Raw genomic sequence first — 72089 nt, forward strand, 5'->3', positions numbered from 1 at the left:
GTTATTATTAATGCACATCACAGGATATAAATGAAATCATGAATTGCATTAATTTTTTAAGGGATTACAGTTAACACATGATCAATTGAATCGCATGATCAATGGGGTTGGCAAATATATAATGTAAAGAAAGATGGCAAAATAGAGAGATGTTAGGGGGGAATCATTCACTGGTCAACTAATTAAAGCTAAAGAAAAGGACATCTTATGAATTGTGCATGGAAAATCCAAACTAAGGCGGGGTGAAATTTGAAACCAATTCAATTTTAGTTTGATTCAATTATTGCTTAAGAATTTTTATGTAAAAAAGTTCTGAAATTTTAGTAATTTTGTTTGCATATGGTGGGTTGAAACTACGAGGGATTTCCCCCCCTAAAGTTGTGATTTGTAGATATTGTTTGCTTTTGATTAAACCCTAAATCATTTTACATATGCCAAGTGATTTTTTCAATGTAATTTTGCTATTCAACTGGTTAAACATAAGTGTATGGTTATTTTAAGTGGAATTTTGTAGTGTTGTATTTGAATTTGCAGATGGTATATAGTTGATACTTTGGGTACTGTGTGCTTAAGTTTTTTTTTTTTTTTTGCCCCTTATTTTTAGCTCTCCTTATTATAAAAAAAAAGTTACATTCTTTTAGTACATAACTAGAGCCTTTTGTTTTTTTGAGTGCGAAACCAACTGAAAAGGGAAATTGAGAATTCATATAAGTGGAACAAAATTTTTATTTGGGAGAAAGAGTTAAAAATTTGTAGGTGTCATGAAATAGAAAAATCGAAGATCTGCAAATTGTACTAAAGTTATTGAACGGTAGGGTGAAATATGGGCTGAAAAATAGGTGTCTAGAATCAACTTTGTTTTACAAATATCATGAAAATCATTCAATAACTCAAGCTTTACATCAATAACATTACTATAATATTGCGCATAGGATACATAATAGTTGGACAATAAAGGGAGCCTTTTTCCCCCCTAGTTGAAGGGCATTGATTTCTTGTGTTTGCATTATAATTAAGATAGAGAAATATGATACATCATTGGTTATAAAGGACCATCTCAAGGCCTAGGCTACTTAGGCCAAAGTCTAAGGACCTCACCACAAAAAGTTTCTACCCATAGTTAAAAATGTTGGGTATACACGAATGGAGAAGTCCTATGAAAAGAATAATAAATTGTTAATATAAAATAGTTAAGCTCATACCTATTGGTGTTAGCCGTTTTGGTTTAAGCGGTGTTTCTAGATGTTATATTAACTACTCTATGAGTCTCCCCAATATATTTATCTTCCTAACAAAAAAAACTCGCCCCCATTATAAAATGCCTAAAATTTTATAATAATTATAACCCTTCCCCCCCACCCCCCCGTTATTTTAGCAACTGAACATCTGAAAAAGTGCTTTGACCGGATATGTATACCTAAAATATTTTAGCATTTGTGTAAGTTCTTATCTTTACAATTTACTGTTCATGAGTTTGTAAGCTCAAATATAATATTTTATTCACTTCTCTCTCTCTTATGTGTAATTTTATATTTATTTTATTAGGTGATTTATATTATTTTATTGGTTGTATATAAAAATAAAAATTAAGATGTTAGGTGTATTATAAAATAAGTTGATAAAAAAGATAAAATAATATTTGGGAATGCAAAACATTTATTTTTTACTTCTTGAACGTGAATGAGAGCAACAGAAGTCTACAGAGCACCTTACCAAAACATAAAAACCAATTAATTTGTCCCTAAACAACAATAGATCTTACGTGCATGTGCATGCATGGAGCTTATAGAAGGGACCGCCACTTTCTTGAAGTCCTAAACACACGTATATAGTCCTTTGATAATGACCCAATTAATTTTCATTGGTATAATTGATATTTGGTTAATGTAGTTGTAATTAACTATTATGGATATTATAAAAATTAAGGGATGGATATAAATCTATTTTCTTTAATTATTAAGATTAGTAAACAAATTATAATTTAGTGAAAAATGATGAATTGTTTTTTTATTTTATTTTATTTATCTTCTTCTTAAAAAAAAAAAAAGTTCACAAATTCACAAGAAGAAAATAAGTCAAACAAGTTTGATTTTCCAAAAATTTTAAGTTACTGAGAGTTCTATTTATTCCATCTTATGGTGAAATGAGGTCCATCAAAAATATTGATAATGTAATCTATTTAGAAAATCAACCTAGTTGTTCTGAAATTTTTTTTCTATCTCTTTTGCTCATCTCTTTAAACATGGTTTAAGATATTGTGACATTTTAGTATTTTACTCTCTTTAGTGCCACTGTGCCACACATATAGCAGATTAGTTAGGGACCTATTCAGTGGCGGCGCCATGTTTAGGCCAGGGTGTTCTCAGGAACACCTTGACTTGAAAAAATAAAAAAATTTATATATAATAATTAAAAAAAAATTATTTTTTAACCCTTAAAAAAAATTTAGGAACACCCTCAACAAAATTTAGGAACACCCTCAACAAGAAAAAAATTTATTTGTTCTAATTTCAAGGGAAAAAAAAAGGCCAAATAAAAATTTTGAACTAAAATCTTTATAAAAAAAATTGTAATAAAACAAGCCCACCAGGGAAAAAAAAAAAAAAAAAAGCCCAACATCAATCCTAAACAACAGATTACAAACCCAATCTAAAAAAAAAAAAAGTAAAGCAAACCCAACATAGTAGCAAATCCACGGATTCTCAAAAAATAAAAAACCAAAACCCAATATACACGATTTTACAACTTAACCTAAAGAAACCAGAGCATGAGCAACAGATTCATCAAGTAAAGCAAAACAATTTATCAAAAAAAAACAAAAACAAAACAGAACAGAACAAAGTACATCAACGACAACAACCAACGACAACGGGTATGGGTTTCTCTCATATAAGAACCTCAGGTCCTCAGCAAAAGCGACTTAGCAATGCTGCAACAGCCACACCTAGAGCAGTCGACAGCTAGATCAGAGATTCCCTTGCCCAGATCGGAGATTGGCGACGGCGAGATCGGCATAAGAGGATAAGAACCTCAGGCAACGGCGAGATCGGCATAAGATGATAAGAACCTCGAGGTATTTCAGTTCTCTCTCTTTTTCTTTATCTCATCTCTGCTCTGCTCTGAGCCTCTAACTGAGAGCAGCATTCTCTCTCTCTTTTTCTTTATCTCATAGTCAAGCTTGTGACTATTTTTTTTGATAATGCAGTGTATTGACTTTAGACTTAAACTTACTGACTATTTTTTTGTCTTTTGAAATCTCTCTTTTTCTTTTCTCTGACTTAGACTTAGGCTTTCCTCTGGTTCTGTTTTGGCTAAGTTGGCTTTTTTTGTTAGTGTATATATGTAAATGTGTAATTGTGTATTTGTGTTGACTGTTGATTGGCTATTGTCTCTTGAGTGAGGGATGGGGGTGGGGCCGTGGCCTTGGATTGGATTGAGGTAGTGGTCCTGGTCCACTTAAAAGCAACACCCAAAAAAAAAAAAAAAAAAAAAAAAAAAAAAAAAACTATGTTAGGCAGTGCGTTGAGTCAGGGGATGTAGTGTATTTGTATTCTTTGCATTGTGCAAAGCCAACTAAAACACTGAGGTGTGTGCTAAATTGTTAGGGGTTAGTAAAGAAAAATAATGAAATAATTAAACAAAAATAATTAATAATTTTATTAACATTGAACTTATAATTTATTATTTATTTTTTTGCTAGTTTTTATTGACAAATACTTGATAAAGAAACCGTGTACCTAAAATTCAATTTTGTGTAAAATTCATCTTCATTTTCATCTTTTAAATGGATTTGTGTTAACTTTAACTTAGAAAATTTGCATTCAGATATGAATTTCCATGTTTTTTGGTTATTGTTAGCGTCAATATATGAATTTATTTTTTTATTAGATGGTGTAATTTATCATTCTTAAGGAACACCCTTAAAAAAATTCCTGGAGCCGCCACTGGACCTATTCGATACATCCAACTAATGGGGAAGTTAAGATTTTAGTTCGGGGGCCAAAATTAAAAGACAATATAAAAAATAAAACCAAATATATTAATCTATTATAATAACAAAATAAATAAATAAGTGTAACTGTTATACAAAATCTAATATAAACTTAAACTATAATTTTCTTTTTTCCATACATAGCCTAATTTAATCAAAGTAAGAGATTAGTCTAAATATATAATGCTTATACATTTAGATCTAATTTTATTCCTTAACATAAATTAAGAAAATAAATCAATTGAAAATGTTAAAAATTAAAAGTATAGTGGTGTACCTACAAAGTTATATACAAGTCCCACTGTCTTAATTGCATAAAAAAAAAATGTAGAATTCGAGATTTCTTTCTTTATTCTTCAAAGTATTTAAGATTTTGGTTTATAACAAAAACTCAAATTTTGAAAATGAAAAGTCAAGAGAAGCAGGAAAAAACACAGTAGAGGCTCTAGGGTTTTAGTACCATACGATGAATCAGGTAGTTTCTTTTTCATATAATTATATAGTCTAAAATATAATTAATGTCCCTCCACGTACAGTCCCCAGTTCAACATGCCTCTATGCTGCATGCCTGCATGGGCCTTATTATATATGTCCCTCTACGTACAGTCCACCCAATCATCAAGGCATGCACCCGTATCCCAGCTTCAATAACAACGAGTCACAACACCGCTACATTGCTAGGCACACCGCTACATTGAAGGTATTCATTCAGCTAACTCTGCAATCAATCCAATTGCTGCCTCAGGTAATTCTTGTAATTTGTTTCAAGAATGTATGTCTTTGAGCATGCAACATTCTGTGTTTGCTGTTAATGCTGTGAACAAGACTGCTTTCAATGGTGAAACTTGGGTTCTTGATATTGGGGCCACATATCACATCATTCACTCTGTTACTTTATTCACCAAAATCACTAGTTCCATAACTACCTTTGTTCAATTGTCTAATGGTGAGAAAGTCACTGTCACTCACATAGGAACAATTCAAGTAACATTTACCTTAGTTCTTGAAAATGTTCTTTGTGTTCCCTCTTTCTCATTCAACTTAATCTTTGTTAGCAAATTAACAAAATTCCTATCTTTTTATCTTGTTTTTCTTTCAAATTTTTGCTTCATACAAGACCTTTCATGTTGGAGAACGATTGGAGTGGGTAAATTGCATAACAATCTTTACTTGCTGTAAGCTTCAACACATTGCAAATCTATATCAGGAGCTTCTTCTATTTTGCAGTCAGTCTTTAGTTCACTTGTGAATTTTGTTTCCAATGTTCCTGTTGTTTCTAAGCCATATCTTTGGCATCTTAGACTTGGGCATGTTTCTGATAATAAGCTCAGTACTTTGCACAATAATCTTCCTGATGTAATTCAGTTTCATAGCAATAAAGATTGTGTTCTTTGTCCTATCGCTAAGTAGAAAAAGCTTCCCTTTCCATCTTTTAATCATATCTTTAATGATGCTTTTGATATTGTCCATTGTGATGTTTGGGATCCTTTTGTTAAATCTACTCAAGAAGTTTACAAATACTTACTCTTGTTGATGATGCCACTAGATCAACTTGGGTTTATCTAATGAAATGTAAATCAGATACTAGACCTTTGCTAGTTTCTTTTTACAATATGATATGTGCTCAATTTCACACTAAAATAGAAGTGTTTAGGACTGATAATGCTCCTAAATTTTTCTTGAAAGATTTTTTCTCTGCAAATTGAATTATCCATCAGCATTCTTGTGTAGCCACTCCACAACAAAATTCAGTTGTGGAGAGGAAGCACCAACATATCTTTAGCATGGCTAGGGCTTTAAGATTTCATTCTAATGTACCTCTTTATCTTTGGGGTGAGTGTGTAAAATGCTTTACATATCATTAACAGATTGCCTTCCCCTATATTAAACAATAAGTCACCTTTTGAGAAACTATATGGCAAAATCCCTTCTTATGAACATCTCAACGTGTTCGGGTGTCTTTGTTTTGCTTCAACCTTAGTTCATCATAGGTCTAAGTTTGATCCTAGGTCTGTTCCTCGTGTTTTTCTTGGCTACCCCTTTGGTGTTAAAGGTTACAGCTTCTTAACTTGTTTACTAAGAGAATTTTTATCTCAAGGGATGTGATTTTTCATGAAACTATATTTGTTTTTGTCTCAAATCCCTGTTCATCTTTCTCTCATTCCAATATTCCTTTGCCTCATTTGTTTCCATCAGTGGCTTCACCCCATGATCCCTTGGTTTATTTTCCAACTTCTGAATCTATCACTGATCCTATTCCTGCACAGGATCATGTCATTCCATCTGTAGATGCAGATGTTGTTCCCAATACAAATGTTGTTCCTCTTAATCCATCTTTAAGGAGATCCCAAAGGATTTCTAAGCCTCCTGCCTATCTACAATCTTACAAATGCTGCTCAATTCATTGTGATTAATCTACTCACTTCACTCCATCCATCAAGTCAGGTTCCTCATCTACCATTTCAGGTATCAAATACCCTTTATCCACTTATCTAAATTCTTCTAAGTTGTCACCATCGTATGCCAATTTTTGTTCCCTCATTACTAACATTCCTGAACCCAAGTCCTATTATGAGACTGTCAAAAATCTTAAGTGGCATGAAGAAATGTATGCAGAAATTACTGCTTTGGAGTCAAACAATACAAGGACTCTCACTCCTTTACCTTCTCATAAGAAGGCAGTGGGTTGTAAGTGGGTCTATAGGGTGAAATATAGGTCAGATGATAGTGTTGAGAGATACAAGGCACTTCTGGTAGCTAAGGGTTTCACCCAACAGGATGGTCTTGATTTTACTAAGACCTTTTCATCTGTTGCCAAAATGACTATAGTCAAAACCTTGCTTGCTGCTTCTACTGTTAGAGGTTGGCATTTGACTCGGCTTGATGTCATTAATGCCTTTCTCCATGGTGATTTACATGAGGATGTATATATGCAGCTTCCACAGAGTTTTCATTGCATGGGGGGGGGGGGGGGACTGGTTTGTAAGCTCAACAAGTTATTATATGGGCTCAAGCAAGCTTCTAGGTAGTGGTACTCAAAATTTCCATCCACAATTTTGCGGTATGGTTTCAAGCAGTCCAAATCAGACTACTCTTTGTTTACCAAGAAGTCTCAAAATTCATTTTTGGCCTTATTAGGCTATGTTGATGACATTCTCATTGCTAGCAATGATGTCAAGGCAGTCAAAGAGCTCAAAGTGTTCTTAGACCAGAAGTTCAAGCTTAAAGACCTTGGAAGTTTGAAATATTTTCTTGGTCTTGAAGTAGCTAGATTAGACAAAGGGAGAACTTTGTGTCAAAGAAAGTATGCCCTTGAGATACTTAAGGATGCTGGAAATATAGCTTGTAAGCCTTGCAAAGTTCCAATGGACCAAAATATGAAGCTAAGTAAATATCATGGACAACAACTACCTGATCCTGGAGTCTATAGAAGATTGGTTTGTAGGTTACTGAATCTTACTATTACAAGACCAGATTTGGCATATTCAGTACATAAGCTTAGCCAATTTATGTCTAAGCCTAGAAAACCCCACTTGGATGCAGCTTACAAGGTGTTGCAATATATCAAGGGTTATCCTGGTCAAGGGATTTTATTGTCCTCAAGATCAGATTTCCATTTAAAGGTTATACTGATGCAAATTGGGCAACATGTTTGGACACTAGAAGATTAATAACTAAATATTGTGTTTTCCTAGGTGATTCTCTGATTTCATGGAATCTCTAGATCTTCTACATAAGGATCTTAAGGTCTATCATCCACAACCAACCTTATTTTTCTGCGATAATCAGGCTGCAATATACATAGGGGAGAATCCTGTGTTTCATGAAAGAACTAAACATATTGAAATTGATTGTCACTTGGTTAGAGACAAAGTGCAAGATAGAGTGATTAAGCTGTTTTACACCCTACTCATACTCAATTAGCAGACTTACTTACGAAAGCACTTAATGCTCAACAATTAGCTTCTTTACTTATCAAAATGAGCATAATCAATATTCATGGATCTGGTGCTAACCTTGAGGGGGGATGTAGAGATATTAAGAGCAAGGTTAGTGCAGTGAAGCAGAGTGAAGTAAGAAGAAAGTGATGCAACAGTGAAGTGCAATGCATAAAATGATAGAAGGAGCTGTGCACCTTGTAGTTTAGGGCTTTAAGTTTAGGGCTTTATTTGTTATTTATGTTCACACGTGGATGATACACGTGCTATAACAGCTGTAACTACCTTACGCATAATTTGGAAGTTAGTTTCTTCCTTCAGTTAGTATCTATATAGGATCTTTTGTACAATTTTAATTCAATTGAGTAATAACAGAAATCTTCTAGAAGTTCTCTCTCTCTCTCTCTCTCTCAGCTTTCATAGCATTCTTTTCTTCTTCTTCTTGTTCTCTGTTTTCCATTCTTGCACTAGTCCTAGTTGACACAAAAAAATTTATAACATTATATATATATATATATATATATATATATATATGTGTGTGTGTGTGTGTGTGTGTGTGTGTGTTTTATCATAGTTGAGTTGTCAAGTTTTTACCTGAATTCATTGTTGACATGATTTTTTTTTACATACCAATTGGGACATTCCACCATACCCCCCATTTTTATGGGGAATACGGTACCCACCTAAATCTAAACCATTAATTCAATTGTGTTTTGATCTTGACCATTCATTTACTTTTAGTGATACTAGTTACCAGTAAAACATGTTACATATATAAACAAAAAATCAAAAAGAAAAAAGCAAATCAGAGACTCTTCTCCTACGCTTCTCTCTTCTCTCTTCTCTCTGCTCTTCTTCTACGCTTTTGTCTATTCTCTTGCTTGTTTCATCTCACTTCTTCTCTTCCAAACCAACCACAAAAAACCCAACGGCTTCTAAACAAAACCCTATGGAAGACCCACAAAAGAAGAAACAGAGTTATTCAATTCCCTCCTCGGCCAATTTCAATATCATGCTTGTATAACATGTTGATTGAGTTCAATTCCCTCCTCGGCCAATTTCAAGAAGAAACAGAGTTATTCAAGAACCAAAATTATTTTCTTGGTGTTTTTATTTTTTGCAGTAAATTTTCTGTATAATTATGTTCTTATCGTGGTCTACTATGTGGATATGTTTAGAGATTCATAGCATCAGTCTTAAAGTTTTAAATGAAACTGGAATATCAGTCAAGTGTGAGCATTTCATTTTGCACCGCTTAATTGGATATAGTTTGCAATTCGGCATGGTTGTTGAATTTTATTCAACAGCTAATACTGATGCCATTAACGTAAATGAGTATATCTATCATGGCGTGATAAATTTTTTTTCATAGTGATGGGTCGGTGCCCTGCTTCTCCTATATTTGTTTTATGTGAACCTCCCCTCTTTTTTATTAATGAATCAAAAATAAAGAACCCCCTGTTTCTATAGTGCATAGGCTTTATTTTATTTTTTTGGCCATTGGCCTTTTGGAATTGCGTTTATGTTTGGTTAATTGAGGGATTCAATCTGCGATACATAAAGTGTGAATTTGTGAATTATGAAGTTACTTTGCATTTTAGAGCCCGTTTGGTAATGTTGTTTTAATAAAGTTGTTTAAGTGTTGTAAAAATACGTATGAGTGAAAAAGTATTATGAAAATACGTGCATTGTTGTTTAAACAACGAAAACGATTGTTTAAACAACACAACCAAACACCACCTAGTTATAGTTTAATATATGAATATATTGCCAAAAGGAGGTAAAATTGTGAGGAATATGAAATTAAATCAATCAGTTGACTTTTGGAGGTCTTTTCTGGACATGGGTATGTGTCATGGATGCTCGTATATAAAAATCCTATCCACTGTCGGTTTTTTTCTTTTGAAAATAACTATAAAAGCCAAATTATTTTGTTAGTTAGCACAGTTTTGAAATTATTTAGGTATTTAACAACTCAAGTCTTTTAGACTCGATTTCACTGTAGCAAATCGAGTTTTAAAGACTCGATTTTCATGAGGTGTGTAGCTGAGGTGGATCAAAAAATCCACATGGAACTCGAGTCTCTAAGACTCGAGTTCCCTCCTCTAAGAACACAGACCCGCAACAGAAAATCCCAGAAAACAACACAAACCCACAACATTTCACAGACCCGCAACAAAACTAAAAACACAACACAAACCCTTTTCACAAACCCGCAACAGAACTGAAAATACAACACAAACCCACAACATTTCACAGACTCGCAATGGAATTGAAAACACAAACCCAAAATAGAAAAACAATAGAAAATATTCCAAATCCCTGAAAACAACACAAACCCACAACAGAAATACAATAGAAAATATCCCTTCGGTGCCAAGATCGTCAAACCCATGGGACTCCAGTGTCGAAATTGTGATTTTTGGGTTTGGATTTTTGCTCTGATTGAGATCGTGATTTTTGGTTTGGGATTTTGAGAAATGGGTTTGGGTTTGGATTTTGAGAAATGGATTTAGATGAAGAAGGAAGAAATGTCTTGGGTTTTTGGGGCTTGGAAGAAGGGAGTGGGATGGCAGATTGAGAAAGAAAAGGACGGCAGATGGAGAAAGAAAAGAAAAAGAACGAAGGAAGATGGAGAAAGAAAAGAAAAAGAACGAGGGAAGAAGATGACGAAAATCGAGTCTTAAAGACTCGATTTCCATGTGGATTTTTTCATCCACCTCAGCTACACACCTCATGGAAATCGAGTCTTTAAAACTTGATTTGCTACAGTGAAATCAAGTCTAACAGACTCGAGTTGTTAGATACCTAAATTGTTTCAAAACTATGCTAACTAACACAATAGTTTGGCTTTTATAGTTATTTTCAAAAAAAAAAAAACCTCCACTGTCTACACACAATCATTATGTTTATCACGTCGCCAACCAACATTAGTGCCTTATTTAAAAAATGCTCAACAGATTCAATTTAGTAATCATGAAAGAGGAGGGTTACAGAACTATCCCAGCTAACTCACAACCCTTTTTGACTTATACATAATGTACTTATAGAACTTTACACATTTTCTTGTCACTAATTGGAATGAGTAACTAAACAAAATAAATACACTAACTAATCTTAGAAGTAAGAGAAAAGTTTTCAACATATCAAGTCAACCAAAAATTTTCCTTGGATTTATCAAATAAAAATGTGATTAATATATAAAAAGATTTATCTATTTTACCTTGTATTATATTTGACAAAAAAAAAAAGGCATTTTGCACGTGTACAAATAATTTTTTTTTTAAAGATAATTACAACATGTTGCTAACCCCGCAACTCGAACCCTTTCCTTTCCTTAGACTCCCAAACAATTTGTGCATGAAAATGTGTCAATTCAACTACAAGGCTTTTGACATGCACAAATAACTTGAACATATATCGTTATATAGTTTTTTATTTTTCAGAGGGGCCTTGAACATACATAGCTGACAAAATGTACAATTGCATAAAAATGATAATGATCAACTTCAAGTAAGTTATGATCAATTTCATAGGTAGCGATGAATTTGCTGCATGAAGAAACCTCGAGAGGTCTATAGGTTGAGGTTCAAACATATGACATTCTCATTTCCCTCAATATCTTGCACACCTCTTAACACAATGAATCTTGACATCTCTGTGATTCTTGTTGGAGATTTAATAGGTTAACCCTACTTGATGTGCTCGCCCTATATTGTATATTAGTCTAACTTCTGAAACAAAGCTTCTAAGGGCGTCTAATTCGCTGTGATATGCTCTTGATATGATGCACATTACGATAATATGACATTAAGGTTTTTAATTTATTTTATTTTATTTCTAACATTATCATAATTTAAAATTACAAAATATAACATATCATCTTAATCTCATCACCTTCCTAAACAATGTAATATTGTATTCTTGTATTGAGATTATATTAATGTACGTAATATAACATCATGGCGAACTAAATGCCCCTCTAGTCTTTTTCAAGTTAGGGAACTCCATTGTACTCATTATCCTTAATTTTATAAAAGAAAATTGGAACAAGTAATACCAAAAGTATTATAAAATTGATAAGTTAATATTCAATGCTTATCTGACTTCATAAAATAAATGTAAGCTCTAGTTTTATTTTTAGAGAACTCTATCACAGAGTTCTTTTAAAACACTGTTATTATTTTCATGTGTGTTCTAATAAGTATTACTGTTTACTCAAAAAAAAGAAAAGAAAAGAAGGATATTTATCCCACATTGGTTGTGTGTATCTAGTGTCCACTGTTTATAACCTCAGTCTACAATTACAAAGGTTATGTCATTTTGTAGTTATACTTTAATTATGTAATGTATTATAAACCCGAATTAAAACATTGTTATTATTTTTGTGAGTGTTTTAATAAGTATTATTGTTTACTAAAAAAAAAGAGTTCTTTTAATCTCAACTTTTATTTTATACGACCCTTCTTCAAGGCCTGATTGCTCTTCTTCCCGCTCATGCTCCCTATCTTCATGCCTCTTTTGCCTTCTTTCTCGCCAAGTAGATCCCCAAGAAGACCTCCCAAAGCCACTTTCAGCGTAACTCCCTAATTGACCTCCGGACATTTTCTCGTGCACGTCTCAGTAGAACCCCAGCTTCATAGGAGATTCCCACAGACAACGCCAATTGTTCGTACCCAAAATAGGACTTAACGGGCTCTACCCATAATTGGGCTCACAATCTATTTGTATCATAGGCTTTGGATTTCCTACTATAGGTGGTCCTTTGCTAGGAAACCCAGACACTTGCCCTTGATTTTGCAAACCCCTCTCTCTCTCACAAGATCACTCCATCTTCTCTTGAAATAGACCCTCTTCTCTCACTGTGTGTTCTCCCCTCCCTTTTCCAACCCCCTCTTTCTCATTCTATTCTCCAATTTATAGCCTGAGACAAGTGGAGTTGTCATGATTATTCCTGATTATTAGTGGGAATGGGGGTCCAATTTTCCAAGTGGTCTTAGTGGATGTTCCGTTGGGAACAATGGTAAATGACATAACTAGTTCTTGCCACCAAAATGCTGTTAGGCAACAATACTCTCTAAGGTAATATCGGATCGCTGGGACCTTGTATCCTCGGGAAATATCACTCCCAAGAGGGGCTCACTTTCGCCGTCCAAAACATAGTGGCCTTAATACGGTTTTGGGTCTCGAACCGGGCTTCGAGGTGTGTTCGGACTGAGACCATTGATCCAACGGGGGTTGGGTCAGGTGTTGTATTTCAAGGCTAAGGTCCATGGCCGAATGGGCCTAGGGCCCTGTCCTGTACGTTACCACAAGGTTGGGGTCCAAGGCCCAATGGGCCTAGGGCCTTTCCCCTTACACACACACACACACACACACACACACACACACACACACACACATATATATATATATATATATATATATATATATATATATATCTTTGTTGTTTGATTGTCCTTCCTCACATACTAGAAGAGTTTTCCATTTGCAGCACCTATGTGGAGGATGGAACTGCTGAGTTATACCTTCGCAAATATAGTGTGGTTCGCAAAGTCTAAAGTTATTGCGGAGAGATTGAAGTTGGTGTCACTTTCACCCGAAATGTATTTCTGAATCTTATATATGAGCTAGGAGCTGGTTGCTTCGATTATTAAAATGAGAATAGTAAACAACGTAGTGTTGTATATATGCACCTTCTCCTCTTGAAAGAATAGAGTGAAGGGTGAGGTTGTCATTTCAAGGCCTATTGAATGAGTGCCTGTTAACTTAGAAAAGTGTGTTTAGGTACAGTTCAATTCAATTGAGAAATATAAGGTATAACTGTTAAGAAATTATTTCTAAGTTTTGCTGATTTATGATATTGTACCACTACCACAAAATTACATATTTACTTCTAAGATGTATGCTACTCATTAACTTATAATAAATAAAAATAGTGCTGTCATTTTTATTTATTTATTTATTTTTGTGATGAAAAGTGCCGTTAATTATGTTTTTGCTTGAAATTGAAATTAATGGTTGGTGCATGGAGTGATAAATGATGCATTGAGTTCCATAAGCCAAAGGAGTACATGACATCTTAATTACAATTTCTTGTTTGATTAATGTGGTTTTTCATTTTTTTAATATTTTAGGTAGAAGAGTAATATCATGGAGAAGAGTTGGGACGATGGAAGCAAAGCTATGACTGCTAGTTTATCAAAAATAGTTTGGTGATTTAATTGTGTCTTAATTGGATTTGTATGTAATTTGGGATAAGGGTAACATGAGTCTGGTTCAGAGCTTTTGGAATATTTTTCTGCCTAAAAATATTTTTTAACTTCCTCAACAATTGATTTTCTAGGAACTAAAATAAAATAATTATAAAAAATCAAGGGCACAAAAAAAAAAAAAAACCCCATAAAGAAAGGAACAAAAATTCAAATGCTGCCATTATTATATTTTAGCATGAAATTTAATGCAATAGTCACAAACTATTGATGTGACCAACTTTTTATTTTATTTTATTTTATTTTTTTGAGGGAGGACCAGCTTTTTATTGATTTTCATTTACTTGCATCATGATAACAATATTTGCCACCATTTCTGCCAAAACAGAAGGTATAACCTAGTGTGTCGTCTTTGTATGATTCATCCCCTACAAGGTAACAACGAGACTCGGCAGTTTGAATATCATTTGGCGATTGAACTAATAGATTACTGGCACCTACATATTGTACATTAGTCATGAAAGCAGTTCGTTGATAAATACCAATATCAAATTTTCCACTACCCATTTGAAGGCTAGATTTATCGTTTGGCCCAGTGAAAACATAGCCTCCCCATTTCAATGTGTCTGCTCCAGAATTTAACTCAAAAAATAGTGCGTCTGGAAAATATCCAATTGGATGAAGGTCGTTATTATAATACACCCACCATTTTCCAGTTCTAGGTAAATCGTCTCCATCCTGTTGATATCATATAACAAAAAACAATAAAAAGGAAAAGGAAAAAAAAACAACGGAAATCAGAAATTCTGCAAAAAAAATTATTTGATAAACTAAATTTCTAATTGTAAACATGCATTCAAATCCTATGTTAAAAATGAAAAAAGAAGAAGTAATTATTACCGAAATCATTGAGAAATGTAGAACCACTGGATCATCGGTACCGTAATCAGAGACCTTATCTATAACACTTCCAACTGGAACTTTGGTATTAGTTTGTACGAACCCCAAGCAAGCAAGATTATGACATTGTGAAACTCCTTTGTTCTAGTCCATGTATAGTGTGAAATTCAAATTAAGTTAGTTCTATGCATTTGTACCCCCCCCAAAAAAAAAATCATCCTGCCAAGAACCTTAAATCTTTAAATTATGTTTAGAATTATATGCAAAACTAAATTAATTAGGCTTCAGGAAAAAAAAATTCTAACATAAAGTTAAAATTTCATAAATAAACATGAATTCTAATATTAAACTCCAAATAAATTATATAACATGCAATGAAGAAACCCAAAAAAAAGAAAAAGAAAAAAGAAACTATAGTAGCTAAATATACAAATAAAACAGTAATTAAAAGACATTGACACACAAAAATTAATATCTAAAACTAAAGAAGCATACCTTGCTCAGAATTTTTTTTTTATTTCTATAAGATCAAACCTAACTCAGAAAACCTTGAATTAAAAGAACAAAATTTAAGTAGATTAGTAAAACAAAGGCCAAATAAAGAAAATAGGTAATAGGGAAACTCCTAAAATTAAAGTAATAACATCACTAACCATTTTAAAAACTCCAAGCGATGAAGAATGGCAACGCCCAACTCAACAACATCTTTGCCAAAGAATGCATACTGTGACACATCAAAAAACGTACCTTCTGCATCACAGAAGAACTCAAGTAAAAACCCGTCATTTCTCCAAACCTACAATTTAAAAAAATACCCTCCAAATATAAGAAAGACATTTAATGAAATTAATTATTCCCAATGAGAAAAATACACACACAACCTTGCATGCTTATATGCATACAGGGAAGGACAATCATAAAAGGGTTTTTGAACTAATCATAACCTTACTCTCAAGCCATTTTGAATTCAAAACAATTTTCTCAACAACAAAAAATATATCTTTTGCTAAAATCCACATTATAGTAAAACACAAAACCGTTAACTTATTTCAAACAAAAAATGATGTAGCATAAAACATAGCCCAAAGGTGAAACCATATAACTTATTTCAATGAAAAAAATTGGAGTGGATTTCATGAATTTGCACAAATAAGTCACTCTATCCAATATAGTGACAATTTTAAAATGTAGTACTATACAAAATATGAATGGTTTTGATTCATGGGCAACTAAACAGGCCTAAGAGATGTGCCTAATGAGGGAAACATGCAAAGAAAAATCCATTATCAGCTCAAATGTTATTTGCCTTAGTCAAATAGTTCGATAGTTGATAGATTCATAATTTCTCTGCAACTAAAAGTAATGGCTTATAGGCATGGGCGGAGCTGTTATTGGACTAGGGGGGGCAATGGCCCCCCTAATTTTTTTTATAAAAATATTATTATATTAATAGGTACTAAGTTTAACAATTTTGTTCAATAAAATTACACTTTGCCCCCCTTAATAATGCCATTAATTCTTTTGAGAGTAATCTTATAGCCAAAAACGTTTTTACAATGTTTATACAAACTATTAAGGTAGCAAATTCTTATTAGTTTGTACACTTGCATAACTTTTTATATATCAATAACCACTTATCACATTAGCAATTTGTAAAAATTTTGTAGTTTTAGCATTTTTCACCTTTTAAAGGACATAAAAAATTAATAGATTAAATCTAAAACAAAATATAAAAACTCAAAAAAATTAGCTCAACAACAAAAATTACCAATATAATAAAACTAAAAAAATTAAGTCCAATCAATATATTTTACCTAGAACAAACTACTTGGCCATTTAAAAAAATTTTAACAAAAATCCTTAGTAGTAAAAAAATAGACTCAAGGGTCAGAGCCACCGCACACAGCTAGCAGCAAAGTCGCCCCCCCTAACTCCAAGTCCTGGCTCCGTTCCTGCTTATAGGTATTTATCATTATCAACTCTGGAATGTGACAGAGACTAATTTTACAACAAAAGACTTGCATTTCTTCTCGGCGTCAAAATCAAGGTTATTGTTTCAAATTTGTTGTAGATTAATAAAGCATCATGGTATCAACTATCAACCAAACTCACTCAAGCCCTTAACATGTGGATTTGACACAAGTTAAGAGAAGTGTTCAGTTGGTGAATGGTGATATCCTATGTGATTTATATGTGGGCTCTATAAAGTTAGAGGAAGCACTAAACATCATGTGCCTGTATTCATAAAAGCAAGGACTTATAATAGCGTGAAAATACAAGTAAAATTTTTTATTTTTGGGAAATACCTATTGGGGAATGAGTCGTGGGCAACCTTGTAATCATTGTGGATTTGAAAAATCTTATCGCTTCTTGGCCTATGTTTGCTCCACTGCCTTCTCTCTTTTTTTTTCTAATAGCCCAAATACTGAACCAGAAAAGTTATAAAAAAAGAAAAAAAAAAAAAGAACAAAGAACGTGAAACTGAAACTAAAACTCATGAAAGCAAAGGAACAAAACCCAGAAACTGGAAAAAAAAATCCTAATAACAATTCAAGTAGAATTTGATCATTTAGGTTGTTTCCCTGATTTCAACAAATCCCTAAATTGATAGCAAACCTATATGAAGACAATAGGATAAGCGATTAGTTGAAGACAATAGGATGAGAGATTAGTTGAAAATTACCGAGAAAAATGTTCTGATATCGAGCCTGGGTCGGAGATTGAAAAAGTTGCACCCATGGTCGTACCCTAGCACCATCCTCAAGTTTTCAAGAAATTAAAACTTACTGACAACTGTGGAACCGGAAGATGGAGGGAGACTGGACTGACAATTTTCATCAAAATTTAAATTCAATTTCAAGGTATCCTAGAAAATGACTAGGGCATGCATAAGCTTACATAGTGCGTGCCACAATCATTTTAAAATTGATCGAATTAATATCTCATAATAAATTTTACAAATCTAAGGATGTAACATTTTATTTAAATTTTAAATGGTGTGAAACTTTGTAGATTATCAAATTTAGGAAATTGAATACCATCAAATCATTCTTCTCCATTGTAATTGAAATTTAGAAGATCCAATTCCTTGCAGTTTGGCCTTGGACATGTGGAAATTCCATATCAAATTCTCTTTTTCTCTTTTCTGGAAAACATTGCCCAATAACAAATGTACAAAAAAGGAACATATATATAATAAAAATAGATAAATAATAAAAAAGAAAATGTTTTTCGTTGGTTGCATATATACTAGACAGTGGAAGAGACTGTTTTAGAGAAAAAAGAGTGAAATAAACTTGATGGGACTGACGAAGTTAGACATAGACGAGGTGATCTTACAGACGAACATGACCAGTTATCGGCGTCATCAGAGGAAGAGTTAATGTCATTAAATGCTGCCAATAAAGCCTCAATCGTTATAGGACCAGCTAGACGAACCAACGGGAAGGCATTAACGCCCATTACTCCCCTAAAGATGTTACAAGAAGAATCATTAATACCCCAACGGGTATAATCCCCAAAGGTATATAAAAGCCCTCACAACACCAAAACAAGGTACAAAAAACAACATCACAACCTGAATCATTTTTATTGATATTTCGATTATTATCTTCTTCGGTACTGACTTTATCATCGGAGGCGTTGTGGCAAGCACCACACCGGTGACCACTTGAGTAAGTTCTTGCTCCCGCAGGGTCGTCAGAGTACTTCTAGGAGCCATCTGGACGAATCCCAGCAAACCGACGAGATACTGCTTCATCAAAACTTTTTTTTATTATTATAGAAATTTGATGCTAGTTTAACAACTTGGATGCTTATTTTATAATATTTCGTTTGAAATGATATGTTGATTAACTTGATTTACTAAAGTACATAAAATACTTAATGAGACCTAGCTATAAAGTAAGAAAACTAGCAGCCAAAACGCAATCCAAGAAGCTGCCGCCTGGTGTCCAATATGCAAAGATAGAGTTAAATGAGGCGTGCCCAAAAGGGACTGTCCCTGTTCTAAGAGTCGTAGACAAAGATCTACCTAACGATGTATCAAATTTAAATGAGTCTCAATTTCCTTCATATGATCCATTGGATGCTAATATAGAAGTAAGTGAGATAAGGTTTTTCTTTACTTAATGTTGGTCGCATTTTTTTTTTTTTTTTTGACAAAGTTTAGCTACAAAATTAGTAGTAGCCTAATGTTACAAATTTCTTTAAAAAAATTAGAATTACTACATATTTTGAAAATCTAACTATTGAATTACATATGTTTTTTACGATCTTAATACACATGTCAAATTTTTTGTCAATCAGATAATTATTTACTATATGATCTATAGATTTATATTTTATGCATAATTTTAAATTACAAAAATTTGCAGTTTAAACAATTTATTAATGATATACCTATTAATCTTTAAATTTTTAGAAATTTTGCAAGCATGAAGGTTATAAGAAGAAAATATAATCTAATTTTATATTTGTTAAAATTCATCTTTAATAAAAAGATATTAAGTAATGTTGTAATTTATGCTATAACTAATTTTGGAACTAAACTTTATCTTTTTTTTATTTTTTTTTCCTTTCCGTAATACAATTAAAGTCTTCTTACCTTCAACGGAATTCATCCTCATAGTTTGCAGGAATATTTACAAAAACAACCCTAGAAAAAAAGTATAAAGTAGTTGGAGCCAAAATGAGTGTATGGAATCCAAAGGTTAGAGGAACTTTCCAATATAGTTCAGTTGCAATCTCAGTGGAAGCAACGTTTGGAACTGACTTCGAACAAATACAACTTGGGTGGACTGTAAGTATTAAGGAAGAGAAATGAATTTGAAAATAATTGTTCGGTTAATTTTTAAATTTTTTTGAAAATTATTCTTTTTTTTTTTTAAACCAATAAATTCAGTAGTTACAATGAAAGAGAAGTTCTTAAATTGTTTTGTTAGTTAAACTACAAGACTCTGGCCTATTTTTGTATAGTTGAATTACAAAATAAAAGCCAATTAGGACTAGATGTAGTGCATAATTGAACATAAGTGTAGAATTTAGATCTCGGGCTTGGTGCAATGATAATTACCTTCCACAAAACAAGTCACTATGGTAGTTGGAAATACTATAGTATGGCCCATCTCTTTTTGGTTTCAAGCAGTCACAAATCACATAAACCTGCAAAATGATTTGGATTCCATTCTTTTTTGGCAAAATCTTTTTGTTGAGAAAAATATACTTCTATGAAACTAAAGCTCCAATTGTTTCCAATTGATGATGGCACTTAGAAAAGGGCGAGATTAAAAAAAAATTATTTTTTTGATAAGTGAGATTTAAAATGAATAAAAACCTTATGAGGGTAGTATGAGATTTTAGTAGCATAATAGTTTTCAATACATAAAATTAAATATATTTTTTTCCATATGTTCCACTTTTCACCGCATAATTAAGCATAATCCTCACATGAAGCTTTTTTTTTTTTTTGGTTTGTGGATATTGTTAATTATTAATTGTCTTGGTTATTTGTAGTTCTTTTGGGCACTAATTTATATTTGTCTCAATTTCGTGAAACTTTGACGAGCATTTTCTTTCATTGTTGCTTTTAATTATTTTTTTTTTAGGTTTGGGAAGAATTTTAGATTGCATTTTTTTTCTTTTACTTTTTTCCTGATAAAAGTAATTGCCTCTTTGCAGTAAAAAATTTTCAGCTGAGGTTTTGGTTTTTCTTTCATCAAGCCAGAGCAATCGTGGTAACTCTTGCTGCTACTATTGGCTTGCAAGAAGTAATGGGAGGACATGCACTATTATAGCAGTGATTTATCTAGAGAGTTTAGTCTGATTTGCATTATGGTTATTAAAATGTTCCCTCAAACATCACTATGTTAGCTTTTGAAGTTACTATTGCTATATAATTTTTTTTTTCTTTCAATGGCCTATTGTAGTAATTGTGGAAATTGTTATCAGATGAATAAAAGTATTTGGGGTGCGCAACGATTTGCTATACAAGATTTGATGATTAGTAAGTATTTGGTTCCAAGAATACTAAAGCCAAGAGTGTGAAGTAGTTGCAGATTTTTTTGGGGCTGTTTGCTTTTATGGGCAAATGTCAATTGGGCATGAGCTTTTTTATGGGATGTTATGCATCTAAGTATGCATCAAAAATGTGTTTGACGTGGTAGCAATATGAAATTGAGACAACTAATAATGAAATTGAAAATTGGGAAATGATTTTTTTGCGCTTTAGAAGCAAGTTAAATCTAGATTGGCTCTTCAATTAAAGAATCATATAGAATAATTGTTCAAATTTTTCTTTCAATTTTTTTTTTTTTTTTTTTTTTTTGGTGTTGAAAAAAGTGATATAAACGTCAACTGGTGTAAAATTTCATTTTGGTAAACTTTGTTGACCGTGACTCCTCTCTAATTGGCCATTGAAACAAAAGTGCGTAAATATTAACCTTAAACACATTCAATCCAGAGAAACTCCACTCTTAAGAACTTTTCACGGTTGGTTTTACACATACTCTTTTAGACCCAAACACATTATACCATTAAAAAAAAGTTTAAAATGATATTAAACTATAGATTTACAACTCAAAATGATGTTATACCTGTTTTCTTCTTTTTAATTTTTAATTTTCAATTTTAATTTTATTTTAATTTTAATTTTCAATAGAGTGTAATCCACTACACAATGATTACTCTTTATAGAATAAAAGAAATATTAAATCTATTTTTCAATAGCATTGCCGTGTATCGCACGGGATAGCGACTAGTTATAAATAAAGTTGAAGCATATGTTGTAATTCAACTATACAAAAATAGGCAAGAGTCTTGTAGGTTAACAAACGAAAAAAATTTAAGAACTTTTATTTCATTGTAACTACTGAATTTATTGGTTTTAAAAAAATAATTTTCAAAATTTTTTAAAAATTAACCGAACAATAATTTTCAAATTCATTTCTCTTCCTTAATACTTACAGTCCACCCAAGTTATATTTGTTCGAAGTCAGTTCCAAACGTTGCTTCAACTGAGATTGCAACTGAACTATATTGGAAAGTTCTCTAACCTTTGGATTCCATACACTCATTTCGGCACCAACTAATTGATACTTCTTGTCTGTGGTTGTTTTTGTAAATATTCCTGCAAACTATAAGGATGAATTCCCTTGAAGATAGGAAGACTTTAATTGTATTACGGAAAGGATAAAAGAATAAAAAGAAAAAGAAAAAAAGAAGACAAAATTTAGTTCCAAAATTAGTTATAGCATAAACTACAATCTTACTTAATATCTTTTTATTAGAGATGAATTTTAACAAATTCATAATTAGATTATATTTTCTTCTTATAACCTTTATGCTTGCAAATTTTTTAAAAATTTAAAGATTAATAGGTATATCATTAATAAATTATTTAAACTGCAAATTTTTGTAGTTTAAAATTATGCATAAAATATAAACTTATAGATTATATAGTAAATAATTATCTGATTGACACAAAATTTGACATGTGTATTAAGATCGTAAAGAACATGTAATTCAACAGTTAAATTTTCAAAATATGTAGTAATGCTAATTTTTTTAAAGGAAGTTGTAACCTTAGGCTACTACCAATTTTGTAGCTAAATTTTGTCCAAAAAAAAAAAAAAATACATGCACGACCAACATTAAGTAAAGAAAAACCTTATCTCACTTACTTCTACATTAGCATCCAATGGATCATATGAAGGAAATTGAGACTTATTTAAATTTGATACATCATTAGGTAGATCTTTGTCTACGACTCTTAGAACAGGGACAGTCCCTTTTGGGCATGCCTCATTTAACTCTATCTTTGCATATTGGACACCAGGCGGCAGCTTCTTGGGTTGCACTTTGGCTGCTAGTTTTCTTACTTTATAGCTAGGTCTCATCTGTTAAGTATTTTATATACTTTAATAAATCAACATATCATTTCAAACGACATATTATAAAATAAGCATCCAAGTTGTTAAACTAGCATCAAATTTCTATAAAAAAAAAAAAAATTGGTCTCACTCTTTTTTCTCTAAAACAGTCTCTTCCACTGTCTAGTATATATGCAACCAACGAAAAACATTTTCTTTTTTTATTATTTATCTATTTTTATTATATATATGTTCCTTTTTTGTACATTAATGTTTTCTAGAAAAGAGAAAAAGAGAATTTGATATGGAATTTCCACTTGTCCAAGGCCAAACTACAAGGAATAGGATCTTCTAAATTTCAATTACAATGGAGAAGAATCATTTGATGGTTAATATTCAATTTCCTAAATTTGATAATCTACAAAGTTTCACACCATTTAAAATTTAAATAAAATGTTACATCCTTAGATTTGTAAAATTTATTATGAGATATTAATTCGATCAATTTCAAAATGATTGTGGCACGCACTATGTAAGCTTATGCATGCCCTAGTCATTTTCTAGGATACCTTGAAATTGAATTTAAATTTTGATGAAAATATGACACAAATAAGGTAACAATATGAACCTGAATTATATGATTTCTGAACAAAGGATGTCCAAAAATAGATTATTCACACAATCATTGGTGTCTCCATGCTCAGTCTGCGAAAATCTTATTATTGTTAGACTAAATCTCAATCTATAAGGAAATGAAAATTGCAATTGCTTTTGCACTAATTTGACATGGAATATTTATAAGAAATAAAAAATTGATATAGAATAATAAAAATTACTTGCACAAGTAAAACTATTAACAAATGGGAAATTCTTACATAGTCCCGGACTACAAGGTCACCAAGCTGACCTTGTAGTCCCAGCCAATAAGAACAAAACAGCTAAGATAAAATTGCTGACTCATCTAAATAGTACTGCTCATGGGACTGATGTGCTGACTTCACGTGGCTGTGCTGATGAAAAAAAAAAAAAAAAAGCTCAACGTTAGACATCAAGTTAACGTTAAACGTTAACGTTAATGTTATTAAAATAATAAAATATAAAAAAGGTGTTGGCCAGCTATTTTCAGTGGAAACTTAGGACAAAGAGAACTTTTAGGGTTCTCACTCAAAAGCCACAAGTCTTACTTCCAGTTTACAGTGCCGACAAAAAAAATAAGTGCACAGTGTGAGTGTGTGACCACAAACAAATGGGTGATTTTTTAGTGAAATCAAGTGAAAAGTTTTAGTGCAAAGAGACAAAATCTTGTTCACATAAGCATGGAAGAACCCAATTTTTAAAGTAATGGAGGTATAATTTATTTTGTCTTTTTGTGTTTTGTTTCATTTTTTTTAAGAATGTATTATGATTTGTTGTGATATATTTGCTCTAAAATAAAATATATAGAAATGTAATGAGATATGAATTTAATTCTTTTTTTGGTGAAAAATTTAATGCTTTGTTGTGATATGTTTGCTCCCAAGTAAAACATATAAAAATGTATTGAGGTGAGAAGACATATGCTTTGTGAATGTTAATCTATTTATTTTTGTTCCATTCAATATGCTAATATGATTCTTATATGTTTCCAGGTGAGAAGACCGAGGATGTCATGCAGCCAAGAACTCTAGGAACTTCACAAATCCGGCACAAATTCTTGGCTTGGAGCCAAGTGACATTTATCATGACACCAAGTTTCTTTTGTTTGTTTTTTTATTTTTGAGGAATACATTTGTTCTCTTTGGATTTATTTTGACTTGTTGCCAAGTGAAAGTTATGTATTAAGGAAGAATATCTTTATGAATGAATGACAATTGCAGAGTACAATTTTAAAGATGGATTGCAGAATTCAAATAGGACACACAAATTCTCTGATAACAAACAATTTGAGCATTCAAAAGCTATCCTCAATCCTCACTGCTAGTGCTAACTCTTGCCTTGATTGAAAATACACCTACCAACTTTATTGATGTGTAATAAGTAAACAATGTATACAACTTAAAAAAAAGGTCCCAACAGAGGCTAAGAATTTGGCATCAAGTTTTTCCTTCTATTTTCTCTGGAACCGAACAGAGGCTGAGAATATGGCATCAAGTTTTTCCTTCTATTTTCTCTGGAACCAAACAGAGGCTAAGAATTTCATTGATGATTCAGAGCACTATAATCTCTTTCAATTTGATAACAACAGCCAGCAGATTGGACTCCTTCTGTAGCGCCTATTCTGCATTGGACTTTTTGAACAACATTTGTTCTGCATTCCAAGACTAAATGAGCCGAACCAAGACTCCTTTAACCACCTCTAGGCAACACTGCCAAATTTCTAACAGTCAACAACCTTCACAAAAAAAAAAAAAAAGAACTTCAAGACCAAAATTTCAATTGCCGTATCAGCAAAGAATTTATTTTAAAATTGACAAACATAGCAGCAAGTTGTTTGCCAAGCAAAGATAGAAGCTTTATGTTTCTACATGTGAAACTACAACAAAAATCCAACTGTTATCTAATCCGAAAAAACATTTAAAATAATAATAATAAAAAAAAACCCTTTACAAGGTAGTATACATTTTGTTGATAGATAATAGTATGAGAACAAAGGAATCTCCATCTTCATTGAGACATTTCATCAAACATGTACAGGGGAAAAATGGCACACAAAAGGAAACTAAAAAAAAGAGAATAAAAAGTCTTCTTGCAATGTCAGGAGTTGGAAAGAGAAGATTTTGGGGGTTTGAAAAAGAACAGATCAACACAACCCCTAAATCCGACAAATACTTTCCTTCGTTTTCCCAGCAACCAACCTAGGCTTATTGGAAAAAAAATCATTAAAATGACAGAAACAGATAGAAATTATAATAAATAACTAAATAAAAAAACTTACTGGAAGTGTCGGCGATGTCAGCGTCAAGTGAAATGAAAGGACAACCGAACGGTGATGATGATGAACAAGGAAATCTGAGAGAGGGGAAGGGGAACGGGTGGAAATGCTAGAGAGTTCCAAAATTAGTACATGACTGGATATTTTTTTATTTTTTTATTAAAGCTAACGTTAACTGATGAATAACGTTTGGGACATTTTTTATTTTTTTGAGGATGAACGTTGGTGGGCTGCCATGGTTGATGAGCTGTCCTCGTTAAATGATGTCAGCAGAATATTTATTGACGTAGTATTTTTCTATTGGCTAGGACTACAAGGTCAGCTTGGTGACCTTGTAGTCCGGGACTAGGTAAGAATTTCCCATTAACAAATATATAATAGAAAATACCAAAATACTTTTGATGGGTTGATCAAGTTGTATTTCTAATCATTGAGATTATTCCCCTTTATCATGGCTTTATTATATATGGAATGAACCAAAATATGACAAGACATATAAAATAACAAACGCTTTGAAAGCCATGGATCCTTGGACCTTAGGATTTGAGTTTGCTTTTTAATGTATACTTGTTAATATATATATAGTCGCAAATGAGTCAAGTATTAAAAGTTTAAGCTTGCTCCTTTTTTTTTTTTTTTTCTTTTTTCGAACACTAGCTGAGCTCAGCTCATCACTAAACAAGATTTTTTGTCCAAGCTTGACTAATTTTCTTGTCAAGTAAGCTCAAACTTGTTTACGAGCTACTTGATTAACTTATTATTTCTCTATATATTGTGAAATCATGACTAAAATTTTTTATCTCTTCACACTTTATGAATTTTCACTACGTATAGCCCTGTTTATGTCATTAATAAGGTACAAATAATAAATTAATATCATATGAACCTATTAACAAATTTATAAAATCTAATTTTAAGTCTATGTTAATATATTTTTAGACAGTATACATATAAAATATTATATTATATATAATTAAATCGAGCCCTCATGTTAGCTTGTTCACGGACACATTATGATATTTGAGCTTGGCTCGTTTAATAAGCGAGCCTAAACATAAAATTTAAACAAGATTTTTTCAAGTTGAGCTCAAGCTGTTCACAAACAGCTTGGTTTATTTACAACCTTATATATTACCAATTTAATCATCATGTGAATTGCTTTGATAATTTAATGAGTCATGTTAATAAAATGCATGAATTCCTTTTATTAGAATCAAAATAATGAATATACATGAATGGTAAAGATTTGGATAACCTCGTATAACTTGGGGGAAAATTTGTCCTCATCATTTGCATTTATATGGTGTGTAGATTCTAAAAATATATAAGAGGCTATTTACATGCAATATAAATGCAAATGATAAAGATAAAATTTCCCTTAAATTACACAAAGGTTATCCAAATTTTTAGTGTTCATGTATATTTCATTATTTTGTTTCTAAAAGAAGAAAGAAATACATGTATTTTAATATCATGACTCATACCATCGTGCACCCTTGGCATTAGGGCTAAGCATTATCCGGTTCGGGTCGGGTTAAAACACGACCCAAAATCCAACCCAAAAAATTGACCCGAAATAACTCTCACCCAAAACTTGAGCATTTAGTTCGGGTCGAGTCGCTTCCTTTTATTTTAATAATTTTTTTTGTAGCTATAATTCATTATGTTTTCTTTCTATTGAGAAATTTAGACCTCGATTGATAGAATTAATAAGTTTTAAACCCAAGTTGTTAATTAGATTTATTATGTATAAAACTTGTTAAAACAAACAAACATCAATATCATGTCAATATCATGCACAACGGAAAAGTAAATAAGACAAGATATGATGACCCGAGAAAACCAATGAAATAAACTAGTTTCATAGCAAAAAATCTGAGAAAAAACCTTCCCGAAAAGCAATTCATTATAATAAAGAAAAGTTTTAGATCTAGTACAAAACCTTTGTCCCTAGACTCTTCAATCCCCATAGATGAACTCACAGCAGAAACCTTCTGCTGCTTTAAAACCTCTGAACTCTTCAATATATGAACGTCACCCTTTTGTACGGATCCCAGTACGTGACTAACCAAATATGCACAACTCCCAATACCTGACTAACTCACCAACTTGAGGAAGATTCTTGGCTGCAAAGTTCTTCACTTCATTAATAATGAAAATCAAGAAGCACTTGGTTACAAAATCCTAAGACGCAAAGACACATTAGCTTCTTTCAGAGAGAATAAGGCATTCGGTCACTTTTTGCATCAATGGCGGCTCCAAGAATTTTTTTCAGGGTGATCTTTAAGAATGATAAATTACACCATCTAATAAAAAAGGAAATTCATATATTGACGCCAACAATAACCAAAAAACACGCAAATTCATATCTGAACAAAGATTTTCTAAGTTAAAGTTAACACAAATCCGCTTAAAAGATGAAGATGAATTTTACACAAAAAATGAATTTTAGGTACGTGATTTCTTTATCAAGTATTTGTCAATAATAACTAGCAAAAGAATAAACAATAAATTATAAGTTCAATATTAATAAAATTATTAATTATTTTTGTTTAATTATTTCATTATTTTTTTTTTACTAACCACTAACAATCTAGCACACACCTCACTGTTTAGTTGGCTTTGCACAATGTAAAGAATACAAATACACTGCATCATTCCCCTGACTCAACCCACTGCTTAACATAGTTTATTTTTTTATTTTTGTCTTTTATGTTGTTTTGGGTGTTGCTTTTAAGTGGACTAGGACCACTACCTCAATCCAATCCAAGGCCACGGCCCCACCCCCATCCCCCACTCAATTGACAATAGCCAATCAACAGTTAACACAAATACACAATTACATATTTACATATATACACTAACACAAAAAGCCAATTTAACCAAAGGAGAACAAGAGGAAAGCCAATTTAATCATCATTCCATTCCATTCATTTATAAACTCCCAAACAGACCCTAAGTTAGAGCAAAGAAAAAGAGAGATTTCAAAAGACAAAAAAATAGTCAGTAAGTTTAAGTGTAAGTCAATACGCTGCATTATCAAAAAAATAGTCACAAGGCTAACTATGAGATAAAGAAAAAGAGAGAGAGAACGCCGCTCTTAGTTGAGGCTCAGAGCAGAGATGAGATAAAGAAAAAAGAGAGAACTGAAATACCTTGAGGTTCTTATCATCTTATGCCGATCTCGCCGTTGCCTAAAGTTCTTATCATCTTATGCTGATCTCGCCGTCGCCAATCTCCGATCTGGGCAAGGGAATCTCTGATCTCGCTGTTGACTGCTCGAGATGTGGCTGTTGCAGCGTTGCTAAGTCGCTTTTGTAGAGGACCTGAGGTTTTTATATGAGGGAAACCCATACCCGTTGCTGTTGGTTGTTGTCGTTAATGTGCTATGTTCTGGTTTTTTTTTTTTTTTGATAAATGGTTTTGCTTTACTTGATGAATCTGTTGCTCATGCTCAAGTTTCTTTAGGTTAAGTTGTAAAATCATGTATATTGGGTTTTGGTTTTTTATTTTTTATTTTATTTTATTTTTTGAGAATCTGTGGGTATGCTACCATGTTGGGTTTGCTTTACTTTTTTTTTTTCTTTTTTTTTCCTTTAGATTGGGTTTGTAATCTATTGTTTAGGATTAATGTTGGGCTTTTTTTTCCTGGTGGCTTGTTCTGTTATAATTTTTTTTTTTTAAAGATTTTAGTACAAAATTTTTATTTGGGCTTTTTTTTTTCCTTGAAAGGAGAACAAATAAATTTTTTTCTTGTTGAGGCTGTTCTAATTTTGGTTGAGGGTGTTCCTAATTTTTTTTAAGGGTAAACAAATAATTTTTTTTTATTTTTTCAAGTCAGGGTGTACCTGGGAACACCCTGGCCTAAACGTGGCGCCACTGTTGTGTATATTGAAGAAGTGGGCATGAACAAGAAAAAATTTAAAATTTTTTTTTTTATTTTTTCTATACACTTGCACAGACTACCTGCTTATTTAAGCCCCAAGGCATTAATTCCTCGTCAGAATATTCATCTATACTCAAAGAAAAAGATGGGTCTTGTAAAGTTGGGGTTTACATCAAAATATATTGTTGTAATAGGTTAAAAATACTTTTTATTGTAAGAGTAACTTAAATGTATTACATCAGTTTAAGATTGTTGCAAGAATTACCTTGTTACATCTAAATGTGTTGTAATAGTCAAACCTTATTTTATGTGAAATATGTTGTTGCAATAAGTAACCATTTATTTCACATCAAAATATTTTGTTATAATAGGTAAACCCTTGTTTCACATCAAATGAAGTTGTTGTAATAGAGGTCAAGGATGGCTTGATGCATTCAGGGATTTAGGGCAAAAATTGAAATTGAGGCATTTTATATTTTTAAGGCAAAAATACACTTTTGGTCCTTATATTTTTTGTCAATTCTCATATTGGTGTCTACTTTTTTGGCCTATGTTGGTCCCTCAAAATCGAAAATCGTTACCATTTTGGTCCCTATTGTCATCTCAATAATGGAAATGGTCTACGTAGCAAACGGAGTGCACTGTTGGCAAATTAAATGCTAGTGTGGCTAATAAAATAAATTTATTTGGCATTTAAAAAAGCCACGCCAGCAAAATTTAAACAAAAATTTAATTAAATTAAAAAACAAACCTTCAATCTAATTAAATTAAATAATAAAATATTCTTTTGTTGCTTTTCATTATTAATTTTTTTTGGAAGAACATGTTCTTCCCCAAATCAAGATATATCCAATTGACTCGATAGCTTCGGCAGTCGATGGTGAAATGAGGTCCATCAAATAATATTGATAATGTAATTTATTTAGAAAATCAACCTATTTTGAAATTTTTTCTATCTCTCCTAGTTATCTCTTTGAACGTGGTTTAAGATATTGTGACATTTTAGTATTTTACTCTTTTTAGTGCCACTGTGCCACACATAGAGCAAATTAGTTAGGGACCCATTTGATACATCCAACTAATGGCGAAGTTAAAATTTTAGTTCGGGGGCCAAAATTAAAAGATAATATAAAAAATAGAACCAAATATATTAATCTATTATAATAACAAAATAAATAAATAATTGTAACTGTTATACAAAATCTAATATAAACTTAAACTATAATTTTTTTTTTCCATACATAGCCTAATTTAATCAAAGTAAGAGATTAGTCTAAATATATAATGTTTATACATCTAGCTCTAATTTTATTCCTTAACATAAATTAAGAAAATAAATCAATTTTAAAAGTGTTAAATACTAAAAGTATAGTGGTATACCTACAAAGTTATATACAAGTCCCACTGCCTTAATTGCTTAAAAAAATGTAGAATCCAATATTTCTTTCTTTATTCTTCAAAGTATTTAAGATTTTGGTTTATAACAAAACTCAAATTTTGAAACTAAAAAGTCAAGAGAAGCAGGAAAAAACACAGTAGAGGCTCTAGGGTTTTAGTACCATACAAGGAATCAGGTAGTTTCTTTTTTATATAATTATATAGTGTAAAATATAATTAATGTCCCTCCACGTACAGTACCCAGTTCAACATGCCTCTATGCTGCGTGGGCCTTATTATATATGTCCCTCCACGTACAGTCCACCCAATCATCAAGGCATGCACCCATATCCCAGCTTCAACAACGACGAGTCACAACACCGCTCCATTGCTAGGCACACCGCAGAAGAGAGTCCTCTATCTACCTCTATGTCCAATCTCCATCCCCTAGCCCCGATGATTATCTGTGTTTACACCTTCTTTTCTTTATCTATATAATAGTACAGCATGCAGTACTAGCAAATATATATCAGAATTTTGTTAAGTACGTAGTTCAATTAAAAGCAGGTTGAGTTAATGTATGATATATATTCCATTAATGTTCACCATTATTATATCCTTGATTTTAGCCTTAATCAGAGATATTGACCTCTATATATCTGGCCTCCTCTCTTGCATTACTGTTTATTTTGCATCTCTCTATTATTTCGTCATGATATCAAAGCGCACGCGGCACGTCTTTGATAATGTTAGTTTGCGTTTATCTTGAATATTTTTTTAGCTGATGAGTGTATGTGCCACATCACCGACACCGTACCGATCACAGTATCAGTGAAAGAAACACCAAAAGCTCACCTCGAACCTAAAAAACAACTCACAGAAAGAAAAATAAAAACGACAGAGAACTTTTGTTTGTCTTTAATTTCAACTCTCCAGGTGGTCTAAGAATCTTCTTTTTCTGTGCTGAATTAAAGGGACGAGCTGTCACACACAGTACCAGAAAGTCCACCGACCAAAACCCGACTACCAAAACCAATTAGCTAGCCTCACAGAGTTGCCATTCCATTCCAATGCCTTGAAAACCATAAAACCCATCTGCAAATCAGTTTTGGTTAGGCAGAACAAGTACAGTTTTTAAAAGAGTAATACTATGACACCAAAAAAAAAAAAAATCATAACTTTTTTTTCATGATCGTTGAGTTGTCAAGTTTTTACCTGAATTTATGGATCATTGACATGATTTTCTTACGTACCATATATTAATTAACAATCTACAATATCTATTAGCGAAGTATTAAATCTTTTGCCAAATTTCTTTGTGATTAACTGATTATCACTACAACAAATCTGACTTTTTTCAAGGGTTAAAACCCTTTGAAAAAGTATTAAAAAACCTTGAAAATAATTATTTCAAGAGTCCAATTGACCCTTGATAACCTTTGAAACATATACCGTCGAAAAAGAAATTTTGAAGGCCTTCGTAGCCCTCAAAACAAGTGCTCTAATCTTATTTTGAGGGTCAAGAGACCCTTCAATAACCTTTTACCAAGGTTTAAAAGATTTATATTACAACCATTGATAAAAAAAGGTTATTTAAGGGGTCTCTTAACCCTCAAAATAAGATTTTATTTTATTAAAAAAAAAAACCACAATCATGCACAAAATATATATATATATATATATATATATATATATATATATATTTATTTATATATTGCTACAATTACACACTAACATAACATTTGTTACAAAGTGAAAAAGGAGCATCAATAATTATCAAAGTAATGCCATAATTTGAGTAAACCTGTGATAATGATATTGGCAGTTGGCGCCATTTTGCTGAAAAGTGCCTGGATCTAGAACAACTTTTGAATTAAGCTTCAAAAGAGGAGGTGAAGGAGCAGGTGCAGATGAAGGGATTTCTGGTAGACCTAATCCAAGGAGATCATCAATTGCCAAGCTAGATTGTGGAGCAAGCCTTGGTACACTGGGGTTTAAAATGGTCAACTCTAATAATGCCTATGATGCAGCAGATACAGCTGAACCATCATATGAAGGAGCATTATATGCAGATCCATTGTTATTAAGACCTCTAATTTCCTCCTTCTCTGAAGTACTTAAAAGCAGATCCCTGTCATTTGCCTCAACTCTGTGAGCTGGAACAACAGTACCTGCTGCAGATTCTGCCCCAATAGATAGATTTCCAAGTTCGTCTGAAAACTCAAAAGGCCCCCGGTGCTCCTTATCAGTAAACATGTAGGAAGGCTGCAAAATTATGTGGATCAGTCAATTTGAACCTCACCCCAATCCATTATAGACAAACCAAATGTGATCACTGCCAATAAAGAGCACTTACATATACAGTGGGAAGGGGTGATTTTTTGGAATTAAGGTATCTCAATTGATAATGAAATAAATAATGTTGCCAATGAGCTCTAGCTCAACTGTCACCTCCTCCCATTGCAAGTGTTTGGTGGAGGGTAAGTTTGTGGGTTCAACACCCACTGGGTGCTTGTGTGACTTACCAATGAAAAAAATAAAAATCATGTCAATGTGTTCCAATATTTTTTGCATTCAATCCAGAACACAGCTCAACATGTGGAGTGGAATAGATGACTGAACTCATAGCATATGAGCCTACAATTACATTGTTATGACACATTTGAAGGTCTCAGGGATATTTTTGATAAGTAAGATCCCAGGGATATTAAACTGGCCTATTTGTTTTGAATAACCTACTTTTCACAAGAGAACAACTTTTAACAAGTAAATCAGATCCCCAAATTTGTTTTTTTAAGAAATCAGATCCCCTAAAAAATTAAAAATCACAAAGAAGTGTATATAAAGGACGAGAAGCCCATAGCCAAGGCATCACAAGAACACTATGTAGAGAAAGCAGCTTAATTACCTCAGCTGAATGTTCTTCATCCCAATTTTCAATTAAACCCTCCAATATATAAGGAGCATCATTCATTTCCTGTGAATATTCCCCCAGCATCCATATCAGAGCTGCCTTGGCCTTAGGTTCTTGAACATTTTTGCTGCTGATATTCCCAACTACTGCAATGCAATCCTGACTCCATTGTGGATATTTCCTTAGCAGATCTTTGACAAGCACCTACACAGAAGAACCCGGAATGTGCAATCAACCTGTTGAGATATAGTTAAGCAATGAACATACGTTTTGCAGGAATTAAAGGCATCACACTAGCATATTAGATTTACAATATAACAACTCACCAGAGCTTCAACAATCACATAGTCCTTTTCCATCTCCAGAAACTGAAGAAGCCTATCAACAATTGCATTCACATCATATTGTTGCAGTGCTATTTTCCCAACAGCCCGAATTGACTCTCTTGCAATAGGAATATCAACATTTGCAGCATATTCACATAATTCCGTCACTGAAAGAGACTCAAGGTGGTCATGCATCAGTGATACATGAAAGCTAACAAAGAATAATAGCACCTGTGACCAGAGACTGGGTCACCAAATATGACAGTACACAAATTTTCCCAATCCTTTTTGGTTTAAGACCCTAAGAAATGAAATTGAGATGCTGTGTGCTTACCAATTTCATATGTGTTACTCTCGTTGGACACTGTAGTCAACATTTCAAGCTTCAATTTTTTTACATAAGATGGCTCATTGTACTAGCAATAGAAGTGTTTGTAATCTGAGGAAAATATATATGGTGCACGCATCACCAAGAGATGCAGGTGGCTTAAAACTGCATATGATTGTTTTGGACTTCCTGAACTCACTAGTGTTAAGAGAGGGGCTTTAATACATTCATATACCTAATAACAGTAAAAGTTCTTATTAGAGAAAAGCTGACCACAAGAAAATAACTCAAGTGTTACAAGATGGAGTCAATTTTTTCCAAGATGACATGCATCAAAGAAGGTGTAACAATGTAATCAAGATTACCTGCCCATAAAATCATGTCTGTAATGATAAATAAAGTAGAATTGTGTTTCAATGGCTTAACATATACCGGGTGGTCTAAACCTCATTAAAATGAGGGCTGTCCAGACTAATAGTAATAGCCAAGAGTTATTTTTTTTATTTAAGATAGCAAATCCATCATTATGCAAATCCAAGGAACTCTATTGTAATTTAGATATACTACATAGTTTCTCAACAGTTTGAATTAAAAGTATGAAGAAGAAAGGCTTTGATAAGCACCTGCTAATGAACATCAGCCATGGACAAAGTCAACTGTAGAAATAGTTTGATGGTTGCTAAGACTACGGCACCATTTGCATGTTGAAGTCTATCTTCAAGGAGATTCATGATGTCAAATATCTCATTGTTATCTGAGGGTACATATTTAGCAGCCAAATCAAGTACAAGACATTGGGCCCATTCACTGAATTCCTAATCCTGCATATCAAAACATGAAGATGTCAGCTTTTTTATTTTAAATTTTCCTACAAATATTCTAGTAAGGGATGATAAATTGTGGTTCTTCTACATATGCTACAAGGAATTTCACTATTCAAAAAAAATTTTATCAACCATTTACCAAAACAATCTATAGTATCTATGGTACTAAATGACATTCACTCTGTAACTTCAAATGATTCTTTTTTATATATAAGTAATACTTCAATGCTATCATCCCATGCATGCAACAAGGCCCTTCTTCTCTACCTGTCAGCTTACAATCCAGCAGTACTAGGGAATATCATAATGGCCACATAGCAGTAAATTGATTAAAAACACTATAATCAAAGTTTTCATTATCCATGTGTAACATTGTCTTGGTTCAAGGTTTTGGATTTATGGTTTCAGAGACACTCACCAATTTCTAAGGTAATGAACAGAGTCTGATAATAACTTACGTTATCCAAATTATTCACAAGTTTATCATCTTTAATTGATGAAGCAGAATTTGAATGAGGGAGAGGAACATGATTAATAGAAACATTATGACTTGATTTTGATTTACATGCACAGATGCATGAATTGGCCAATTAAGGAGAGAAATTTCGAAGAAACTAAATATTTATGATAACTGAGTGTAACTAACAGCAAAGTTAACCAAGGAACAAAATAGCAATAAAATATAGTCATTTAAGAAGATATAAGCTGACTCATACAGTGGAACTCGAACATAACTAAGTACCCAACAAGAGAAATTACTCATACAGTGGACAAAGAATCATGTAGGACAACTTATAAGGATTAAAATGGCAGAGCTTACTTCCAATAGTGTACTTGCTTTGCAAATCCTGTGAAAAAGAAAAATGAAGACAGAGACACCATCAAATTATTTTGATGTTTTAACTTTTAATTCAGTGAAATGATTGCTTTAAATATTCACATTAGTATGGTAGCACTAGCAAGATAAGCATCTCAACCATGGCAAGATTGAAATCAATGAGATAGCCTTTATTTAGCTTCCAAGAGAAGATGAAGTTCCCAGGCTTAACATCTCTGTGAACCACTCAATGCAATTACAAAATAAAGACCTTTACAACTAGGCATTTTTTGAGACTTCTCTAAATGTACAATTTTAACTCAGATGGAAGGTCTTATTCCTATTACCCACATACTCAAATGGTGAATTTTCTAGCACTACAGGAAGTTTTACAAGTTTATAATGCATCAATATGATGCATTGACACCATGCCATAACTACACCGAGTTAATACTTTCAGGTCAGACATAAACATCTTATCAAAAAGAAAAAAGAATGCAGGCTCTGTAATCATTGGAATAGAACAATAACAAATATATGGGAAAAATAGATTGCCAATTCCAAGCTACATAACTTGAAAATGAATTTATAAACTTCATAAGCTCTAGTACATTTTATAAACAAAATGAGTGTAAAAAATCTCTGCAATGTAAAGAAGTTGAACAGAGCATTGAATTGTAATGACCCAAACCAAGTAAAAATTAAATTGACACTATTGATAAACCAATGCTCGTTTCCATAGGAAACCTAAATTTAACAAACACAGCAACACAAAAAAACCTCATAGATCCAACCCATACTTAAATTGATATTAGCGAAATACTACACCATTAACACTTACCAACTCATTTTTAAGCATTTCTTCAATATAATATGTTCAAACCATACTTCAGATTCCAAAGGACTGGTATGTAATTCCATTTCCAAAGTATCCAAACCCTAGCCCCAAATTATATTATTGGCAAGGAAGAGAAATATCAATGGAGAGAATGAGAGAGAGAATACTAAAAAATTCTTTGCAAAGTTCTACTGGTAATTTCCAAATTCAAAATTTTTTTTCTCGAGAAACAAACAGAGAGAGAGAGAGAGAGAGAGAGAGAGAGAGAGAGAGAGACCTGTAATCGGATGAAAGGGCGGAGGAGAAAGCTCTGACTATCAATGGCAGGTCGTCGTTGGAGATAGGATTGCCGACCATCGCGCCTCAACATATCGTCGCACGTGATCGAAATTAGGGTTTCCAAGTCGCCGGTCGGCAATTGACACTGAAGATCCACCAATGAGCCACAGAACTCTCCGAGCTTCACCATCAACTCAATAACAACAAGAAGAAAAAAAAATTGATTAATTATTCACAACAAACCAAACAAATTCACAAAAATCGAATCTGAAAATGGAAAAGCACACAAACCTGTGAAAGAAATAAAGTGATCGACGGTGAGGACACGTGTCAGGCCACCGACGTAACGAAGAGTGTCGTCGGTGTAGCGAGGGAGGATTTTCTCGCCATATCTGCAGAGGAATTTGATGGTCTCTGTGTTTTTCTTGTTGTTGGACTCCATGAAAGTTTTTGAAAGTTCGAGAGAGAGAGAGAGAGAGAGAGAGAATTTTCTAAGAGAGTGAGCAAAGACTTATTCCAAAATTGGTTTTCTGAATTCTGAGTTTGAGGGAGAGAGAGACTTTATTTCAAAGGTTGAAACATTTGGATATCTTTTATTAAGGGTTGCGTTAGAATTTCGTTCAAAAATGTAAAAGTTTGGAGGCAGCAATTACGTGGGATTTTAGTTTTTTAGTTTATTTCAAGGGTTTTGATGGCTATTGTAACAAGATTAGTCATATTTTAATTAGCGCACCAGTTTGTTAGCGTTTGTTTCAACCATTTTTAGTGAACCCTTGGAAAAACTGGGTTGAAACAAGTCATGTTTCTTGTAGTGTATAGACTTCCTCTTTTTTGGAAAAATCAATTTATAGACTTTCTTTTGTAGGCTGATCTATCCGAGAATCCAAGGACAGGGGTCGGTGATAGACTTTCTTTTTTGGAGGCGGTTTGTGCTTCTATATTATAAGTTGTCTCATATAAGTTGTTTCATTAAAAAAAAATTAGGAGCTTCAGCTACATAGAGTTGTTGTATCTAGAGTGAGTGGAAATTTCAGATGAGTTCATATAAATTCCTAGAGAGAAAATATTAGAGTATTTGGTGTAGGTCTCAAGTTAGGCATTAAGTTGAGAAAATATTATAATTGATTTTATAACAATAGATTTATTGGAGTTTGTCGTGTGTGATTAATATCTTGGCTCAGTAATTTTAGTGATAATATTTTTAAGTGATTGATTAAAATTTATAGTTGATTTTCTTAACTCACATAAGACTAAAATGTGACCTAACAAATCCTTTTGGCTTGTCTTCAAAGTTTAAATACATCTAGCTCAAAGTTTAAGTGATATCATAGTGATAATGACATATAGTCCGTGTTAGTCGGAGGTATGAATTAATGACACTAAGTCAGTTATATTGTAAATACGTGAAGTTACAGAAATGGATGGAGCTACTTTCATAAAGGGATGGATCGAGTTATATTTTTATAATGCATGATGTTGCATTCTTAAAAATTCCATCCATTTGACTTTTAAACCCTATTATAAATATGTGTTGATGCTCATTTTCATAACACATTTTTGTACAAGCCCAAATCTACTAAGCCCGGCCTTCTTGTGAGCCCAACTAATGCATTGTAATTTATTTTATTCTTTTAAACATGACCCAAGACCATTTGACACAAGGAGAATTTGAGGGAATGTGGTTTAGAAGGTATGGATATACCTTTTTTAGACCTTTTGCATGAGCCCAGGCCATACGTGTTGCAAAGTAGGTTGGGGATACTTGCAGCACCTATAGCTCATGGAAAGGGTCTAGTACCCAAAATTTTCACCCAAACGGAAATATACAATTCCTACTGCATGTGGCTAGCTGAAGTTTGTTGACTAGCCCATTTTAGCCACTAGAGCCTTGATGGCCTCTTTGGCAGCCCTAGCTACTAGAAGTAGCTTCCCAATGCTTTGAATCAGCTAGGGGAAGAGCAAGCAATGAGTTTTGATGAAAGCTTTCCGTTATTGATGCTAAAAGTAAGTCAATCTCTTATTCAAACAAAAGCAAACTGAACCAAAACACCATTTTAACATCTTATTGGTCCAAAATTGGCATAACATCATTTTAACCAACGCTTTAGACCATTTGTGTCTACAACAACGTTTTACAAATGCTGCCTAAACCCAGTTTATTTGTAGTGTAGCCAAAAATCAGTCCCTAAGGATGTCCCAAGCTTGATCTAAAACCCCCAATCAGATCAAACACAATTAATTCATGTTTTTCCTCTAAAACCACAACTTCAAAGCAATAATCATCTCAGCCACTTAAGAATTACAACATTCTGAAGTTTAGAGGTGAAAATAGTGGTACCAAGGAGTCTTTTCTCTCTCCCTCACTATCTCTCTCAAATTCCTCCTCCTGCTATATGTGAAAAATAGTTTTAGACTTAGTGTATTAGGCATATTTTCCATCTCTTTGTTGTTTTGCACTTTGATTTAGTTCTTGTGATGCACCACTAGCCTTTATTCATTGAATTGGACTTTTGAGCTTGAACTTTTCTATTTAATCATACTTTAAAGAATCTGAGGGGTGTTTTGTGATTGTTCTTGCATTTTTGGCCCTTGTCGCAAAACATCCTCAACAATATGTGATCTAATTACGAATGAAAATACACATGCATTCAAGAATTCATAGTATTGTATGAATGACCGCTTAGAAAAAATTAATATATGTTCCTCAAATTTTTGTAGTTTAAAATAATGCATAAAATATAAGTTTATGAATTGAATGGTAAATAACATCCAATTAACGTGAAAATTGGTATGAATATTAAAAAGATATAATTTAAGGGTGAGATTTTCAAAATATAAATTTTATAACAAGTTATTCAATGGTATATTATTATTTAGAGTTACACCAAGTGTAACTTGAATCCAACGCATTGAAAGATAGGTTTCTAAGCTAGATCAACACTAGAGCTCTCTTTTTGCAAAGTTCTTCAAGAGACTAAATGTTTAGATTAGGCTATTTTTCTTGTAATTTGAGTAAAATGTATTCTAGGACATTCAATGTACTCTTGTGGTTTTGCCAATAGATTGTCAAATAAAGAGATTGTTAGGGTCATATTTTTGTGTATTGGCAAACATGTGATGAAATGCACTCTATATGTAATTGAGTCTTAGTTTAAGTGTGTTTAAGGAATGTCCAAGTGGTATGATTTGAAGGCACAAGACTGTATAAGAAACTGTTCAAGAAATCAAGACTTTGATACCACTCTGTACCTATTGATCTATTGAGAATAAATGAATCTCGATACTTGGCTCAACACCTCTCGAATTATAGAGTTACAAGAAAACTTATTAGTAACTTCTGTTTCAGCCTATGATAACTTGGTCCAACTTAGGATTTGTGGACTTGGGTTCCAGAACATATAATTTGATTAAGGGAGAAAGAGGGAGTGGCTTGCTTTCAAATTTTGCCTCTACAATTTAAATTTTAAATTGTTTGATGAATGCACCAAACCAAATATGTATAGGGTATCCTGCTTTTATAGTTGCAGTCTCTTTTATAGAAATAATGAGATATATCAATATTGGTGCAGGTCAAGGTGGATCTCCAGTGTGGAATGAGAAAATTACATTTAGGGTAGAGTATCCGGACAAGGAGACCAATGCAAACTTATTCTAAACATCATGGATCAGGACACATTCTCTGTTGATGACTTCATTGGGCAAGCCACTTGAGACATCATAACATCATGTCTTTTTGTTACATTTTATATACTCAATTAAGACTTTCATAAATACTTCTCCTCCAAAAGGTATAATTTTTTATGTGGCTTGAAGCCATTTGAAAAGACATTTAGATGTAAACAGTGAGGTTAATTGATAGGAGGGACTGGAGGGATAATGTAGAGCATGAAAAGCAATTTTTGATGTGCAATATATATATCTCTGTTGCTTGATTGTCCTTCCTCCCATACTAGAAAATTTTTCCATTTGCAGCATCTGTGTGGAGGATTTAATGGCAGTAGGAGTGGAGAATGGAACTGCTGAGTTACACCCTCGCAAATATAGTGTGGTTCGTAAAGAGCAAAGTTATTGTGGGGAGATTGAAGTTGGTGTCACTTTCACCCCAAAGGTATTTCTGAATCTTATATATAAGCTACGAGCTGGTTGCTTCATTTATTACAATGAGAATAATAATCAGCATAGTGCTGTATATATGCACCTTCTCCTCTTGAAAGAATAGAGTGAAGGATGCGGTTATCATTTCAAAACCTATTGAATGAGTGTGTTAGAGAGCACGCTGCATTGTATTGTATAGCATTTGTATTGGTTTTGAGCATGTGCTGAATTGTAATTAGACGTGCTAAGCATTGTATTAAGCATGTTATAGTCCATGGCAGTTAGGCAGTTAGTTAGTTGTTTGGTATTAATCAGTTAGTTACGTGGTAGTTAGTTAGAAGGCAAGGCATGAGTGTATAAAAGAGCATTGTAATGGGAAGCAAGGTATTGATGAATAATATGAACATTCTTAGTTCTTAATCATTCCTTATCTCCCACCTTTCTTGAGGAGGCCCGGTTGTCCTTGAAATCAACCAGGAAATTCCTTTCTTAGTTTTAACCATTGATAGCTTAAAGAGTCTTAACAGAGTGTCTATAAATTGAACTTAGAAATGTGTTTTTAGATACAGTTCAATTCAACTGTGAAATATAAGGTATAACCGTTAAGGAACTTTGTTTAAGTTTGCTAATTTTTAATGTAGTTCTATTACAAAATTACATATTTGCTTCTAAGATGTATACTACTCATATACTTATAATAAATAAAAATAGTGTTTTCTTTTCTTTTCTTTTCTTTTTTTTTGTGATGAAAAATGCCGTTAATTATGTTTTTGCATGAGATTGAAAATGGTTGGTGCGTGGAGTGATAAATGATGCATTGAGTTCCATAAGCCAAAGGAGTACATGACATCTTAATTACAATTTCTTGTTTTATTAATGTGATTTTTCATTTTTAAAATATTTTAGGTTAAAGAGCAATATTATGGAGAATAGTTGGGAGGATGGAAGCAAAGCTACTACTACTAGTTTGTCAAATATAATTTGGTGATTTAATTGTGCTTTAATTGGATTTGTATGTAATTTGGGATAACGGTAACATGAGTCTGGTTCAGAGCTTTGGAATATATTCTGCCTAAAAATATTTTTTAACTTCCTCAGCGATTGATTTTCCAGGAACTAAAATAAAATAAAAATATTTTTTGCGGGCACAAATTTATTTTTTTTAAAAACCATAAAGAAAGGAAAAAAAATTCAAATTTTGCCATTATTTTAGCATGAAATGATTGTGGATAACATATTACTTGAAATTATTTTCTATTATTCAGATGAGTAATGTTACAGCCTTAAACTATTTTACAATATTTTTATAAACTATTGATGTAACCAGCTTCTTATTAGTTTTCATCTAGATTCACTGACATTGCCTTTTCATTTACTATGTACATTTATATTGTGTGCCATCTTTTCCTCCAAAACAAAAGGTATAACCTATTGCGTCGTCTTTGTATGATTCATCCCCTTCAAGGTAACAACAAGACTCAGCGGTTTGAATATCATTTGGCAAGCGAACTAATTGATTATTGTCATCTAGATATTGTACATTAGTCAAGTAAGAAGTTCGTAGATATATACCACTATCAAATCGTCCACCACCCATTTGAGGGCTAGTATTATCACTTGGCAGAGTGAAAACATAGCCTCCCCATTTCAATGTGTCTGCTCCAAAATTTAACTAAAAAAATAGTTTGTCTGGAAAATATCCAATTGATATATATATATAATTTATAATTTAATTGGTTTTAGACTCTTTGGTTTTTGCACCCAATAATTCACTTATTACAAAAATTAAAACTAAGATGAATACATGGCAAAAAATTGACTCCAATTGAAATTCAATTTAAAATCTAGGCAAAAATGCAAAACTGATCCTCTAACTTTTAACGTTTTTCATTTCAGTCCTCTAACTTTTAGTTTTGTCATTTTAGTCCTCTAACTTTCAATTTTTGTCAATCCAAGCTTCTATTAGAACTCAGTTAAGGCTGCTGTTAAATTCACTGAGAAACGATCGTTTTACCCTTCTTCTTTTTTCTTTTTCTTTTTTTTTAAATCAGAATTAAAAGAAAAAAAAATCTTAAAAAAAAAAACATTTTAAGGGTCATTCCCTTTGCCTGAAATCTTTTTTTTTTTTTTGAAAACCCCTTCCCCTGAAATCAAAACAAAGACACATTGAGACCCAAATCCCTAACATTGAGAGAGGAAGAATCGGTTTGAGAGAGAGAGAATTTGGGGTCGCCGGTTTGAGAGAGAGAGGCCGAGTCCATCTGAGAGAGAGGCTTAGTCGGATTGAGAGTCCGAGATAGACCGAGTTGCAGAGAAAGACCGAGATACTGGCAGGCGAGATTGATTTGGAGGCAACAGGTATTTAATCATTGTTCTTATCAACTTCTAAGTAAATTTTTGTTTTATTTTCATAGTTGAAGGATCAAGTATTAAAGCTTACATTTATAGGAGCATCAATGTCTAAAAGTTATCACCGTTCGTTGTTGTTGTTGTGGGGTTTAATGTTTTCTGGATTTGGGTAAGTTTTAAATTGTTTATTCCCTGATCTTTGTGAGATGTTGCTGTTTCTAAAGGCATTTGTGAGACTGGGTTATCATCATTTACCCAAAATTATTCTTGGCCGGAGCTGGAGCTACGAAGGTATTTGTGAGATGTTGCTGTTTCTAAAGGAAAACCGATTCAGTCTCTCTCTCAATTCGACTCACCCACTCTCTCAAACGGACTCGATCTCTCTCTCTCTCTCTCTTAAACCGGCGACCCCAAATTATCTCTCTATCAAACCGATTCTTCCTCTCTCAATGTTAGGGATTTGGGTCTCAATGTGTCTTTTTATATATATATATATATATATATATATATATATATATATATATATATATATATATATATATATTTATAGGAATGTGTCTTTGCTTTGATTTCAGGTGAAGGGGGTTTTCAAAAAAAAAAAAAAAAAGATTTCAAGGGAAGGGGAACAATGACGTCATTTCCCTTAAAATTTTTTCTTTTTTCTTTTTTTTTTTTACAGATTTTTCTTTTAATTCTGAATTAAAAAAAAAAAGGTAAAACGGCTTCATTTCTCAGTGAGTTTAACGGCAACCTTAACTGAGTTCTAACAGAAGCCTGGATTGACAAAAATTGAAAGTTAGAGGTCTAAAATGACAAAACTAAAAGTTAAAGGACTGAAATAAAAAATGTTGAAAGCTATAGGGTCAGTTTTGCATTTTTGCCTAAAATCTAATTAGATTTAGACTATTCGATTTTTACACTCAATAATTCACTTAACACAAAATTAAAAATTAAATGGAACACATGACACAAAAGTGAGAATCCAATTAAAATCTAATTGGATTTTCTCCGAGTTTTGACTATTAATATATATATATATAGGCGAAAATGTACTTTTCGTCCTTACATTTTGGGTCAATTCCCATTTTGGTCCCAAAATTGATTTCGTTACGAATTTCGTCCCTAAAAAAAGAAAATCGTTTTTAAAATGGTCCCTGCCGTCAACCCATTGACGGAAACCTCCTACGTGGCAGACGGAAGGTCCTGCTTGCTGATGTGGCGATGACGTGGCCATTAAAATATTATTAAAAATAATTATTTAAAATTTTTAAATGCCACGTCAGCATTTTAATTTTTTTTAAACAGAATCACGTCAGAAAATTAATATAAAAAATAAAATAAATTTTAAAAAAACCTTAAATCTAATTTAATTTTTAAAAAAATTACTTATTATTATTAATTTTCACAAAATCATTACACTTGTTCTTCATGCCCTTCCCAATCAAACCCAGCAATATTCTTCCCAATCAAACCCAGATTACAAGAACACAAACCCACAACCAATAACTCCAATCCAGATCACAACAACACAGACAAAAAAAGAAAAAAAGAAAAAAAAAAAAAAGAGATCGGAGACCCAGATCAAAATCAAGATCAACCCAGATCCACCGAGGCTCGTCACCTCTACCATTCAGATCTTCCTTCGACTCGGTGGACCTGAAGAAGAGCGTCGCTGCTTCGGTGGTGGAGGTGGACTTGCTGGGGTCGGCGGAGGAGAGAAAGGTCGATCTGACCCACCACGCAAAGCCAAAAGACCCGACCCAGAGAGATCGGAGAGAAAATCCGACAGCCCAGATCCACCGAGGCTCGTCACCTCCATCGTTCAGATCTTCCTTCGGCTCGTTCCCTCCACCACCCAGTCCGTCTTGTTCAACCCAGATCGATATCTTCCTCTCCTCATCCTCGTTCTCTTTTTCTCCACCGACCTCCGCCACCTCTTCTCCTTCTCCTTCTCCAACTCCGATCTCCGTCTCTCCTCTCGCGACCGCATGCGCGAATCCGAGCTTCAAGCTCTCTATTTGTGGAACCACTCTCAATCTAACTCCAATTCCACTTCCATTTCCAATTTCTCCCAATCTGACCTTAACCTCGCTGTGCTCAACCAGATTTCACTGAACAAACAAATTCAACAAATTCTCTTATCCTCACACCGCAACGGCGACTCCTCTCAGGGATCCGAACCCATCGATGTTTCCGATCCTCGCTTCAGGTTCGACGCGTGTGCCAAGGTGGGTCAGAAGAACAAGAACGAGCGAAGAACCATTGAGCGATGCACTTTTGTTTGTTTTTTATTTTTTTTTTAAATTAAAATTAAAATTGAGGAATTAAAAAAAATTTTAAAATTTTTTATTAATTAAAATGCTGATGTGGCATTTAAAAATTCTAAATAATTATTTTTAATAATATTTTAATGGCCACGTCATCGCCACATCAGCAAGCAGGACCTTCCGTCTGCCACGTAGGAGGTTTCCGTCAATGGGTTGACGGCAGGGACCATTTTAAAAACGATTTTCTTTTTTTAGGGACGAAATTCGTAATGAAATCAATTTTGGGACCAAAATGGGAATTGACCCAAAATGTAAGGACGAAAAGTGCATATTCGCCATATATATATATATATATATATACACACACAGGCACACTAGTATTATGCATGTGCGATGCATGAATTAATTGAAATTACATATAAATAAATTGAAATTATTCTTATAATTTGTGAGTCATATTAAAATAAATAAACAAAATTTTACTTAAAGTAAATTAAATATCTTAATGAGTCACATGAAAACAAAAATAAGAGAAGATATTTTAGTACCTCTCTTGAGAAGCTTCATTATCATCTCCATAGATTTTAATTGGTAAAAATAATTAAATTGAAATTTTAGTAAAAATAATTAAGTCCACACAATAATAATAATAATAATAATAATAATAATAATAATAATAGTTTCACCAAAATTATTTATATCACCATGTTCTTGTTTAATATTTTCTTTTTTGTTGAATTTGGATAAGATTCTTACATGAGTTACATCTTTAGTTGATGTACTCAAAATTTTACCCTTTATCATCATACAAAGAATTTCTCCTTCAAGTTGTTATATTATCCTCTTCACAAACCTTGCATAAGAGAACGAACTTATTATTTTCCACCAAATTAATGTCACTATATAAGAATAACATAAAATTTTATATATGGTAATATTACACTATTAAGAAAAAAAAATTGTAGTTCCTTTCTCGCCCACCTTTATTACTACCTTCACATATTAAAATTGGCTAAAAAATAAATAAATAATAAATTTTAGCTACAAAATTTATTATAGCCTAAGGTTACAACCTTACTCAATATCTTTTTATTAAAAGTGAATTTTGACAAATCCACCATTGGATTACGTCTTCTTCTTATATACTCTATTCTTGCAAAATTTCTAGAAAATTAAAAGTCTATAACTATGTCATCAATAAATTATTTAAATGGCAAGTTTTTGTAATTTAAAATTATGTATAAAATATAAGTTTATAGATCATGCATATAGTAAATAATATTCGATTAACACAAAATTTGATATGAGTCTTAAGAGTGTAATGAACATGTAATTCAACGATTAGATTTTCAAAATATATAATAATTTTTATTTTATTGAGTAAGGTTGTAACTTTAGGCTACAATCAATTTTGTAACTAAACTTTATCTATAAATAAATTGGGATTTTAGTACGAATGATTAAGTCCACAAATTTATTATTTAAACTTTAAACAGCAAAATCAAAACAAATCCCGTACAATGCATTTGCAATTATTATTTAAACTTTCATTCACATACACCAAAGAATAGGAAAATGCTAAGGTACCCCCCCCCCCAAAACGGGGGTACGGTACCCACTAGTAGGTAACTTGCTATATCAGGTTACTTTTTTTTCACATTTAATAGTTCCATTCTCATGTTGTGCAGTTTCAACATCACATGTGATAGTTCTTTTCTCACATTTGGTGGTTCTCTTACTTTTTTTCTCACATTTGACGGTTTCATCCTCATATTATGCAATTCCAACATCACATGTAACATTTCTTTTCTCACATTTGACGGTTTCATCCTCATATTGTGCAGTTCCAACCTCACATATGATAGTTCTTTTCTCACATTTGGTGGTTCCCTTACTTTTTTATCACATTTGACGGTTTCATCCTCACATTGTAGAGTTCCAACATCACATGTGACAGTTCTTTTGTCACATTTGGTGGTTTCCTTACTTTTTTTTTCTCACATTTGACGGTCTCATCCTTACATTGTGCAGTTCTAACATCACATGTGCCAGTTCTTTTGTCACATTTGGTGGTTCCCTTACTTTTTTTTCTCACATTTGACGGTTTCATCCTCACATTGTGCAATTCCAACATCACATGTGACAATTCTTTTCTTACATTTGGTGATTCTCTTACCTTTTTTCTCACATTTGACGGTTTCATCCTTACATTGTGCAGTTTCAACATCACATGACAGTTCTTTTCTCACATTTGGTGGTTCCCTTACCTTTTTTCTCTCATTTGACGGTTTCATCCTCACATTGTGCAGTTCCAACATCACATGTGACAATTCTTTACTCACATTTGGTGATTCCCTCACTTTTTTCTCACATTTGACGGTTTCATCCTCACATTGTGTAGTTCCAACATCACATGTGATAGTTCTTTTGTCACATTTGGTGGTTTCCTTACTTTTTTTCTCACATTTGACGGTTTCATCCTCACATTGTGCAGTTCTAACATCACATGTGACAGTTCTTTTGTCACATTTGGTGGTTCCCTTACTTTTTTTTTTTCACATTTGACGGTTTCATCATCATATTATGCAATTCCAACATCACATGTCACAGTTTTTTTCTCACGTTTGATGGTTCCCTTACATTTTTCTCACATTTGACAGTTCTATCCTCACATTGTGCAGTTCCAACATCGCATGTCAGAGTTCTTTTCTCACATTTGGTGGTTCCCTTACTTTTTTCTCATAGTTGACAATTCTTTTCTCACATTTGGTGATTTCTTTACATTTTTCTCACATTTGACGGTTCATCCTCACATTGTGCAGTTCCAACATTGCATGTCATAGTTCTTTTCTCACATTTGGTGGTTCTCTTTCTTTTTTCTCACATTTGACGATTTCATCCTCACATTGTGCGGTTCCAACATCACATGTGACAGTTCTTTTCTCACATTTGGTGGTTCCCTTACTTTTTCTCACATTTGATAGTTTCATCCTTACATTGTGCAGTTCCAACATCACATATAACAGTTCTTTTCTCACATTTAGTGGTTTCTTTACTTTTTTCTCACAATTGACGATTCCATCCTCACATTGTGCAGTTTCAATATCACACGTGACAGTTATTTTCTCACATTTGGTAGTTCCCTTATCTTTTTCTCTCATTTGACTGTTTCACCCTCATATTGTGCAGTTCTAATATTCACTACAAGAAACTGGATTTAGGCGACGTTTGTAAAACCTCACTAAAAACCCAAAAAAGGTCACTATAGACACAAATGATCTATAGCGACGTTTGTTTTTGCGACATTCAAAAACGTCGTAATAGAGCGGTCACTATAGGTCTATTGCGACGTTTCAAAAAACGTCGCCATATGTTACTCTTTAGTGGCGTTCAAAAAATTTTAGTGATGTTTTCTAAAACGTCACTAAATAATATAACATTTTCGTATATAATGTAGGAAAATACATTTAGCGACGTTTTTAAAACGCTGCAAATATTCACACCTATAGTGACGTTTCAAAAATGTCGCAAAAGCTGCTCATTATTTCTTAAAAAAATTTTAAAAATGCTATATAAACCTGTTTAAAATTCAACAATAACTAACACAAGCTTGTAATATATCAAATATACCTACTAATCATCAATATTCCACAATAACACATTAACCATAGATTCAATATATATATATATATTTGTTTAATACCAATACATGTATCACTTTAACTAAGTGGGTTGGTTGCCTAAGATTAATTGTAGCTATTAAATTAAGTTTCTTTGTTAGTTAAAAACCCATTAATATATATGTTTGGAACATAGTCTATTTTGCAATTCTATTGTCCATCCCCTGCCACTACTAGAAGGTATAAAATTGAAAAACAAATACTAACACTCTAAAGAAATACTTACAATGATTCAACCCTTGATCCTCAAGTCTTTTTGCCCAAGAAGTCAAATCTGAATAAGAGCATTCTCTACCAATTTCCAACCAAAATTGAAAAAGGCAAAAATTAGTACAAAACTCCATGACCCATTAAAGAAAAACCAAATCAAAGCAAACCCATAAGCGCAAAAAACAAATACTTACACTCTAAAGAAACTTGAACAACAAAAACTTTCCAACCAAAACTAAAAAATAACAAAAAAGCTCCATGACCCATTAAAGAAATGTCATATCAAAGCGAACCCATAAGCCAAGAACAAATACTTACACTCTAAAGAAACTTGAACAACAAAAAAGAGGGAAAAAAGTATGGTGGTGGCAGTGGGTCTTAGTGGAGGTTGATGACAGCCGCGGTGACAGTGGGTGGAAGGGAAAAGATGTGTGGTGGTCCTAGAGAAAATGGGTCACAAAGAAAACATTAGGAACAAATAACAAAGAAAAGAAAAGAAGGGGACAATGAATAGTGGGCCTAAGAAAGAAAAGAGTGGGACACGGAGTGGGTTAATGAAAAGAAAGAAAAAAAAAGTGTAGGCCAAAAAAAAAATAAAGAGGGAAAAAAAGTGTGGGAACCCGAAAACGATGGTGGTAAGTCAAAAGTTTAGAACCTATAGCGACGTTTTGAAAACGTCACTATAGAGTATTTGAAAGCATTTACTTTTCATCAATATAGCGAGCATTTTTTTTTCACCAACACGCTGAGACCATTTGTTGTAACCACTATAGCGATGTTTTAGAAAATGTCGCTATAGAGTATTTCTTTTTTAGTCCCATGCTCAGTACACTTTCTTTAATCACTATAGCGACGTTTTATTAAAACGTCGCTATAAACGAGATATGTGCTGCTAAAACTATACTTCTTGCAGCGTTTTAAGAAACATTGGTATTGTTTTGAGTTACAATGACGTTTTTTGAAAAACGTTGCTAAAATCTCAATCTTTAGCGGCGTTTTTAGAAAACATCATAGTATGCCCCTTATAGTGGCGGATTTAAAAACGTCACTAAAGAAAACGTCACCTATTGTTATATTAAGCAATACCAACATTGCGTCTATTCTATTTTTGTCACATGTGACAGTTCTTTTCTCACATTTGGTGATTCTCTTACTTTTTTCTCATACTTGACGGTTTCATCCTCACATTGTGCAATTCCAACATCACATGTGACAGTTTTTTCTCACATTTGTTGGTTCATTTACTTTTTTTCTCAAATTTGATGGTTCTATCTTCACATTGTTCAGTTTCAACATCACATATAACATTTCTTTGTCACATTTGGTTGTTTCCTTACTTTTTTTCTCACATTTGAGGGTTCCATTGTCACATTAAGCAGTACCAACATTGCATCTGACTCTATTTTTGTCACATTCAGTGGTACCCTATTTTTTATTCTCAAATTTGACAGTTCCATTATTACATTGGATCGTACCAACATCACTTCTGACCGTACTTTTATCACATTTGGTGGTACCTTATTTTTTTCCTTACAATTAACAGTTCAATCGTCACAGTAAGCAGTACCAATATCACATCTTACCATAATTCTACATTTGGGCTCATCACTGAAGTCACTTTTTTACAATTGACAGTTCAATCATCATAGTAAGCAGTACCAATATCACATCTAAGCATAATTCTACATTTGGGCCCATCACTGAAGTCATTTTTTTACTTACTAATAATCGTTCATCATAATAGTAAGTTATTAAAAAATTTAGATCTAAAATCTATAGAAAAAAAAAAAAAAAACATCTCAAGAATTTAGCCCAACCACAATAATTACTCTTGTTCACAATAAAAAAAAAAAAAAAAAAAAAAAAAAAAAAAAAAAAAATCAGCTAGAATTATCTTAGTTTCTTCCACAAATATTTGAATATACCAATTAACTTCTTACGTATCTCCCTTGGTAGCTTCCACTAGCTAAGTCTGAGAGAGCCCTAATAGCAATAAAATGTTTTTGTTATTGAAGACTTATCGGTGCCACAAAGCACTTATCTCTCTCTCTCTCTCTCTCTCTCTCTCTCTCTCAAGGTTTCACAAACTCTTCATTCTATAGTCATTTGGTATTTGTTCCTATAATATATTGGAATGTGTAATTTGAATATAATTGGCTATTAAAATTTCAATTTTCATCTCTATACTTTTTTTCATTTATATGGGTGGCTGATAGTAGCCCTCACTAACTCGTCATTGTAAGTAAGACCTATTTACTAGGATTTGAGACTAAGCCATATAATTTATGGCATTGTCTTCTTTTAGTTGCTTCAAAATCTCTCTCTCTCTCTCTCTCTCTCTCTCTCTCTCTCTCTCTCTCTCTCTCTCTCTCTCTCTCTATATATATATATATATATATATATAATCGTTTTAGAAGCAATTTTGATGGTCTTTATTTCTTGTATTTCTAGATGAAGTTGTTTTATAAACTCCAAGGATTCCGACATACGATAGCATGATAGCTTTAAAAGACTCAAAATGGTTGGCCTAGTAACACTTGGATTCTTGTAATGGTCAAGGTATACCTCCTTCTAAAACAACATAGTTGTGGTCAGATTCTTGATTTTATTATTTTCTAATGAACATTAATGTGTGAGATTAATATCGATATATTAATTAGTTAGTTAGTTAGTTAATTATTTATTTATACATATTTATATATTTTAAGCTTCATAGCAACTTAGCGCATCAACATGGTGGTAAGTCGGTTATATTTTTGCCGAGCAACTCGGGTTCGACTTCTAGCACTTCATGCCTGCAATTTTATTAATCTTTTATATACTACTAATTGATAGGATCCTATCAATATATATATATATATACACACACTACTGATTTCAAGTTGGTTTCCTTTTCTTTATTTTTTCTGGCTGGATTTTTTTTGTATTGCCGTTTGGTTTTTTCATGAAATATCGTTTTTAATTTTGTTTTTTTGTTGGTTTCGTTATTAATTGCTGCATACCATGACTTAAATTATTGTGTATTGTAAGATATACTTAAGTCTTGAAAGACTTAAATTATTATGGGGATGCAAGCAGATATGAAAGATCTGTTACTGAATATGGAAGCTACAAGACAATCTGTAATTGTGATTAGCTGATCAGTAGGTCTTTCTATAGAATTGTTATCTTCTCAGGTAATTGTACCCTTATTGCTGGAGGTTCTATGTTGCATTCTAACATCATGTGTCCTATCTGTTATAGTTCATGATCAGTAGGTGAATTTTCTGTTCTAGGTTCTGTCAAGCACATTCCTAAGGTATGCTGTTACAATGTAGTGTTAATAGTTTTGGATATATCAGTCAAGGGGTTTAAGATGAATTTCCAATAATTGCACGTCCATTCTTAGGGAACTTGTAAAAAAGTATATATTGAGTGATTGTAGAAGCTCATGTATTATATTTTATTTGTTTCACATGAAATTTTTTTTGCTGTTCGTTGTTTGGTAGATATGTCATGTAATTGGGCTTAGCTGTTTTGAGGCAAGTTTTACCCCCTTGAGCATTTTGGGCAGTGTATTTTATATTCTAATTATGTATTCCAGGACTAGTACTATTTGAGTATCTGATATATTGCTGGTTGGGTTCGTCAATTGGGTGGCTTTAAAAGATGCATTCACCTCTCACAAGTACTTGGGTGTCTCTTTCACCCTGTCATTTACTTGTCACTCTGTCTATCATTTTGTTTCCAGAAAGGAATGCTTGTTTTTGATGCGGCACAGGTTGATGGAATCCTGAAAAAGATTAGAGAGTTTAACAATGCTCTACTCTCTGACCCGGTATGTTCATCTTGAAGGATAAATCACAAAGTAAATTACAGAGCTCTATGTATTAGCAAATTAGGGAATTAGCAAACTTATATGTATATTACACAGCTCTATGCTTGATGCAGGACAGTCTAGGCTTCACCACCTATAGCAACTTGAAAACCTTAGGCTTCACATCATTGGGGTTGCTTGGAATTACCAACAAGCAGATAAAGAAATTTCTCACTAAGAAAATTTTATTCAATAATATTAAAAAAAAACCACCCGTATCATTTTTATAGTGCTTTTAGGATTACAAAAGTTTTCATCCCATAAAACTCTCAACTAAAAAATAATCTGAAATCTTATCCCTATCTGAATCCAAAATAAAATATAAAAAAATTAAAAATTTGAAATAATCCAATCCCATAAGACAAATGAAAATCTGAATGCTAAATTTCAAAATAACTTTGGTTGTGCTCCTTGCATCAATGCTATACTGAGTTCTGTACTCAGATGCAATTGTGGCACACTAACTGTAGGTACTATTTAGTTTTATTGATAAATTAATATGTTGTTTATGTAAATTCTAAATGCTTTGATTTTCACTTATTCTTGGATTGTATTGGAGTCTGATTTTACAGTATAATGCTTTTTTTCTTTTTAAAAAAATGAGTAACATTACGGTTCTAGGAAAATAGTTTCGCTCACTAAATTAATGTTATACTGTCAGTTTGCAGTTATTAATATTTTGAGGATGACTGTCCCGCACCCAGATGGGGAGATCGTACTTCTCAAGCATGTTGAAGCTGAAAATGGTATTGAAGTTAAAGATGAGACCTAAATATTTTTAATTTCTGAAAATATATCTGATCATTTTTAATTTCCAATTTATTTAGGCATACTTATCTTGATTTGTGATATACTTGGAATGGTTAGATACCATCCTGTACTTTGGAATATGTGCTTGTGCTATACTATTGAAGCCTAAATGGCTAAACATTTACTGGCTGCAAGTGTTTCCTTCTAATTTACTTTGATGTCATTCAATGGCAAAGGAGATGCTTGAATCAACAAAACCGAGGATGACTAGCAGCCTGGCTACTCTAGTTTTATGGAGTCAGTGGTTGCATCTTCTTCAATATACTCACTTGGAGCTTCAAACGAGCCAACATGTTCTTTGAGGAGGACATATGATGACACTGAGGAATCCGAAATCCGAAGTGAGGTAATTAGAAAGGTAGAAGCCACATTTCCCCTGGTTTGTAATCCCTTCTTAACCATAGTCTCCATTGCTTTAAGAAGTTCAATTTTACTGCAGAATATTGAAGAACCACAGACAAAACAGGCACCTACTCATGGAGGTATGTACCAAGAGAAGCCGAATTATAGAAGTTCATAATTTTTCTGAAAGGGTAAGTAATGCCAATATCAATAAGCACCATTCCCTTGTTCCCTTTCTTTCTCCTCCCAACCACACACACAGAGTAGGAGATGATGTGTAACCATTTTATCATGAAAATTTGCAGAGGCGAAGATATAATATAAACAAAAAGATGCGTGCATTAAAAGAGATCATACCCAATTGCAGTAAGGTTGACTTCTGCATTCAATTGAAGAGGATGAAGAAAAGGGCCATTCAAGAACAAGCTTCAGCTTACTTGCATTCAGAAAGGCTTGCAGTAAGCGTAAAAGAGATCACTTTTGCGATAATTCATGCGAAGGCAGCTTTTATGCCCATAAACATTTCTGTAAATGAACAAAAACTTGAAACAAGAATGTATTTTGCTTCATTTGTTTTTGCAAGCTAGGTTTCTCTAATATAGTAGTATTTGATTGGTCCAGTAAAGAATTTTACTGAGGACAGATATACTTGCCTGTACCTCATCAACACAAAAAGAAATATTAGGCATCTCCGTTATCCCACCTGGGCCAAAGGTTGAGTCCATCTCATAAACTTGTAATTAGGTGCTCCGATAGTTTTTGCTCTATAGCTTCATTCTCAAATATATTGTGCTCAGCGAGCCCTTTTTTTACTAATGCCAATTGCAAAATTGAGATGTCAACCAATATCAAGATTGGTTAACTCATTAACATCCATTGCAATTTACAATAAACTCTTAAGAATCTCTTTGATTTTGTTTACCTGTGGATGCATTATATTCATGCCCCTTGCATGAAAAATGTGATTAATACCACCTACCTGAATCCAGCTACTTCCAGGTTTCTTTATTAAGCCCTTCTCTTTTATTAATGTTCTTACCTTCGACACATCATTCCATCTCTTAGTAGAGGCATATATATTGGCTAAAAGAACATGGTAGCCTGAATCTTTCATATTTTTATGGAGAATGTGCTTCCCAACAAGCTCAGCAAGCTCCACGTTGTTATGAACTCTACAAGCACCAAGCAAGCTTCCCAAAACATTTGTGTCTGGTTCCACTGGCATCATTTTCATAAAATGCAAGGCATCATCAATCTTTCTTGCTCTACCAGAGTGGCGTGCCATTTCTGGCTGAATATGATAATTATCGATCAAAGAATTATATAATAACAAACCATTGTTACTTATCAAAAAAATAATAATAATAAATTTACTCATCAAAAATAACAAACCATTGTCAATTAGACTTGCATGATCCTACAAGCTAACAACTTTTGATCTGCCTCAAGCTTTGGGTATCCATATTCTCTCATCAAATAGGTTATACCGTTATAGAGGGCAGTGGGAACTTTTTAATGTTGCATGTGTGTTACTCCAATAAATGAACAAATCATTGGGAACAACTAATAATACAAGAAGCAAAAGCAATTAACAAGAATGGCGTATATACACATTTTCATATACACAAAGAATGTTGGGACTTGGGAGTATTACACAATTATAACAAAGATAACAAAGATAACAAAGCAGGTCTCTTTTATCAAGAGTTGAGGAATTGAAAGGCAGCAGTGATGAAAGGCCTGCTCTATTTAGTGGCAACCCCTTTGAGTCAACAGTGATTGCATTAGCTAGTGGTTCAAAAACAGGTCTTCAAAATCAACCAGATGCAGAGTCAAGTTGCTGGTCATCTAATTCCTAAACTCAGTCATCATTTCATATTTGCAAAATCAACCAAATGCAGAATCAAGTTGCTGGTCATCTAATTCCTAAACTCAACCGTCATTTCATATTTGCTCATTACCTTGAAAACAACCAATACTCAAACAGCCGAGCCTTGCAGTTAGTACCCAATAGGTTCCACCTACAAATTGCCCATTCAAGAGTGGCTGTTCTCCATCTGCTTCAAAGCAAAAACAAAATAGATTCACATATTCATATTCATAAGAACAAGGAAAGAAATAACAAAGAAAGATGGGGTTTGAAGCCCTTCAAATGTATGCCATGGGAATATAATATATATGCATCTTAGCATCCACCCCACTCCCAACCAAATCTAATCTTATTCCAACTAATGGATAAGGGTTCCCACGTCTACTCAAGTTTCACGTCTCACATCCCAAGCTCAAAAGTGTAAAGATTTTTTTTTCTTTTTTTTTAGAAACCAGTGTGTGAGACAAACTGACGTTTTTATTAAAACATAAGAACACTAATCAAACAAAGCAAGGGGGATAATGTTCCCAGGTAAGTCTTCAACCCAAACTTGATGTTCTAGTTCTAGCCCAACCCAAGATTTCTTTGCCAAAGCATCGGTAACCTTATTATAATTTCATTTCACATGGCAGTAGTGATCCAGGCAATCAATGGTGGACTGTCAAGCCCTTCGGTGTAAAGATTAATTTGTCAAATATATAAGAACCAAAACTCAAACAAAACAATAATACCATAAACAAGCATCTCCTTAGCAACTCATTACATATCCTTTTAGTAAAGGAGAAACAAACTAAAATGGTCTCCCTTGCAACCCCATTTTATTAGTCTTTCTCTTGTTGTAATTTTGTTCTTTATGACCAGCTATTTTATAAATGCATGCTTGGGAATATGACCTGTGAACCAAATTAGCTTGTACACCAACTAATAGCTTGTTGGTTGGTTCTTTTTGTTTTTTGAAATCTCCTACTAAAGAAAAAGAAAAAAGAAATATGGATTGTGTAATAATGTTGTGTGTTGATTTTTAGGTTGAATTGGATATGTAGGTTGTTGTCTTACCTAGAAGATATGGTCTTGTTATATAGGTCTAAATTAATGTGGACCACTTTGATACACACAGTTGCGTCAAATAAGATATAAAAAGTAAAAGATAGTCATGATGTGTTAAGGCTTACACAGGGCATGACACATAATGTTCTGTTTTAGGACTCATTATTGAATTCATGAATCTTGATGTCCTTCATTGAGTGAATAAAATTTGTACTTAAAGAAATTGTAGAATTTTACCCCACTCTAGAATAACCAAATCAAAGAAAAATTAAAATACAAACCTAAATAACATAAATATAATTTTACCCAACTCTAGACATGATGGCCTTGTTTCTAGATATAATAGCCTAAAGGAAAAAACTTAGATACAGTACCTTATGTATTGTGAGTTAGGTTCCCTCCCTAAAAATCAACCATGTGAAATATGAAATATTATCACTACCCCATAATCTTCTCAATCAATTCAAATTAAGCTTGGACAAACAAGTAATAAGTTTGAAAAAAACAACTCAATCCCACTAAACTGTGACAAAGTCCTTTATGCACGTATTTCTAGTTTTTACCCATCAAATTAAAATTTCTTCCAGAACCCATTGGTTGTTACACTATTTATGAACAGTATAAAATATTACAACTTGCCAAACCTAGGACTTGGTTCTTGGTCTTCTTTCTTTGGTTATAAATATGCACAATTGGATTAGGCTTTGATAGTATCTAACTATTTTGTCAACTAGTTCTCCACTTTGCCTAAGTAAAAGCGTATTCAATATTCAAAGCCATAACAAAAGGCAACAAGTCCTTTCATTTCCTTTGTGTTCTACTGGTTTTTTTGTCAAAAATTTGAATTTTGTTTTTCCCTGAGATGGAGAGCCTTTTGGGTCTGCTTAGGATTCATGTCCATAGAGGGGTAAACCTTGCAGTCAAGGATGTCAGATGCAATGATCCTTATGTTGTTATCAAAATGGGCAAGCAGGTAAACACAGATTTAAACTATTTTGAACTTACACATAACTGTACTCCTAAGTTAAATACTTCTTGTAGATTTCTCCACATTCAAACTCAAGATTATTTTAAAAAAAATATAAACAAAAAAGGAAGAAGAAGAAGAAACCAAGGGAAAAAATAAACTAGAAATTGATGAAAAAAAGTTCCAATACGAGAAATTTTATTTAGCCTCAATCTCTCTGTACATTAACTTATTCATTGACCAATATTGGAACAAACCAAAAATTAAAAAGCGAAGACCAGATTTTATCTGACATAAAGATAGACAAACACTTGTTATATGCATACGCAACTCAATATGAACAAACTCATTTCAACAAACACCCTCAAAGCCTCAAAACTACTGTTGATGCTTCTTCTTCTTCTTAATTTTGGTATGTATTTAGGGCACTTCAATATTTTAATATAGCACAAACCAACTCTAAAATTGGTGTTCTTACTGCCAAGGTGGTTGAAAAAAAAAAATAATCTCCTAAGTCCATAGGTTCATAGTATCGTGTCATCCCCACACTCCCAACCAAATCTAATCTTATCCCAACTTATGGATAAGGGTTCCCACGTCTCACTCAAGTTTCACGTCTCACATCCCAAACTCAAAAGTGTATAGATTTTTTTTTTCTTTTTTTTTTGAGAAACCAGTCTGTGAGACAGGCCGATGCTTTTATTAAAACATAAGAAAAGTAATCAAACAGAGCAAGGGGGATAATGTCCCCAGGTAAGTCTTCAACCCAAACCTGACGTTCTAGTTCTAGCCCAACCCGAGATTTCTTTGCCAAAGCATCGGCAACCTTATTACAATTTCGTTTTCACATGGCAATAGTGATCCAGGCAATCAATGGTAGACTGTCAAGCCCTTCGGTGTAAAGATTAATTTGTCAAATATATAAGAACCGAAACTCAAACAAAACAATAATATCATAAACCCAAAAAGTTTAGAGAAATAACATAAACCCATATCAGTGTTAATCATATGTAAAGAGAGAACCTGAAGATTGTGGGTGGCGCCGTCAATTTAGAATGGAAGAGAAGAAGCGCCGCCGAGTCGTACGGGAAGAGATGAAGCACCGCCGAGTTGGATTGGATATGAGTGTGCCGCTGATTTGAATATGGATTGGAAGAGAATAAGCTAGAGAGCGGCGCCGCCGAGTTGGATTGGATGAGAAGAAGCGCCTCCGATTTGAGGTTGTGGGTGCGCCGCTGTCTGGTTCTTCTATTGTGGGTATGGTTTTAGCTCTGAGGGTTTTGTGGGTGCGCCGCAGATGTGGTATCAACTATTTGATTTGAGGGTTTTGTTTAGAGAGGCAAACAGAGCAATGAGCAAACGAAGTAGAGAGGTAGAGAAGCAAACGTGAGAGTTGAGACAGGAGAAAAGGCTGAAAAGCGTGATGAATGTTTTAATTTTTTGTTTATATATAAACCTCGTTTAATCGGCAACCAAAAACCTTTAAAATTACATCAATGCTCAAGATCAAAACCATATCATATCATATACTATATATAATAGTAGAAGCGGAGAGAAAGTTAGTTTCTAAATTTAAAGAAGTATTGACAAATATGAAAAAAGACCCCTTAAAATGCTGCCACGTATACAGTTTTAAAGTGAAATAGCTGCAAATTACAATGTTTAGGGTTTAAAAACTCTGCCACAAGTTTCATTGGTGTTTTTCCTTTCTCCCATTAATTTGAGATCGATATACATCTAAATCAGTGCAGTTTTTTTCAATAGAATTCATCTTTTGAAAATGACTTTCAAATATTTACGACTGAAGAGTTTCTTTCTTTGACCCGAGGATTGTTAATTAATCCCATAAGAATTCTCACTTTGTGTCAAAAAGTATTACTGTTTGATGTTAATTTTGCTTTAAGTATTTATTTTATATATCCTTGGCTAATGGAAGCCAAGTTTTTTAAGTTAGTTCCTACATTTAAGGAGGTATTGACAAATAGGAAAAAAGACCCCTTAAAATGCTGCCACGTATACAGTTTTAAAGTGAAACAGCTGCACGTTACAATGTTTGGGGTTTAAAAACTCTATCACAAGTTTCATTGGTGTTTTTCCTTTCTCCCATTAATTTGAGATCGATATACAACTAAATCAGTGCAGTTTTTTTCAATAGAATTCATCTTTTGAAAATGACTTTCAAATATTTACGACTGAAGAGTTTCTTTCTTTGACCCGAGGATTGTTAATTAATCCCGTAAGAATTCTCACTTTGTGTCAAAAAGTGTTACTGTTTGATGTTAATTTTGCTTTAAGTATTTATTTTATATATCCTTGGCTAATGGAAGCCAAGTTTTTTAAGTTAGTTCCTACATTTAAGGAGGTATTGACAAATAGGAAAAAAGACCCCTTAAAATGCTGCCACGTATACAGTTTTAAAGTGAAACAGCTGCACGTTACAATGTTTGGGGTTTAAAAACTCTGTCACAAGTTTCATTGGTGTTTTTCCTTTCTCCCATTAATTTGAGATCGATATACAACTAAATCAATGCAGTTTTTTTCAATAGAATTCATCTTTTGAAAATGACTTTCAAATATTTACGACTGAAGAGTTTCTTTCTTTGACCCCAGGATTGTTAATTAATCCCATAAGAATTCTCACTTTGTGTCAAAAAGTGTTACTGTTTGATGTTAATTTTGCTTTAAGTATTTATTTTATATATCCTTGGCTAATAGAAGCCAAATTTTTTGCCATCATCATATGGGAAATAGCCAACAGATTGTTAAAAACTAAAACAATCTTTCATATTTTTTGCAGCTCAAACCATATTACAATGTTTTCTTCTGCTTCTTTTGTATTCTCTCTTTCATCTTTCTTTGCTTCAGTTTTTAAAAACTTCTTACCCTTTCATTTTGTTGAATGCTGAGTTTTTTGCCTGGTACAACACGGGCATTTTGCAAGAAGAGTTGCTGCATCAAACTAAGAGGTTTAGATAGCTTGATTTTCTCTCTATCTACTTCATAATTTTAATTAAATTTTCTCTGTTGATCTGTTTGGTTTTGATTAGCCTCTGAATTGCATATTTTAATCTACTTTTTTCTTCATTTTTTATTAATTCAATGTATTCTTATTTTGTATTTTACTAAATTGTTAAACTGTCATGACTTTTTTTTTTTTTTACTATGCTTTTAATGGCCTGCATTTGGTACCTCCACCATATTCACGTATTTGATTGACTTGAATTGCCACATTCTTAAACAAATGGCACCTTTCTCAAAGAAAATTTGACATCCACTCTGTTTTGCTTCTTTTTTGCAGCACCTATACCCAAGGTCAACATTTTGTTACTTGATGTGTTATATTCGTTACTTGATGTGTTATATTCTTTACCTTGATGCTTTCTTTTTGATTTATCATAACCCAACTTTTTTGTGAGTGGTGTAATGGGGTTTAGCCCTTGAATATATGTAGGGAAAAACATGTTTGCCATTTAATAATGGTTGAATATTGATTTGTTATGAATATTAATGTTTATGGCATGGACAAGAATAGTAAAACCCTAGAATCATGAAAGGCCATCTATAAATCAGATTGACCTCTATATATGCTAATTATTGAAAAACTAGACCGAACTATTCACTTAAAAGGAACATTGACAAGATAATTGAAAGATAAAACCATTTTACAGTTTAATACAGTTTGCTTGAATGTTGTTTTTCTTTTTACTTATCTCATATTTAGAATTACATTTTGTTCATTTACTGTAATCCTGTTTTAATTGGCTTTGATTTGCATGTTTTAGCCAGCTTTTGTCTTTACAAATTGATTTCTTTAGCCAATTCTCCCTTCTACTTATTTCACATCCTCACCGCTATTTTTTATTATTTGAATTTAAATTAAAACTGGATGTTTATTCTCTCTCTTTCAATGTTTTGGACTGAGATTATAATCTTCGATTATTTACTATCATCAAGGACAATCTAAGTCATTAGATGATCTGCATTCATAGGGATAGGCAGTTGGTAAAAGAAAAAACGGCAAAATAAAACCTCGCCCTCTTTCCAATAATTAATTTCACACCCACTTTGTTTTGCTTCTTTTCTGCTGCACCTATACCCATGGTCAGCATTTTGTTACTTGATGTGTTATACTCTTTATTTAGATTCTTTCTTCTTGATTTATCATAATTCAAAGTTTTTTTTGGGTGGCATCATGGGTTTTAGCTCTTGAATATGTGTAGGAAAAAACATATTTGTTGTTCAATAATGGTTGATTTCTTACCATTATTTTTTCAATGTTTGTAGGTTTTCGTGTTTTGGGCTGCTCTAAATAAGTATATGATTCATAAAATGTTCCTTGTTCACATAATATTTAACAATGCTTTTACTTGGTTCTCTTTTAAAATAGCTTTTTTGTTGTTTCCTATTGGCTTTTCTTTTATATATGGCTGTTAGAACATTTTTTGTGATGTAATCTCTAATCACCAATTTTTTGTATTCTATGTTTTGTTAATAGCCATATTTGTAAGATGGATAGTTTAAGAACTGAATGTTTGAGAAGTAAAGTTATTTTGTAATTTTTAGTAAGTAAAATTATTGGTTTTAAATGTTGATTACTGAGTTTTTGCAGATTGAACTACATTTTCTCTGATCGCCTTTGTTGTTTTTCTTCTTGATAATTAATTTTACTATTATTTCATTATTGATATATGCCTCTGATTTTCTAGAACGCTTATTAAACTTTGTTTTTTTTAAGCTTTGTACCGCTACTTATTAGACTTTGTTTTTTTTAAGCTTTGTACTGCTGCTTATTAGACTTTGTTTCTTCTAATTTTTGTACTGCTCAGGCTATTAGGCACAGTTTATTGGCAGGCTTTTCAAAATGTTGATATTGTTAGCTTTGTTTATTTTGTTTATTCATTTTATTTTTATTGTGTGTATCTTAGTGTTTTGGATTGGGTGCTTATAGATGCTTTAATTTTATTTATTTATTTTATGAATAGAAGATTGAATTAATAGTGGGTGAAAAGCTTCATGAATTCCATTACTTGGATGTGTGTATAATCTAATCTATCTCTGTGTAATTTTGAAGCAAAGTCTAAAAAATTTGAGGAACTTTAGTGTAATCAATCTTGATTCTTGCTGTCTTATTGAGTGCTTATGTTTAGGTGCTTTTGTTTATTTATGTTTTGGCTTTCATGAAAGTGTTAAGAAAAAATTTAAGAGGAAGGCATATTTGATTGAATGAAGGGTTTGTAATAGCCAAATCATGGTTACCAATTGAAAATTAGTCTCTTAAATAAAGATTGACCATGTCAATGACGTATATTAGTACTTTATTAATTTGTTTTACATATGATCAAACATACTTGCAAATTAGAACAACATTGTTTATATATGTATTTCGGTTTCTTGCATTTATCCCTACCAATGTTTGTTTGGTGTTGATTGAAAATTTGTAATATTTCGATTTATATAAACCTGCCATGTTTTCTGAATTTTAAATAATTATATAACACACTATCACATGTTTTATAGGATCTCAGTTTATAGCAGCTCATTTCTGACTTTTTGAAAAAAATGGAAAATGCAAGACAAGCGCGATTAAAAAGACGGATGCTAATGTTTGAGAGGCGATCCAGCTAAAAATGGTATGAAAGGAAAAATAGTTTACAAAATAAACTTACCTAGGCTAGGAAATCCAGGGGAATGGTCACTGCTGAAAAGAGGAGGAAAAAAAAAAAAAAAGAGAGATAGAACAGCATTAACGCATGACTGCTCTATGGTGCATTCACCTGGTACAAATATGGATTTTTATGCGTCAAGAGGTTCGTTTCTCTTTCTGCCACTTTATACTTATAAATTTTTTAAATAATTCTTCATAAAAATTTGAAAATAAAATTTTCAATTCACATTTGATTATTAGATATTGATGTTAGCATGGATCATTCCTATGAAAAAACTAGATTGAACATAAGTACAGATGATAATTTGGTAGAAGATGGATTCAACAATTGTGATATACCTCAACAAATCCAACAATCAGAAAATGAGAGTGGTTGTGAATACAGAGAAAGGGAAGGAGGGAAAAAAAACTTGGGAAAAAAGTGACGTATAAAGTAACAAACTCAAGTTCAATAACATTAAAAAATAATTCTATGCTCTATTTCATATATAAGTATCAATAAAATAGAACATGATGGTTATCGGTAGTCTGCTACTATTGCAACTGAAATCTTACAGTCACTTGGGGGGGGGGGGGGGGGGATGCTAGAGATCACAAACCATATGAAAGAGCTCTATTTTGTATATTGAAACTTTTATCTACAGAATCATCACTAACCGCAACTGAAATTCCCTTAAGAAAAATGTAAGTTTTGAAGTAGACTAAAATGTAAATTTAAAAGCCTCAAAAAAAAAATTTATAAAAAATTTTATTTAAAAATGCAGTAATTAACCAACGATCCCATAATTTTACTTTAAAAAAAATTAAAAATTACTATACACTCTGAACTTTCAAATTTTAAACCATCCAAGTTGAAATTTGGTATATTCAGCAAAAAGTGAAAGGGTAAGAAGGTTTTTTTAAAATGACAGAAAATAATCATACAACCATATAAAATAAATAATCCTTTAATATGCAATAGCACTATTTGTTTTAAAAAATCTGATAACCCAATATTGTCCATTAGAGACACCTTCTTCTTTTTTTGTGAATAAAACTATAGCGTATACTTTATTAATAATATTATCATTAAGTAATAGGTACATCACTGTCTATTAGACTCATAATACATAGAAGGGATTCCTCTAGCCAATATATTACATTAATATAGTTCTTTGCTTCATATGCTGCTTCGAGGAAGATAATAAGAGAAAAAATTATTCTTGATAGAAGAGTCAAGCCCACTACTATCATTAAGGATTTGGGCAATCTGCAAATTAGTGGAACAACTGACTTTAGTTCATCTATCAAATTTTTTACTACACACTATACTTCAACTTCTTGAAGCTCCAAATTCACAAAGCACTACACTTTGTAATCTTATAGCCTGCACTTCAATATGGTCATTCCCTACTTCTAATTTTACACACATTGCTCATATACATTGGCTTGCACTCTACCCCTAATCCATACAATCTATTGTTATGCGATCCACACAAATATTCTACAAAAAAGTACAGCAAGCGCATATGACATCAAGTGCAACCAATCAAATAATTCAGCAATTTAGACTCAACAAATAGCACTCCAAAGCCTTTCATTTGGGAGGGAAAAAAGAAAAAAAGAAAAAAAAACATGACAATAATAAAATGCAAGATCAAACATGTAAAGATGATGCAAACTCAACAAACACACAGTAAAGTCAATGCTCATTACAGGCGTTTTTTAAAAAATAACTAAAAAATCCAAACAATATTATTAGTTAGCAAACGTTTGAAACTAATTTGGTTTCTAACAAATTGAGTCCAAGGGACTCGATTTTGGGCTCATAAACCGAGTATAATGTACTTGATTTTCCCATCGTGGCATCAGCTAAGCTGGAAAAGGAGGCCATGTAGACATAGAAATCGAGTTCTTTGAACTCGCTTTTGGGTCATAAAAATCGAGTCCTTTGGACTCGATTTCCTAGTCCATCCCATCGTACTTTTTCACTGTCAGGTCACGAACGCACATGGATGACTTTAAAGGAAATTGAGTATACAGGACTTGATTTCTTTGCTTTTAAAAATCGAGTCTACTAGACTCGATTTCAGTGAATGGTCCCCAGCCCATCCATGTGTCATGTGGGTCCCAATTAGGACCTTTTTCCCCTTTACCCGGATCACAAATGCATCTTCAGCTCTCTAGTGCCACTTTCCTCAAGCTCACACTCACACTCACATTCCTCAAGTCTCACACAATTTGTCACATTAACAACAATCTCTCACAGGTAATGTTTATACAATATTGAAAATATTTTTTGTTAGTTAATAATATGATTATTTGGTAGGTTTTTTTTTTTTTTTGTTATTAGAACATATTAGGTAAATTTTTTTTTTGTTAGTGGAAATATTGTGATTAATTTATTTGTTAGTATATTGTGATTAGTTTATTTGTTAGTATATTGTGATTAGTTTATTTGTTAGTATATTGTGATTAATTGCTAGTTTTTTTTTAAATTAATATTATGATTAATTATTGGGAATTTATTTTTTGTTAGTGTATATTGTGATTAAATTATTTGCTAAGTTTTAAAAAATATATATATATATATATATATATATATATATATATATATATATATATATTGTGATTAATTATTGGGAATATTCGTTTTTTTTTTGTTAGTGTAAATATTGTGATTAAATTATTTGCTAAATTTTTTATAAAAAAAATTAATATTGTGATTAAATTATTGGGAATATTAATTTGTTTATTTTTTGTTAGTGTTATATATTGTGATTAAATTATTTACTAAGTTTTTTTTTAAAAATTAATATTGTGATTAATTATTGGGAATATTTGTTTATTTTTTGTTAGTGTAAATATTGTGATTAAATTATTTGCTAAGTTTTTTTTAAAAAATATTAATATTGTGATTAAATTATTGGGAATATTTGTTTATTTTTCGTTTGTGTTACATATTGTGATTAAATTATTTGCTAAGTTTATAAAAAAAAAATATTGTGATTAATTATTGGGAATATTTGTTTATTTTTTGTTAGTGTAAATATTGTGATTAAATTATTTGCTAAGTTTTTTTAAAAAAATATTAATATTGTGATTAAATTATTGGGAATATTTGTTTATTTTTCGTTTGTGTTACATATTGTGATTAAATTATTTGCTAAGTTTAAAAAAAAATAATATTGTGATTAATTATTGGGAATATTTGTTTATTTTTTGTTAGTGTAAATATTGTGATTAAATTATTTGCTAAGTTTTTTTTTAAATTAATATTGTGATTAAATTATTTGCTAAGTTTTTTAAAAAATAATTAATATTGTGATTAAATTATTAAGTTTTAGGTTTGTGATCAATTGTTAGGAATATTTAGTACTTTTAGGTTTTTGTCATTGGTATGAAATGGATTATGAGTTTGATACCTAAGACACCCATTTGTAGTCTTTTTAGCATAAATTATTTCAAGATATAGTTGTTTAAGATTTGTAACAAAGATTTCAATAGGTAACTAGTTGGTATAATATTTTTGTTCATCATATCTTATTTGAATGGGTTTTGAAAGTCATGCCTCTAGAATGATTTGGATGTGAGTATATGCAAATTTGGTTGAGGTTAGTATTGTGGGCATGTCATACGCAAAGTTTTGTGATTGATGTTGATTAAGAGTTATAAATTTGTCACTAACACAATTGCACTTGATGATCTATAGGTTGATAATGATTTATATAAATATATACTACAGTGGATCCCTTAGCAATGCCAACCCTTATGACGGATTTTCCTTTCCAGGTCTGTGTATCCAGTGCTGTTATATGATGATACACTATAAGTTAAAGACCCTGAGTGATTTGAAGATAAAAATTATGGAAAAGTTGCAACTGAACCCTGCTTTGCATGACATACATATTACTTTCCATTCTCCACATGAAGTCCTCAATCAATGCATTACTTACAGATATATGGTGATAATAGAAGGCAAACATGTGAAGATCATGTTTAAGAAGATGCATCAATGGGAACAAGTAGCAAATTTTGAGTTGTACGTCACTTTGGAGCCGCTTGCGGAAGTTGGCGTAGAGGATATTGTACAAACAACTACATCTCTATAGTTTGCAATCCTAGATGATCAATGCACCACATTGGGAGGCTATACACCCCCTTTTCAAGAGACACCAACAACAGTTGAGAGTGAACCTGGCAATAGATATGAAGATCAATTTTGTACACATCGAGGTGAATCCTCTACACTTTCAGTAGTTGAAGATGAAGATGAACATTGTGTTGGGGAAGATCTTGACGATAAAGATAAGTACGAAGAGAGGATTGAGCGAGGCGACTTTGACAGAGGTGTTGATGACCATGAAATTACTCTCAATCCTCATGTTCATGATATGGATGAATGTGATGAAGATGATGAAGATGATACGAACGCTACTGTTAGAGTTCAGCATGTTACAAATGCAACCCCCATTTATGAACCTCCCGCCTTATCATTTTATGAAAATACTTGGGAAAATATGGTTGATCCTGAAGTTGGTGAGCAAGCATTTGCTTCTTCTTGGAATGCGGATATGAATTTTTGTATGGGGTTGATTTTTGCCAATAAAGAAGCGGTGAAACGTGCATTAACAATTTATGCCGCAAAGCATAACAGAAACTTTCTGACTAGTAGGTCAACCAAAAGCAGATTGTGTGTGAAATGCATGAATGGGTCATGCAAGTGGTACGTTGGGGTAGTCATGAAGCCTAAACAGGGAATATGGAAGGTCACATCTTATGGGGGTCCTTACAGTTGTATGACTCTTGGCATGGCTCTTGATGGTAGAATGATGGATTATAATTTTCTTGCAGCAGAATTTGTTCCAATGTTGCAAAAAAATCACATGGCAACAATTGATCACCTTAGAGATTACATCAAAGGGAAGTATTATGAACATAAGCTTTCTTACTATAAGATATGGGATGCGAAACAAAAGGCTATTGCAAAGATATTCGGCGATTGGGAAGAGTTTTACGAAAGGTTGAAAAAGTTGTTGTTGGCATACTTGGATCAAGAAGCTGGCACTCGGTACTGGTATCTCACTGAACCGAGGGAGGAAGATGTTACAATATTGCGCTATGTATTTTGGGCTTTCGCTCCGTGCATTGAAGGATTCAGACATTGTAAGCCAGTGATCAGTATTGATGGGACCTATTTGTATGGTAAATATTGAGGGGTGTTGATGATTGCAATGGTCACCGATGCCAACAACAAGGTTTTACCTCTCGCCTTTGCTATTGTGGACAAAGAGTCAAGGCCTAGTTGGAGGTGATTTTTAGATTGCTTCAGGATCTCACTGGGGGATGTGATAGCAAATAAGGACATCTGCATAATTTCTGACCGACATAAGGGTATTCGAAACGCAATTGCAAACTGGCCTAGAGATGATGATGGACGAGTACAAGTATACCATAGATATTGCCTTCGACATGTTGCTAGCAACGTCAACACGCATTTTCAGGATTCCATTTTAAAGTCATTGGCCTTGAAAGCGGGGTATGCTACTCAGGAAGCTAAATTTGAGTTGTACATGCAACCTATCAAGGAAGCCGAGATCGAGGCCCTTAGGAAGAAATCAACCACCAAACAACGGGTAAGTGAACCCGAATTATTCATCATGCCATGCACATATCTAATGAAAGAGAATCTAGACATGTGGACCCAGCTACGTGATGGTGGATACCGTTATGGGGCTATGACAACCAATGTCTCGGAGTGTTTCAATGGAGTACTTAAAGGTGCCTATGGCCTGCCCATTGCTGCAATGGTTGAATTCACTTAGAGCAAACTTGTCGCGTATTTCCATGATCGACACAAAAAAATTACTCATGATCTCTTGGAGGGCAAGGTATGGAGTAAATATGCCTTAGAAATCTATGGTGCAATTCTGGAAAAATCTAAAACACACCAAGTAAGGCCGTTTAATAATGTCCATGGTATATATCAAGTAACGACTGCGTACAACATCCATAACTCTGGAGGGAGACATCATAGTCATAAAATAAACATATTGGCCAGAGCATGTGGTTGTGGAAAGTGGAAAAATCGAAAGATCCCTTGTTCACATACAATTACAGTTCTTCAGTACTTGGGGTAAGATGCAAGTGCATATATTGACCCATGTTATAGTTTGGAGAACGTCATTCACACCTACTCACACCAATTTGTGGTGCCAAAGTCAGAGTCATTGTGGAGGGATGTGGAAGGTCCAAAGTGGGTGTCTGACCCAGACCTGTTGTGGGGCAAAGGTCGACCTGTGAAGTCTAGGATACGGAATGAGATGGATAGGGTCCGGCGAAAACCAGGAAGCCAAAGGCCAAATTTTGACTTGAGGGAGATTCAACAAAAGCAGAGTTATGGACTGTGTCATCAACATGGGCATAACCGTAGAAGATGTCCGCTTTCCCGTGGGACTTTGACAAGCAGTAATGACCCAAACTAGGTAAGTGATGCTTTTATATAAAATGCCATGATTATATCAATTAGCCAAGTTGCATAGATCATGGAATACCAATTTCTATTGTGTTCTCTTCAAATTTGGATAGTATCGAAGAGAGCTAAAATATTTTTACTTGTGACTTGCAGGCGCAAAAGCTTGCTAATCTCAAGTTGGAGCAAATGGAGCAAGGGAGTTTTAGTAATTTCTCAACCTCCTTTCACACTATTAATGGATAATTACTAAAAGATATACATTGTCTATAGGTGTATTAAAGTTATTGGAAACTTACAATGTGTTTTTGGGTGGTAGTTTCTGAAAAATGGATAGGACCATTTTTCTCTTTGCATTTTTTGATGTAATGTTCTTGTCTGTGTTCTTTATTTGGAGTAGACAGATAGGTTTCAATACCTAATACCCTTTTTGGTTACAAAGCAGACATTTCTACTTTTTTTCCCTCCTTTCTGAAGTAGCTTTCAGAGCATAGAGAAGAGTGGTTTAACAGAAGACGAGTGACATTACACACAAATAAAATTGATGTTGCTGTGTTAATAAAACCAAAGTATAATAAAAATCAATTTCCAAAGAAAACTTACCTTGCTTGTTCTGTTGCTTAATTTTTTTTAATAATAAGAAACAAAGCTAGGTTTTTGTTTGTAAGATTTGAAGTTATAAACTCATAAAGGTGATATATGGGTGCCCATATTCCTTGAAGGTTTGCCACTTTGAAGGTTAAAGGCTTTTGGAATTTATATTCAACTTTCAAGGGCAAGAAATTGTGTTGATTTTTTTGGGGTGTTTGTTTTCAACTTTATTACTATATCATTAATCCTATTGGCAATTGCAATGAGGAATGGAATGTATCTCAAATTTTAGCCTATTTGAAACCCTTTATGCAGCTAAGTAGCTTGTTTTAATGAATGACATGTGAAATTGTAGAGTTTGTTTAGACCCCTTAAACCACAATTGGATTAACCTAGTTAACAAGCCAAGTTATTACTTAGTCCAAATTCCAGATCATTAAAGGTGATATATGGGTGCCCATATTCCTTGAAGGTTGGCCA

At 32.8% G+C, this 72089-nt stretch overlaps 1 protein-coding gene, 2 long non-coding RNA genes and 1 pseudogene across 3 annotated transcripts; 1 reads left to right on the plus strand and 3 right to left on the minus strand.

Moving 5' to 3' along the window:
- The first annotated feature begins 2962 nt into the window (after positions 1-2962).
- Positions 2963-14207, plus strand: LOC142637383 (uncharacterized). Its single transcript, XR_012844619.1, has 3 exons — positions 2963-3073; positions 4528-4736; positions 14067-14207. It is a non-coding gene; the product is annotated as an uncharacterized LOC142637383 (long non-coding RNA).
- Positions 14208-14477: 270 nt separating this feature from the next.
- LOC142635400 (protein neprosin-like) lies at positions 14478-22936 on the minus strand. Its single transcript, XM_075809559.1, has 5 exons — positions 22721-22936; positions 22005-22174; positions 15789-15837; positions 15042-15185; positions 14478-14879 (listed from the first exon to the last, which is right to left on the minus strand). Exons 1-5 carry the CDS (start codon positions 22934-22936, stop codon positions 14478-14480), a joined length of 981 nt encoding a protein of 326 aa, XP_075665674.1.
- Positions 22937-32791: 9855 nt separating this feature from the next.
- LOC142633755 (beta-adaptin-like protein A) lies at positions 32792-34907 on the minus strand (annotated as a pseudogene).
- A 1384-nt stretch (positions 34908-36291) lies between these two features.
- LOC142633756 (uncharacterized) lies at positions 36292-37916 on the minus strand. The gene is made up of 3 exons (XR_012843958.1): positions 37408-37916; positions 37134-37231; positions 36292-36323 (listed from the first exon to the last, which is right to left on the minus strand). It is a non-coding gene; the product is annotated as an uncharacterized LOC142633756 (long non-coding RNA).
- Between the last annotated feature and the right edge of the window lie 34173 nt (positions 37917-72089).

This window comes from Castanea sativa, chromosome 5 (assembly GCF_040712315.1).
Source record: "Castanea sativa cultivar Marrone di Chiusa Pesio chromosome 5, ASM4071231v1".
Classification (NCBI taxonomy): Eukaryota; Viridiplantae; Streptophyta; class Magnoliopsida; order Fagales; family Fagaceae; genus Castanea; species Castanea sativa.

Excerpts from the sequence above, each read along its gene's own strand:
- LOC142635400 (XM_075809559.1), bottom strand. The coding sequence starts at position 22,936 with ATGAGACCTAGCTATAAAGTAAGAAAACTAGCAGCCAAAGTGCAACCC. Across the intron at positions 15,838-22,004 it reads AAATATAACTTGGGTGGACT|GTTTGGAGAAATGACGGGTT; the intron begins GTAAGTATTAAG and ends TTTAAATTGTAG. Across the intron at positions 14,880-15,041 it reads TACATTTCTCAATGATTTCG|GATGGAGACGATTTACCTAG; the intron begins GTAATAATTACT and ends TGATATCAACAG.